Genomic DNA, 60,948 nt, shown 5'->3' on the forward strand with positions numbered 1-60,948 from the left:
TAGAAGTGAGGTCGTTCTGAAAACAAGAAAAAAAATGACTGTTTCTAATGTAACGGAGCATTTATCCCCATGAAGATTAACGTGAACATATACAAAACTTCATTAAACAGGTTGTCCCTTGGAAGTTCTTCCTCTAATTTCTGGTTTATCTTTTTACATGTTTTGTTTTCTGCCATCTAACACCTACTGCCTGACCCATAATCTGGACAAGTATGACTCAATTGATCTTCTTTTTTTCCAGTTGATCTTTTAATCGCTTTATTCTTGAAAAGATGTTCTGAATTTCCCTTACATTGTCAGTAAATTCTGGCGGGTGTGCACACTTTTTTGGAGACAATGTCTATTAACTCAAAGATGTTAAAGAAGTTCGGTGGCCCCAGAGAATACACGGCCCACCGTGTTAGCATAAGCTTTCTTCAGCCACGTGGAATCATGCTGCGCTGGCTTCCGCGCTCGGCTCAGAACCGGGCGCGTCCTCTGGGCGGCCCTCCCCGCCAGTAGTCCTCCTCCGTGAGTCCTCCTAGGCTCGGCTTCCAGCAGGGGTCGCTGCGCCGCCGCTGCCGCTCCTGTGCGCCCCGCCTGGTCCCCTCTGCCGCACCGCGACGGAAGGGGCGGGGCATGAGCAGGGCGGGGCCTGGAGGCCGGAGGTCAGCACGGCTAAGAGGAGGGAGGGGGGAGGAGCGGCCTTGACGTACAGGTAACTGCGCCGCGCCCCCGGCGGGTGCCCCCCTGCCTATTGCTACACCACGAGCGCTTGTGTCATAGGGGCGCGGCGAGCGCTTCCGCCCGCCCGCGCTTCTTGCCAGATCTCCGCGCGAGTGAGTCTCCCGCATCCTGTCCCGGCCGGGCCAGCCTCGGGACGGCCCTTGGACGTGGGGGCAATAGGGGCCGTGGGAACCCGGAGGGCAGAGGCTGTCCGCCCCTGGGCCCGGCACCTACTGCTGGCTCCAGACACAGACCCGGAGCTCCAGGACGCAGGTGTCCAATTTCCCTTGACCTTGAGGACCCGGGGAGGTGCGCACCCCGCGGGAGCGGGAAGGGAGCGAGGGGAATCCGACCCCGGCTCAGCAGTTAGTCCCCCCGCTGAGGTCACCAGGAGAAGGGAGGATTTTTAGTTGCAATAGACCTACAAGTGGTTAGACCAGGTTGTCCTTACGGAGTAGTGACAGACTCAGGAACGTGGACAGATTTGCGCAGGTCAAGGATAGCGTTGCCTCTTACAGCCTTGAGTTAGTGCACAGATTTTATATCAATCCTGAAGATCTCACCCGAAACCGCCGTCGGGCTTCCTACCACGACCATCCCCTGCTCACGTCCACATTGTCGCCAAGGAAATCTCTTAAAATGTACTCCTATGGGGTCACTTCCCTACTTACGATCTATCTATGGCTCCCCTGCTCTCTGGGTTAAGTCCAGACTTTGCTAGGCAAGGCCCTGGGAGATCCAGCCTCTTGCCGGTCAGTCCAGTCCCATCGTTTTTCTTTTCCGGGTTCATTCTAATGCTACAGTTCTGATCTACTTTCATTCCACAATAATTAAGCACTTAGGGTGTGCCATGCACTATTCTGGGCACTTAGGATACAGCAAAGGAAAACAATACAGGTGAAGGTCCCTACCCTTGTGGAGTTTGTGTTCTAGTAGGTGGGACAGGTGAAAAACAAAAACACTAGTAAATCATAGAAAATGATAGCAGGTAATGAGTAGGGGAAGGAAGGAGAGCAGAGTAAGGGGAGACTGGGAGAACCAGATGCCTAGTAAGTAGAGTTGGAATGAGTAGACCTCATTGAAGTGAAGATGAGTTATCCATGCAGATATCTGGGTTCAGAGGGCTCTAGGTGCAGCTGGAACAAACGCCCCTGGTGTGTATGAGGAGCATCAGGAAGGCCAGTTTGGCTGGAGCTGAGTGAGCAAGGGTGAAAGAGGCAGGAGATGAGGTCAGAGACGACATGGGGGGCCAGGTCACAGAGAGCCTGTAGGCCACCGTAGGGATTTTGCTTTTCTCTTCGCTTTGTAGGGTTTTGAGGAAAGGATTGACATGGTGTAAATTACTTCTTAAAAGAACCACTCTGCCCACCTATGGAGAACAGACTGTAGCAGTGATAGGACGGTGGCCTGAGTCTGTGGTAGCCGTGGCAGTGGTGGGATGCTGGACGTGTTTTGAAGATAAGCCAATGTGATTTCCTGACAATGGATATGGGTATGAGGGAAAGGGCACAGTCAAGAATGACTGGAAGCTTTTGTTCTTAGCAACTAAAAGGGTGGAGTTACCATTAACTGAGGTGCAGAAGGCGGCAGATAAAGCAGATTTTGGCCTGGAGATAGATCAGGAGTTTGTTTTTGGACCAATTTTTGAGGTTTCTGTGACACACTCAAATGGAGATATTGAATACGCAGTTGGATATTGTGTCAAGGGTCCCCAAAGCCACCTCCAGGTTCATTGATTCACTAGGAAGACTCAACCAGACTCAGCTGTGGTTCACTGCTATGATTTAATATAGCAAGAGGACAGAAAGCACAATCAGCAAGAGAGAAGATGCATGGGACAAAGTCTTGAGGAAACCAGAAGCAGTCTTCCAAACCAAGAGTCCTCTCCCGGTGGAGTCACACAGGACATGCTTAATTCCTCCATCAACAAATTATGACAACATATGTGAAATGTCTATCAGGAAAGCTCATTAGCGACTCAGGGCCCAGAGTTTTTATTGGGACTTGGTCATATATGCACCCTCTACTGAGGATGTACAGAAATTCCAGCCTCTCGGAAGGAAAGCAGCTATTCAGCATAAATCAAACTGTCCAAACAGTTTAGGCACAGTGAACCACTTCTGTCCATTTTGGGAATGTTGAGAACCCTCCTGAAATTCAAGTTCCTAGACATTAACCAAGGGTCACCTTGCAAGCTGACCTTTCTAAGGATAGCAGTCTCAGGCCTACTATATTAACTCTTTTCTGCACAGATATACAAGTCTGGAATTTGGAAGGTCTGGAATGGGGATACAGATTAAGAAGTAGTTGGTATATGGGTGGTATTTAAAGCCATAGAAATGTCTGTTGTCTTGATGTGCCACTTGTCAAAACTGATTGCTAGACTGAGCTGGATGAAGAGAATGTAGAAGAGAAGAGGACCAGAGACTGAGCCCTGGTGTCCTCCAACATTAAGATGTCAGGGAGAAGAGAAGGAAGCAGCAGAGGAGTCTTGAGAAGCAGCAGCGTGTCAGGTAGGAGGTAAACCAAGAGTGAGGTGTCCTGGAAGCCAAGTGGAAAAGAGGGGAGTGATAACTTGTTTCCAATGCTGCTGAGAAGTCGAATCAGATGATCTTTTGGATTTAGAAAATGAGAGGCATTGAAGAAAGTATCGACAACCCTTTGGAGGAATTTTGTTGTAAAGAGGAGCAAAAAAGAGGTAGTGGCTGGGAGTTTCGTGGAGTTAAGAGAAGGTTGGTTGGTTGGTTTTCGAATGAGAAGTAAAAGCATGGTGATGAGAATGGTCCATTAGAAAGCAAGAAAATGACTTGAAACTTGTGTCCCCAAAGGTCGGTTTTCGGCCACCTTTGCCGTGAGAACTCTCCTCAGGAATCCCTGCCCTGGGATCCAGCCCGTGCAGGGTCCTGCCTCTGGACCGCAGCTTTCATTACGTTCTCCCACATTCCACTTACATGGCAGCTCCTTGAGGGCAAGGACTGTGTTTTATACCTAGGCCTCGCTGGCCATGTGGCATATGCAGGCAAACGAGTGAATGTGGAGGTGGATGGAATAGTCGGTAGAAGGCTCATTTCATTTCTTGACAGTGAATCTGCAAGTATTCACTGGTTTTGTCTGTGCTGAGCAGATTAGGGGTGGGAGTGAGGAAAGGGGCACAGTTCCTGCCCTGCCACCACCCTTTAGAGTTTGGGACATAAGAATAGTGCAAAAGACACAGCACTGGTGCAGCATGCGTTTGGAAAAGTGCATGGGGAGTGGGCAGGGGAGGGTGGAGGAAGACAGTGGATCTTATATGGATCCTGGAAGAGGGGAAGCCATGCTAAAGGGACAGAAGCTTTTTGTTTCAGTAGTAGAATCCATTTTTGCAAATGAAACATATTCACTAACACCGCAACTCTGCTTGAAGAGGGGTTGGGGCCTGCTTAGCCCTCTCCTCTGGCACGTCCACTCCTCTGACCAGTTTCACAGCTCTGAGGCAGAACCTGGGTTCTTAGACCCTACCCGGGGCCCTGGCTATCTACTGCCAACATCTACAAATGCTCAGCTCCAGCAAAAATGAGGTTAATGTGTTTTCTCAATATTACGTTCATAAATTTTATGTAAATTTCCAGCATGTACCAGTGTTTGCCTGCTGGAGAGGAGAGCAGATCAGAAATAGAGGGAGCGAGTAGCTAATACGTATATACAGAGGTCATACTTGGCTTGCATTTTGGTTATGTTTATTGTATTTACATGTGAGTGTGATTTTAAACAGTCATTTTGTGTTAGTAAGTTTCCTAGTGTAGGCAAATATAACTATTTGTGCTGTATACAGAGAGCACCATCATACCAGGCATTCCTCACAGGAGACAACAGGTAGAGAGGCAGGACTTTGGGGGTGGACGTGGCGGGTGGTGGGAGTCCGGGGACTGACAGAGATAGGACTACCCCCCCCCCCCCGCCCCCCGAAGGATGTTTCCTCTTAGGATTTCTTCTAAGTGGGCGTGACGCTTCCTCACTCTCGTCTACTCCTGAAATTCTCCTCTCTCTCTGATATTACAGTCAGTGAAGGTTAACTTTTGTTTCAAAGAAAATGAGAAGATAAATGTCATGGTGTAGTAGGAAGAGCCATGCACTTGGAGTCAGAAGAATGGTGGGCAGTTCTGCATGGTGGTAAAGAGCTTCGACTTAGGAGTCAGGGAGCCTGGGTTTGAATCCACTTGGTATCTGTGTGACCCTGTAACTGAGATGGGTTTGTTGGAAGGAATAAATGAGTTACTGTGAGTAGAGCATTGGAATCCTGGCTGTACCACTTACTAGCTGTAAGATTTAGCAACTTGTTAAACTGCTCAAGTCTCATTTTTGCTCATCCATAAAATAAGGGACCTGCACAGTTATTCCTGAGAGGCTGCCCTTGTCATCTTTGCAGACACGTAGCTCTGGGGGTACTGTTAAGTGGGGTGGAACATGCAGCCAGGCCCTAAGGTCCAAGACATACACATGGCCTTTGGCGTTACACCTGATAGGAAAAAATATCGCTGAAGTGACTTAGACCAGTGTTGTTTTTTTATTGTGATCCATAGTAAATACATTTTACATGATGACCCTCTGTGTGTGTGTGTGTGTGTGTGTGTGTGTGTGTGTGTGTGTGCAATTGTAACAAAGTTTTCATGAAGCAGTTACTCTCACTTCATGTGGTGTGGTACACTGTCATGTTTTCTATACCCTTCAATTTTAGTTCTTAAAAAGTAAAAAATGTTAATAATGGCTCATGACCCACAGTTTGAAAAACACTGACCTAAAGATAGGCAAATCATCATTATTAAAGTCAGCCTTCATGTTCTCCATTACATGAGCGTCTTATAAACCATTCTGGTCTAGGCCTAACAGCAGGCGGTGATGTCAACCAGGGCTGTCTTGGCCCATAACTTAGACATTAACCTGGATACATTTTAGTGAGTCTAGAACTAAGGCACAGCACAGAATTCCTCAGGCTGATGACAGCTCTGGCCACTTAGGGTTAACCTTCCTGCGTCTTTTGGGTGGGTGGGAAGGTATGAGAGGCTCTGCTTGTGAGTGGATTACTTTCCTTAAAAAAGTTTACACTGTGAAGAATATATGCCAAAAACGTTAACAGTAGTTAGTTATCACTGAGTGGATTACGGGTGGTTTGAATTTTCTTTGTGTTTTTTTTTTTTCAAATTTTATACCATGAAAATATTTTTCATATATAAACATTGAAATCTCCTTTCTCTTAAAAATTATATTACTAAAAAAATCCTTACCGGACAAAATAAAGGATAAAAAAAATCTTTATTTGGCAAAATAAAAAGTAGTCCACCATTAGGTAACTTTCTAAAAAAGTTTTTTGATTGTAGTGATCCATGGGTACTACTCAAATAAACTAGTTTCTCCCTTTATCCCTGCTTATATAAAATTTAAGTTGTTTGTATGAATGATTATTACTTGTTCTGTATTGTATTAGAATATGTGTACAAATAATATCAATATTTCTCTTTAAGGTGCTTAAAGTAGTTTCTAGTCAGTATTGTTAGAGTACTCCATGGATTTCATAGCATTTAAAAATTGTTTCAAATTATAGTGGTGTTGAAAAACAGCCCTTAAATTGAGCCTGCTTTATTTCTCATGTAAGACTCATTTTTGGTTCCCAAGAGCAATGAGATAACAAAGTGGAGCCTGTGTAGTCTGCCTCATTCATGCCAACAAAAATAAGGCCCAAAATGTTAACAAGTGTAACTTGGAAGTAGCTCGCTATGTGCTATTGAGTGGGCTTACAGGTGATCGCTGTTGTCAGCTTTATGATGAATGGAAAGTAGGAAGGAAAAGTCATGCGAATCATTATCAAATCCGCCTGCCATGGCACAAGGGAAACCCTTCTCACATTACTAAATCATGGTCTTAAAACCATCTTGATGTACTTGGGAAGGTCTGCCACCGTCCTAATAAGATGGTTGCTGCTGCCTTGGAGTATGTAGGAGTCGATGGTTCTCTGGCATGTCAGTGCCTTAGTGCCTCAGGAAACAATTACCTAGTTTGCGGGTCTCTAGGCCTCTCTCTTCCTTCTCTGCTAGCTATCCAATGCCTCTGTTAAACAGTGGCAAGAAGATGCGCAAGCAGGTAAAATGCAGATCTGTCCAATCTTCATTCCTGGCTCCGATTTGCTGGGGTTGGAAGTTGAAATAAAGTTTCGAGATTCACTGCGTTTTATGAAGTCATGATCTGTGCCCTTCCTTGGCAAATTGTATGGGTGTAACAAGTGTCAGTAAATAGTCTTCCTCTCCCTGAGATTTTTTCTTTTTAAACCAAATCATCGAGAACTATTGTTAATATTTTTCAGTAGCAATCAGTACCCAAGTTAACTTGGAGGTTGGAAAGTATAGCACCAGTGTTCTCACACATATTAGTATCTAGTTCCACTGTCAGGAGCACCCTATGAGGTAAGCACCCTGTGAGGTAAGCACGTTCATCACAGCCTGAAGATTCGTCATGGCACAGGGCATGGCCCTCAGTACATGCAGACTAACGTGGCAGGGGAGCTGAAGTACAGTACGAGATAGCAAGTGTTCACGGTGCATGGTTTCTGTTGTCAGAACACCAGAACACTGCACGTGCGAAATAAACGGAATGATTGTATTTCAGGTTACATGCGCCATGGCGATGACCAGTATCCGATTGCCCTCCAGTGCTTTAAGAAAGGACGCCTGGATTGGCCTCTGGGGAGTGCTGCGAGGGACACCTTCACACAAACTCTGTGCTTCTTGGAATCGGTGCCTGTATTTTTCTAGTACCAAATTCAATGCATCAGGTTATAAAACACTTTTCCATAACATTTTCTCACTGAGACTCCCAGGGCTTTTAATATCTCCAGAATATATTTTCCCCTTTTCCATAAGACTCAAAAGTAATGTAAGTTCTAAAAAATCCACTAAAAAGACTCTTCAAAAAGTCGATGATGAAGAGGACTCTGATGAAGAGAGAGAGGACAGGGCGATGGGAGAGCAGGAGGAGGAGCTGGAGGGCGACCCCGCGGTGGTCAGGGACTACAAAGACCTGGAAAAAGTGGTGCAGTCTTTCCGGTATGACATCATCCTGAAGACCGGCCTCGATGTGGGAAGAAAGTAAGTAGGACGTATGTTTTACTACAAAATCACTTGTCTGCTTGTGGGTTATTTTAACGCAGCATTACCAGTCACACGGCCCATATTATGGTAAATAGTAACCATAGATATGAAAGGGGCTTATAAAAACCTCTTTCAATTATTTCATTCTATAGACAAGAAAAATGATTCCCAAAGAAGTCAAGTGACTGCCTGCAAGTCCCATGTGCCATGTTTCCTTGATTCTAGAACTCAAAGTAAGACCGTAAGATGAACCATTGATTTAGTAACAGTTTTGAGGTGAAAAGGAATCACCACGTTAGATGTGTGTAGCAAATATAAAATGCACCTGGGTCTCACAGATACCACAGCATGAAAAGATCCCTCTTAGAACCAACGGAAGCAGTATAACGTGGCAGCTAATAAGGCAGGCTCTGCAGCCAGACTCCTGCGGTTTCGATCCTGGTTCTATGTATGACCTTGGGCAAGTTACTTAAATTCTCTGTGCTTCATTTCCTTATCTGTCAAATAGGGATAATAGAAGATAGTTGGTAGGATTAAATGAGTATTTCTCTATATATTTAAAGCATTTATAGCAGTGCCTGGCACATAGTAGGTACTCAATGTTAGGTATGATAATGAAAATACTAGTATGTGTGTTCGTACATAGTACCTAGGGATATTAAGTATAACTTTCAAGGTTTCTTTAATATTTTCATTCTCTCTCTACTAGACTAATTGTGTAAGACTAGTGACTCATTGTTCATTCATTTTTTGGGCACTCATGTGCATACTGCATGAGATATAAGAATTATAATATGAATGATAAATTCAGAAAGATTTCCTTGTGTAACTTGTATGACCTAATTTAATGACCTAATTTAATGGCATAGTTTAATTTTTTAATCTGTGAAGCTTAAGGACTCATAAAGGTGCCTCTGAGCCCACAGGCACCCTGATGGGGATTTGTTGAGTGTTCTCCCTCTCCCAGAGTGGTAGCTGCTGCTGCTGTTATTAAGCAGAACCCCAGATGTCAATCACCAGGAGTCAGAGCAGCGAAGGGAAAGGGCACTGAGTTTTATCTGCCTCCTCCCCTGGTCCTGTTGCCCCAGTGATTAAATTCAGAGAGTTTGGCAGCTGCTGGGTTGGAGCTCCCGCAACCTCAGCGCAGACTAGTAGAGGATTTCTTAGCGGCCTCACCGTATGTGCGGTGCCTGGTTTTCCTGTCCGAGCACAGGACAGGTATGCGAGGGGGCAGGGAGTGCCCACTTGTCTACGTGAATCGCAGGAGCTACCACCTTGCAGGGGCTGCTGCACAGGGAGTCGGGGAGAACCCCAGGCCCTATCCCTGCTGACCCCTCAGGGAAGCCCCGTTAAAGCACTCATCACCTGCCCGACAGCAGTGGCACATCTGTGCAGCAGGTCAGCACCTCTTAAGAAGTGCTGAAGCCCTTTGGTCTCCCGGTTTTAGATCCATGTGGGAGCAGTTGACTTTCACTTTCCCAGCACCCAGAATGGAGATTCTTTGGGAGGCCAGTCACTGTCAGAGGAAGCATTCATGGCAGGCGTTTGTCTCAAACTTGTATAATTGTTTTGAATATGTTTCTATTTTAAAGCACCTTGACTTTTTTTTTTTTTTTTTAAAGCAAAGTGGAAGACGCATTCTACAAAGGTGAACTCAGGCTGAACGGGGAAAAATTATGGAAGAAAAGCAGAACGGTGAGAGGTTAAGACAGCCAGATATTTTTGTCTGTTGCTCTGCCAGTACTCAATTAATGCCACCTCAATTTCCACTCGGGCTCCTTCCTCGGGGCGTCCTTGTGTCTGTCTTACCCTCTCTGAGATCTCCCTAGGGCCTGGTCATGTTAGTGAGAATCACCAGCCAGCTTCAGTCACACAGGCCACTTGCTCTTCTGCAGCCATAATGACTTTGAGATGAAGCTTCCCCTTTTTCTTTAAAATGTCAAGACAAGCCACCAGCAGAACTAGAAGGTATATCTACTAATGAAACTTCCAAGTCATTACTGTTAGCCCCTATGAAATCATAATAATCAGGCTAAAAAGAAACATTTGAGCTGTGTAGAGATTTCTTTGGCCTGCTGTTACCTGAGCAGATGTGGAATCTCTCCAGCTCAGAAGTATACCCCTCCGCCCAGCACCTGCTGGATACACTGCTGTGTGTATGAGGCAGCTATCAAGGTTTCATGTTTTCTGACAGCTTCATATCAATACTACTGTGAAGTCACTTATATGTGTTAAAAAAATGTATTTCCAGTATCCAGTGTAGTTACAATAAATCATATATATATATTCTGTTAAATATATGTATTTTTGTAAAAATAAATTACATAAATACATTTAGAATTAAAATACTAATATTTTTAGTATTTTTGAGTGGAGCATTATGGATAGTTTCTCCATGCTTTTTATTTTCTGAACTTTTTACGAGTATGTATCACTTTCATAGTTGGAAAAAACAATAATGATCGTAAAAGTTAACAAAACAATAAAAAATTGTATGACACAGACCCTTTGAAAAGTGTGGAAGACACAGACATACGAGGCATTGGCAGATATAATCTCTTAGTCAGTGTCCAGGAAACGAATGTTCCAGGGAAGTTAGACACACTTTTGGAGGTTGTATTTATCTTAGCTTCTCTCATTTCAAAACACCTCTGGGACTGGAGCACCTGAGCTGTATCCCGTTGCCCTGGGACATGGGAGGATGTGAGCCATCGGCTGTGGGCCCGGGTGAGCCCTGAGGCTTCCTTCAGAGCCCTCTCTCCCAGGATCAGACAGGTTCTTGTGACTCAGTGGACAGGAGGGGAACTCCCCAGGGCTGTCAGCCACGAAGTCACAAGGCCCACGATCCCCCTGATGGCACCTGACCTGGCAGGTTCAGTCAGCGAGTGTCAGTCATTGCTCAGTGAGCAGCAGGACATCAGGCACTCACTCCAGACGCGGCCGGAGAGCACACCCTTCTTGTCCCTTCATTGCTTCTCCTGGTTACAGCGCAGCCCCCTCCTGCCAGCCTTTCCCAGGCAAGACCTGCTAGTGCTGCGTGATGCCTCTGTGCCGGGCCCTCATTTACAAACGCCACGTCTATTTTTCCCTCCGCTTTGAGGTATTGTTAACTACAGCCTAATTGCTGCTGCTTCATTCTGCCTTGGGTTGTCTCGGCTGCCTTCCAGATTTCTCCTGAGGGTCAGCAACGGAAGGGGCCAGTATTACCACTTGGCTGCCTTGTTACTAGGAGGCCTGGTAGCCATAGTAACTGCAGCTACGGGGAGATTTGAAATGTAGATATTTGGAACAGCCCCTAATCCCCGCCAGTTTTGCTTTGTGTCTGCGGTGCCGTCTCCCACATTAGGAAGGACAGGGCCTTGCAGGAATAAAGAACACCTCCCCTTCCATGGCCTGCTCTGCAGGGCAGGCCTGTGCCTGGCTATTGGCCCTGAAGGGTCAGGCGCTTATCTGATGCTGCAGCTCTAACACTGGCTCCCTGCAGCTGAGCAAAGCTTTTCTGGGAGCTGCAAACCAGGTGGGGTAACTGGTTTGTAGGTGCTGTAGGTGCTGGGTAACTGTTTACTCAGCGAGTGTGTGGAGCCCAGGTTTGGGGACTGAAGCTGCCTAAGCTCACCTCTCCCTGGGACTGGCTCGGTCAAGGAGAAACCTTCTTCCCTGTTCTCTGCCCTAGAAGTAAGCCACCAAAGGGATGCACTCTTCAGGTACACACACAATATGTCTGTGAAAGGATATACAAGAAAGGTTGCCTTTTCTCTGTATATCCTTTTGTACCTTTTACATTTTGTATCATGTGCATATATTATTAAAAGTGAATTTTAATGAAACAAAACTATGGCAAAAAACATAAAGCAGAGTTCCCAAACCTTGTTTTTGGACATTGATTTTAAAATGTCCACACAGTTGGAGCCACGTGGTCATTTTTTTTTTTAATTGAACCCAGCAGAACTACAGGAGGACAGAGCCGCCAGATGAGGCCTGGGTCAGTCCATCCTTCACCCCCAGGGGAAGAAGCAGTCATCATGCCTGGCTGTGCCATGAGCCTTTCTGCTTCGCAGCCCAAAGGGGAGAAAGTTACTGGCTTAAAACCAGTAACATCCAGCTGCTCTGGGCTGCCTGGACTGACCAGTGTGGCACTGTGGCAAACAGGTGTGCAGGCCCATGTTAGGGACTGAGAATTGGGCCTGCAGAGGCCTTGCGTGGGTGGAAGGACAGATATGGGCCTGCCATGGTGAGGTACAGATATTCCGACAACGTGACGTTATTACTGCCTCAGAGAGCACTCACTGGAAAATAAAGTAAAAGTCAGCATTTGGCACCATGCACCTTAAACAGAAGCTCTCCAGTAGGCTTTTAAGTGCTTACGTGTGCCCACTTGGGGTCCGTGGCCCACACATGCGGTTCCCCCATCCCCCTGGAGGAGTGGTGAGCAGGATGAGATGGCCACCGGTCATCCTTGGCTTGTGTTCTAGTAGAAGCATATGACATCTGGGCCGGCGTAGCCCCTTCCTGACTTGCTGGGCAGATCGCCTGGGACCCTGAATTGCCAAGACCGGGTATCGGTCATGGGCTGTCAGCACCCTAGCAACAATGACATGACTGCCCCAGGGCACACCCTGCACTAGCTCAACCCAAAGCTCCCATCTGGGCAAGAAGGGGTTTGACCTCAGCCCTGGGAAACCCGAGTCAGAATCCCACTAGGCCCTCTTTTCTGTGACATTTCCATTTTTGTGAGTTGAGTTCTGTCTCTCTCTTTTTTTTAATTTAAATGTAGTTGGTATGTATTAGTTATATTAGTTTCAGGTGTACAATAAAGTGATGCTACATTTGCATACCTTACAGTATGATCACCCCACTAATTCTAACAATTATCTGTCACGGTGCAAATTTATCACAATATGTATTGACTATATTCCCCTCCCCCCTTTTCACTCATCCTCCCACCCCTGCCCCTCTGGCACCCATCCCTTTGGTCTCTGTTTTCTGCTGTTTCTTCTTGATGATGTGGTATCTCTGGGGCCAGCCAGGGCTAGAAAAGCAGTTTCTTTACTTCCATTTCTCTAAGAGATACAGCTGACCACTGTTCCACGGTGACTAATTTCCAACCAACTGCCTCATGCCCAATTATGGGTTGAAATCAATGAAAGTGTTACACTGGAAATTGTCTTCTCAATGCATGTAGTAATTACTGTGCACGTGTTCTCTAAGACTGTGCCCCACTGTCTTTGTCCTTAGCCACTGTTACCAAAATAAATGCCTCCGTACAGGTGTTTCCTTAAATCATCCACTAGGGGTGAGTATTTGAGCCCCACCACACAGGGACTGTCCACAAGCTGCCGGTTGTCGAGGTGTGAAGGAAGGACACTGGCTGGTACTGAGCCGCATGTGTTTGAGGCACGTCCGAGTGAGGCCCTAGGGACACGTGACTTACAGACTGCCCCCCTGGGTGATGATCACCTGGTAAAAAGTCAAAGCGGGATGTTTGCATTGGCTTCCATTTCCCAAGATGTAATGAGGGCTCAATTTTCTTTCAATTTTCAGGTGAAAGTAGGAGATACATTAGATCTTCTAATTGGAGAAGATAAAGAAGCAGAAACAGAGACAGTGATGCGGATTCTCCTGAAAAAAGTGTTTGAAGAGAAGACTGAAAGTGAAAAATACAGAGTGGTGTTACGACGGTGGAAAAAGTTAAAATTGCCTAAAAAGAATATACTTAAATAAATGGATTGCTTTTTACTGATAAATCTGCATTCTAGTGGTGGGGGAAGGAGCTACCTTAAAAAGCAGATATTTTCATTAAAATAAAGTTCTACTGTTTGGAATCTGCTGAGCCATTTTGTGGAAATCAGGATCCGTATGTTGGAGACACTACCAGGGGCCTGGATTTCCTTCCTGGGATTGACTGAGAGGTGTGCTGAATGAACTAAGCCTAGAAAGGGTTTTAACGGTTAGCTACGATTTCCCACATTAATTACAGAAGGCAGTGTAAAAGGGCCTTGTTGTTACCATGTTTCCCCGAAAATAAGATCTACCCTGAAAGCAAGCCCCAGTTAAAATCGTCAGCCAGGCAGATGCATTTAGTACGTTATGACAATGTTCCAGAAGATGACATGACTGTATTTGAATAATATAGATTGTTGTACATGAAAAAATAAGACATCCCCTGAAAATACGCCCTAATGCGTCTCTTGGAGCAAAAATTAATATAAGACCCGGTCTTATTTTCAGGGAAACACGGTAGTGTTTTTATCTGTTTTATCCCTGTCATCCATCTTCCTTGGGTTCAGGCTTCTTCAGGCAAAACTAAGCAAAGTCAAGGTCACACTTCATAGCCTTAAGGGAGAAGCATTCGGAGACCCTTTCCCCGCTGGCCTTTCTGAGCTACCAAATTGTTGGCCTTAGTTCTCTTCAGTTTGTCTTCAAAAGTCTGTGTAAACTTCCAACTAATTCCGAACGGGCTAGTTAAGGCCCATTTAAAATTGATTGTTTAGGGCAGGTGTTGATAAACTAAGGCAGCTAGAGACCTTTTGTATGACACTCAAGAATGGTTTTTACATTTTTAAAATGTTTAGAGAAAAGAAAGGAATATATTACAGAGACCATATGTGGCCCACAAAGCCTAAAGTATTTACTATCTGGCCCTTTACAAAAAGATGTGATGATCCCCTTGACAAAAAAAATGTTGGCCCTTTACAAAAAAATGTTACTAGTTTAGGGTAATAAGCTGAGGTTTTAATTTTCAGGTGAAAGAAAATATACAGATTTTATCAATGAAGAGAATAAATCAGAGACCAACTATTTTAATTCTCAAGGTGTTACAAAAGGGACAAAGCCTAAAAAAATTATAGTAGTAGTAAAAGAGACACACAAATATGTATCGTCAAAGAAAAGGGCATCTGCATATATAAATTAATTTGTAGATTCCTAGGAGCTATTTCCTAGCGCTGGAAGGGTCAGCTCAAATAGGAGACATTAGGTTGTGTCATGTCAAAAAGACTGGCTGTGTCTGGGGCCTTTTATTTGCCATCCAGGAATTCTTGAGAATTCAGGTTAACTGACAGTGAAGGGAAACTTCTGTAGCCTAAAGCAGTAGGATGTTTGGACCCATGAGTCTAGAAATCTTACCAGCTCAGATTTCCAAAAACGCAGGAAAATCAATTTTTATTTGAGAGCTTTAAGCTCTCAGGAAGAAATATACTGTGCACTGTAACGGAATTTTTCTATTTTTCCACTTACTAATCGGGCTTTCTAAGTCATCGGTAAAAATAATGTATTTAATTTCAGCATAAGTTAGTTAACGACTTAATTTAGGAGATTATATTGATTTCCATATTTTCCCTCATTTCCCTCACCTCCTGTCCCTTTATCACTCTCGGTCTTTCTCCCTCTCCCTCCCTACTGTCTTTCTCCCTCTCTTCAGAAAGGAATAGAGAAGTTATGGATGGTAGGAAACAGCTTGATCTCGAGTTTTGCCAGGGGTCCTGGTTTTTAGGCTCAGTCTTGCCATTAGCAAGTTGCATTACCTTGGTCATAGTTTGACCTTAACCTCTAAGCTTCAGCTTCCTCATTGGTCAGATGGGGATCGGGATGCTAATTGCCCTATCTTGTCATGTCTTAGAAAGTTAAAATGTGCTGTATGAGGCAAGATGAACTGACGGTAGTTAGAGAGTAGGAAGGGCTATTGGGAAGGCAATTTGAAACTATTAGTAATTAATACCTAACTCAGCTGCTTGACAGGGTTTGACCCATTAGAGATGTCTCTGTTTTTAAAAATCACACTAAGAAAAAAGACATCGATGATGCAAAATTTTGTTTTGGTCATAGCACATGGCAAAAACTAATATTTCTCATAGTTTGTCTATAGTGCAAGGAATTTGGAACATATTTATGAAACTAGCAGAAACAAAAGCAATTCATAAAGATTTATGGAACTCTTGCAGCTCACTCATTACTTGACCCAAATGATAGCTGCTTTATAATGCTGTCCTAGCAAGGTCTGCTAAGTGATAATGTGACCTACATGATGAAAAGATGAAAGACTTGGAGGTTTCTAAAGCAGTGGTTCACAAAACGGGGTGATTTTGCTGCCCAGGAACGGCAAAGGGTAATGTCCTGAGATACATTAGGTTGTCACAGCTAAGGGGGTGGTATGGGCACTGAGTGGGTAGCGACCGGTGATGTTGCTAAATAACCTACAGTGTACAGATAGCCCCACAACAAATTCTTATCTGACCTAAAATGTCAATAGTAACGAGGTTCAGACACCCTGCTCTAATGGAATGGCAGGGAAGAATTTTTTTTAATAGTACTTGTGTGCTCGGGAAAATCTGAAAATGCTTCTGGTGTGTGTTTGCTGTTTTTAAAGGATGAACAATTTAAAGGTATGACTGTATGTTGGTAGAGGCCTACTAACCCTTTTACCAGTAATGGTTGATCCTTTCAAAAAACAGCTCTCCTAGGAAATATGATGGTAATTGCGTATCTCTGCCAAATAACATTTACTACCTTTCCTGTGAAATTATATAGATGGCTAGGCAATAGTTTATCTTTTTAGCATTTTGAGAAAAATAGATATTTGGGGGATATTCTTAAGTCATGGTTTATTTGGCCAACAATGATTGGGGAGACTGAAACATTAACTACCATTTTTAAAGAAATTAAAAAAGAAAACACATCATTTGGCATGGTGGTACATGTTCCACGAACCTTCTTAAAGGGTGTGCAATGTGTATTAGACAAATAAAGTGGCACTCCACTAAAGCTGTGCCTTGTCTTGGTCCTATAGATATTTGGCCTTTCAAAGTTACTGTCAATATTATCAGTCAACTTATTGATAATCTTAGGGAGCAGTGAAGGAAATTATCAACTCTGTCGAGCAGACGCAGAACAGAATGTCTGCATCTCCCAAGCTGCTTTCAGTGAGTCACATTGGCAGCCTGAAATCAGCTGTGGTAGGAGTATTTTCACCTTGGAAATCAGCAAACACGGTGAACCAGGGCTTATTTTTTCCCTTGGAGAGCCAGTTGTTAAACATTTACCAACGAGCCATTGGGTGGAATGGGGACACACACCCACAAGGTTTCCCATTAGGAAATGCCCTAGCACCAGTATCCACCCTTCAAGTTCTTTTTTCAACTTATTTTTTTCTCCTCTCTTGTTTTCATGTATTTCCACAGGTCCTCCTCCCTTACTGTAGCCAACTAGTCTAACGTGTTTAATGTGTATAATATCTTTCTGTTGGTGTGCATTCTTGGAAAATGTGTTTTGCTGTTCTGTGCACATATATTTAAATCTCACGATTGGCATTATTATGTGATATATTTCATTTGTATCTTTTTCACTCAGAATGGTTTGTAAGATTCATCCACAGAACTCTAGGTACAGCTAATCCATTGATTCTTTGCTGCATAAATTCAGTGCATCTACCACATTTTGCCTACCCACTCTCCCAGACGCCACCAACTTCTCTCACCACAAGTAATATAGTGCTGCTTACTCTCCACAACGGCGGCACCAGGCTGCCCTCCCGCTAGCAACACACAAAATGCCTGTAGAGCCATAGCCTCACCCAGCCCCTGGCACGATACAGCTTTCTGACTTTTGCCAGTCTAATGTAAGTGTAAAGAGTTATAGTTACTTGTAACATGCACTCTTCATAAGTTCTCCTTTCCTACACACACAAGCTCCCACAACCTGCTGCTTCTGCGTTTTCGTAGCTGCTACTACCCAATCTATTGCTTGGAATTTCTCTGAGGCCTCTGAAATCAGATGCAACCTTCTGAGATAGCGATTTTCCTTTCCTCACAACGACGTGCTTATTGGCCATTTTAAAAGGTTTTTGTTCATTGTTACTGGTCAACCAGGTATATCAAAAGCAGGATGGTGAAGATTTCCAGTCCAGATGGCAGAGTAGGTAAACACTGTGCTCACCACCTCTCAGGACCACATCAATCACAACTAAACCACAGAACAACCATTATTGAGAATCACCTGAAGTCTAGCTGAACCGAAGCCATACAGAAGAAGCCACCTCAAGACTGGTAGGAGGGGCAGAGACATGAATGAGCTGGTCCCACACCCGCATTTGACCACTAAAAGTAGGGAGGGATATCTCAGCTGCAGAAATTCCCCCACTGTTGTGCATGGTGTCATGCAGGGTCTTAGCTCCCACTCCCCGCACAAGAATGCAGGATATGGTAAAACCAAAAAGGAACACCCACGGAGCCATCGATAGGGGAGTCACACCACCATATCCTTGCTGGCGGCTGGGCTGGAGACACGGGAAGCAGGAGTCACACGATCCTCAATTCGCTGTCCACTTCTCTACCAACTGACCTCACTTGCTAACCGCAATCCGCCGGCAGTTGTATCAGTGGCCAATGGCAAACCGGTTACAGCTGATGGCCAACTAGTCACAGCTGATGGCCGTCTACTAACCGAGCCAGCACCTTTCCATGTGAGGTCGAGAGCCTGGAAACTGCTCTCTGGGACTCTGTCCCCACACCCACCCTGAGTAGCAAGGGGTCCCAGTGCCTTCTCAGCCCCTCCCCAGCCTGGGAGAAAAGTCTCCTTAACTTCTGGTTGTGAAAACCAGCAGAGATTGTGGCTGAGTGAGACGGAGGGTGGCTCGAGTCCCAGGTGCTCCTCTTAAGAGGCCAACGCACAGACTTACTTGTTGTCGGACTCAGTCGCTCTGAGCTCCAGCGCTGGGGCAGCAGCTCGAAAGGCGCCAGGGACATACAGAGAGGAGCTGAATTGTCTGGCATCAGAGTGAGGGCTGGAGGAGCAGCTTTCTCCCAGGAGGAGGAGCTGGCGGAAGCCATTTTGTTTCTTTGTTGAGCCCGCCCCCTTCCCTACGTGCAGACGCAGGCAGATGCCATACCTGAGTCTCCATCAAACTGACTATCTGCCCCACCCTAGTGATTCCAAGACCACACCCTACCCAACTTTCGGGCACACCTAAGCCCCTTCCAGTGGGTTTTCTGTATAAACAGCCTACCTTGGCTCATGCTATGGACTTTCCTAAAATCTCTCAAAGGTTCACAAACCCCAAACAAGCAGCATCTGGCTTTGGCATGTCCTGTACCTCTGGCTGAGCAGCCCTAAGCCCGGCATTAGTGACAGCCGGCCTTGATTCGAGGTTTGGCTTCTCAAGGCTCTTCCAATCATAGTGTGGGTGACGGCCACCTCTGCATTGCTTTGTGGCTCATGCCAGGTGTCTCCAGGCAGAGCACAGCCTGCAGCTGAACTTGGCCTGCAGCGGGTCTCCTCCCAAAAGGCCCTGGGGTTGGCAGGCCCAGTGGCCAACTTCAGACTGGACTGGAACATCACCTGGCCACCTCCAATGTCAACACACCCAAAGGGCAGACTAGGCAGGCACTAGAACCCCGCTAAAGTGAACCTTGCCCTATAGGGTCAGTCCCTGCATGACAGCACCTCCACTGTAGTCACAGCCAGTCCTCACAACCCATTAGCCCGAGGGTCAGTCTCTACCATTGATGTGCAAACAACAATCAAGTTGTAAATACAACAAGGGGGTACTCAGAACCCACACAAGGAACCACCTGGAGCACCCAGCTAAGGTGACCAGGGAGACTGCACCACTGGGTCCCACAGGACTCCTACTACATAAGGCCATTCACTAAGACCAGGAGGTATAGCAGCTCTACATAGGAACAGACACAGCAAGGCAGCCACAATGAAGAGACAAAGAAACATTGCCCAAATAAAAGAACAGAACAAAGGTCCAGAAAAAGAACTAAACAAAATGGAGACATGCTATCTACCAGACACAGAGTTCCAAACACTGGTATAAGGATGGAGAACTTCAACAAAGAGATAGGAAACATAAAAATGGAAATAGACAACGTAAAAAAGAACCAGTCAGAAATAAAGAATACAATAACAAAAATGAAGAATACTTTAGAAGGAATCAGTAGTTGACTAGATGAAGCAGATGATTGAATCAGTGATTTAGAAGATAAGGTAGCAGAAAACACACAATCAGAACAGCAAAAAGAAAAAAGAATCCCCAAACAATGAGGCTAGTTTAAGGGGACTCTAGGACAACATCAATTATACCAACATTTGCATCATAAGAGTACCAGAAGGAGAAGAGAGAGGGCAAGGAATTGAAAACCTATTTGAAAAAATAATGACAGAAAAACTTCCCTAACCTGGAAAAGGAAACAGACATACAAGCCCAGGAGGTGCAGAGTCCCAAATAAGATGAACCCAAAGAGGCCCACACCAAGACACATCATAATTAAAATGGCAAAGGTTAAAGACAGAGAGAATCTTAAAAGCAGCAAGAGAAAAGCAATTAGTTACCTACAAGGAAGCTCCCATAAGACCATCAATTGATTTCTCAACAGAAACTTTGCAGGCCAGAAGGGAATGGCAAGAAATATTCAGCAATGAAAAGCAAGAGCCTACAACCAAGATTACTCTACCCAGCAGAGCTATCATTTAGAATTGATGGACAGATAAAGAGCTTTCCAGACAAGAAAAAAACTAAAGGAGTTCCTCAACACCAGACCAGTATTACAAATGTTAGAGGGACTTCTTTAAGACAAAAAAAGGGGGGAAAATCAAAAATATAAATAATAAAATGGTTAGAGAGACCACTACATGGAGTGTAGATGCCTGACCACTGCGCTGTACACCTGAAGCTGAATAATATTGAATGTCAACTAAAATTAAATATACACACACACACAGTCACAGGATGTGGAGTACAGCACAGGGAATAGAGTTAATGAAATTGTAACAACTATAACATATACGATGTCAGAGGGGTAGTAGATTGGGGTAACAGGGTTATTGCTTTATGAGGGGTGTATAAATGTCTATTACATTGTTTTGTACACCTGAAACTAATAAAAAATAATTTAAAAATGGCAAAACTACATATCTATCAAGAATTACTTTAAATGTAAATGAATTAAATGCTCCAATCAAAAGATAGGGTGGCTGAAAGGATAAAAAAACAAGACCCTTACATATGTTGCCTACAAGAGACTCACTTCAGATCAAAAGATACACACAGACTGAAAGTAAAGGGATGGGGAAAAGATATTTCATGAAAATAAAAACAAACAAAAAAAGGTGTGGTAGCAATACTTATACCAGACAAAACAGACTTTAAAACAAAGGCTGTAACAAGTGACAAAGAAGGACCCAATAATCCCACTTCTGGGTAATTATCTAAAGAAACCCAAAATGCTACTTCGAGGGGACGTGTGCATCCATATGTTCATTGCAGCATTGTTTACAATGGCCAAGATGTGGAGGCAGCCTAGGTGTGCCTCAATGGAAGAATGGATAAAGAGGTGGTGGTACATAATACAATGGAGTATTGCTCGGCCACGGATGGGAAAGGGTTCTCGCCATCTGCGGCTGCGTAGATGGACCTAGAGGGTATTGTGCTGAGTGAAGTATGTTAGACAGAGAAAGACAGATGCAAGGTGATTTCACTTATATGTGGAATCTAAAGAACAAAATAAACAAAACAGAAACAAACTCATAGATACAGAGAACATTTTGATGGTTGTCAGACGAGAGGGGAGTTAGGAGTGGGTGAAAAAGGGGGAAGGATTAAGAAGTACAAATTGTGACAATGTAGTCATGGGGATGTAGGGTATAGCATAAGGAATATAGTCAATTATGTAATAACTATGTATGGTGTCAGATGGGCACTGGATTTATTGGGGTGATAGATGGGAAGGTTTGGGGGCCAAGGTGAAAAAGGTGAAGGCATTGAGAAGTACAAATTGGTAGTTACAAAATAGTTATTTTGATGTAAAGCATAGGGAATATAGTCAATAATAAGGTAATAACTACGCATAGTGCCAGGTGGGTACTAGGCTACTCAGGGGGATACCTTCTTAAATTATGTAAATGTCTAACCACCATGCTGTACCCCTGAAATTAATATAAAATAATATTGAATGTCAACTGTAATTGAAAAGTTTAAAAAGGGGGAGAAGGTGAAAGAGAGTAAGAGGTTCGAATTTCCAGGTATAAAACAAGTATGTAATGTACAGCATTGGGAATATAATCGACACTATTGTGATCGCCTGGTACAGTGTTGGATGGTTGCTGGACTTCTCATGGTGATCACTTCTTTAGGTCTATAAATGTTGAATAACTATTATGTACACCTGAAACTAGTATAATATTGCATGTTAGCTATACTTTAATAAAAATCTTTAAAAAAAAAAAAACAGGATGGTGAAAGTCTATAATTTGGCAAGGTCTTGAGGACATGGATCACTCATGATGTACTTCTTGATTTCTTTGTAGAGATGTCACCTGCACCCAGTGGGCCTTCCATTCCAGGACTTTATTCTTAAAGGTGGAAAGGCTTCCCCAAGTCAGACAAATGAAGCCCCAAAGACTGCAGTCAGGGTAGAACAGCAAGTATCTAAAGCTGGCAATTTCTGTTTAGAGGTCTGGAATGGTGATACCCATTTCTGGAGCCCGACTCGGAGGGATTAGACACTGTTAGATACTTCCCCACAATACATGTAGAGAATTGTCTTTATGATTGTAGGGGAAATCCCTTAACTCTCGATTCTGAGACCGATGAAGTTGAGGCTAAAATGATAGCAGCCAACTCTGGATCTAAGCAACACAGCCCGTAGTAATAACCTGAAGAGAAGGCACCCACCCAGCACCAGGGGCCTAACACAAGCTGAAGTATATGCCTCCTCACGCTTGGAAATGTGCTTGTGCTAGGATTTTGGCTTGTCACACCCAAGAAGGAGATGAGATTAAAACCTTGGGTTAGATATAGCAGGAACTGAACCCCAGAAAGACCAGGGTGATTGAATTCTGCAGCCAGCACTCACAGCATACTTAGCAACTGTGTTTGAGTCTGAAACTGCAGTCGTTCCTGCACATGTGCCTCAGGCCCCAGGGCAACGCTGTCACATTTGGGATGGCTTCAGTGGTCTGCAGGGAGGGGAGGCGCCACCGGTCTGCTTATACCCACATGCATCTTGCAAATGAGTTTCAGGCAAGAGTTGTCAGGTTCTGTGCCGTTTACCATCAGAACCTTCTCCCCAAGCTAAAGCAGGCTTCTTCACTATCAACTAATGAGGCTGGGACTAGTTATAATAGAATCAAGGAATGGTGCCCAGGAGATAGCAGGTGTTACAAATACTATTGCTGAATGAATTTCATTTAGAGGTGGAGATGATGCTTTCTGCATTCCTTGTCTTATTTCCTGTGGCACTGAAAGATTTCCTTTGTCAAACACTGTCACTTGGACGGATCCTGAAGTTTGGACTGTGGGCAGTCTGCAAAACCCCAAGTTACATGGAGGGGGACCACTAGGTAGAGACGAAAAAATTTACTAAGCACAGCCACACAAGTGGCAGCACGGAAATCAATAGCACACGGACTTTGGAGTCAGCTTCGTCATCATTAGAGGCCCCCACATCTGCTAGCTGCTATGACCTGACTAAGTTCCTTAACTCTAGAAGCATCCCCTTCTGTAAAATGGGGGATAAAAATACCTACCCCACAGGGTTTCTGTGAGGATTAAATGAAACAATGCTTGTCAGGTCCCTAGCACATTCCTCATTACAGGAGCTCAGAAAATGGGAGCTTTTATGAAAAACAGAACTCCATGTAATGTAGGGACCCACTGTCACTTCTGAATACACAGCTGTCACACTGCTGGAGCTTCTGGAAGGAGGGGCTGTGGCATTACATACTTTCAACCTCTGCCAGGGACACAGTTCACCATCTGGACTACAAACTCTAGAAGAACAAATGCATTCGTCCTCCTTCAAGTCAACAGACATGCTTCCCCATGCGGAAACGTTCTGGCAAAAGCCATCCCATTTGGTTGGTGCCCCGAAGCTGTGATGCTGAAGCATGTGTAAACTTGCCTCTTCCCACTGACCTACAAGCTAAGATTTAGTTTACCACTAGGTTAAGAAGTAGTCGGTTTTATTTGAACACAACAGGAAACCACTTCTGTCAGCTCAGGTCTGGTTCTAAAAATCAGGAAAGTGCTAAGCCTTCAGTTTCTGTATGTACACAGATATTCATGGCAAATTTTGTGAAGTTAGTGAAGTCCAGTGGTTCTGAGGGCACCCTCCCCCAAACATCAGCACCAGTGTCACTTAGGCATGCAAATTCTTAGGCCCCACCCCAGTCCTGCTGAAGCAGAACCTCTGGGGAATGGGGCCCAGCCATCTGGTTTTAACTTGCCCTCTGGTGGTTCTGCCCCTAGTGGATGCTGATCGAGTCCGACCCAGATGCCCGTTACCAGGGCGCCCATCCCCTAGCTGTTGGGGGCCAGCTACCCACACACAGCTGTCCATCTGGAGCACTTACCTTGGCCAAAGTGAGCCACCCTGTCAGGCAACTTACTCTCTTCCCCTGGGCGACACCCCACACAATGATCAACCGGCCCCTTTGCCTCAACTGGAACTAATTCTGCCACATGATTCGTATTCTAGTTCAGTGGGTGGGAATGAAGCTAGACGGCAGTGAAGGCCACGCGATTGCTGTGGCCTCCCCTGACCCCATCCTGCTTTCCTCACCCTCCTCCTGACATCATGCCCTCCATCAATTGCACAAGAACCTGTCTCAGGCTCTGCTCTTGGGGAATGTGGTCCACGCAGTTCCTTTCACAATCTCAAAACGTTGACTATTACCAGAACACGTCTGTCCACAACTGCCGCAATTATTTCACCCAGGGCAATTCTAAAACCAGCACACCAGACAAACTGAGGATGTGAGTGAAAGGACATCACATTGGGATCTGAATCTGTGTGCCTTGTGGTTCAGGAGGTTTAGCTCCTGAGACGGTATGGTGCAGTAGAGACAAGCTTGGGTTCAAATCTTGACACTGCAATTTGCGAGCTGTGTGAACTTGGGCAATAAAACTACTTCTCTCTCCTTCCTTACCACAAAAGAGATAGTAAGTTTTATAAAAATTAAATGAGATGGCATTAACTCCATTCAGGGCCTTAGCTTTTTTTTTTTTTTTTTTAATTGGGGAATATTGGGGAACAGTGTGTTTCTCCAGGGCCCATCAGCTCCAAGTAGTTGTCCTTCAATCTAATTGTGGAGGGCGCAGCTCAGCTCCAAGTCCAGTTGCTGTTTTCAATCTTTCGTTATAGGGGGCAGAGTCCACCATCCCATGCGGGGATCGAACCCACAACCTTGTTGCGAGCTCGAGCTCTAACCAACTGAGCCATCCATCCGCCCCAGGGCCTTAGCTTTCTTAACAGGTTAATTATGGAACTTAGTTCACAGGCCTTTTGAGAGGGATTACAAGAGATGACCCAGGTATGGCTCTTAGCAGTATGCCTGACACGTGGTATATACTCAATGAATGTTAGGTGCCATTATAAGAAACAGGAACTATTAGGGTGGTGCAAAAGTAATTGTGGTTTAGAAGGTTAAAAATAATTGCAAACACCGCAATTACTTTTGCACCAACCTAATAAATGTTCACTCCTTTCCCATGAGTGCCCAGGGCATGTTAGATTTATCTGGAAGCTCTCTTAAGAGTCCACTGCATTTCACCATTCCAGTGATTATGGAAAGGAATTTGGTGTGTTCTTATCTCTGAGAACTAGATTTTATAAGTAACCTCACATATATTGAATTTTCTTTTTGGTAGAAAACAAAGATACTTACAGCCAGAAGGGACTTAAAGCATTTAGCTTTCCTGCAAGTCTTGATTAAATTCGCTTGTGGACCTAGCATTTGGGGCTCCAGCCCCAAACCAGCCCTAACCTGCAGGAGGCTCAAATCGCAGAGGTGTCAGGACTCACAACTGAGCAGGCACGTACTGCAGGAAAAGTGCTCTGATCACAAGCGACAACTTACTTTACATATTGTGACACTTGAACCAAACAAAAAAATTTCTCTGACAGCCTGAGACATTCTTTTTACTATGCAATAGTATTTAAAGTCAATGATGTATAATTAGCCAAAGAGAAGGGGTGAGAAAACATATGCATCCTTTTGTTATCAGTTTACGTTAGCTTTGATCCAAAGGAGGGAGTGAAATGAAGCTCTGCTGGCTTGGCAGCAGGCTCGGAGGGTCTGGCACAGATGACGAGAAAACGTAAGAAAAGGTCACACGCACCTCCCACTGTGTGGCCAGGAAGCGGTTGGTGTAGAAATGAGCTAGGATTTATTTGTCGACTTCTCAGTCATTCAGCTGTGACAAACTGAAATCCTGTGAGCTGCAACCCTGATACCCAGAGTGAGGAAGCCGGAGAGGCTGAGGTGCCCCTGGAGTGTTCATGTCCTCCCCTGGGAATGTGGGAGGGGGCCACACGGAAAGACAAATAAACCAAGACATGTTCTGAGAGACCTCTCTGCCTTAAGAAAAGAAGATGTTACGAGACAGATTTTTTCTATTTTTATAACATTTTATATAACTCATAAAACAGTGCTTGTATAAAAATTCACACAAACTTGCTATAGAGCATACAATTTCCGAAAATGTCCTGGGTTTTTGTTACATTCAGTTTTCTAAGGATGCACTCAAATCAATGGTAAAATGCAGACATTATGTGATAGTTCATTATCTTTGGTAAAACTATTCTCATTATTTTGTCTTCTCACAGTATGAACTCTGATATCCACTTTGTGCAGGGTCTGCTATCACTAGGATGTCAGAAAAACATTAAGGCTGGATCTACGTGAGGCAAGTATTTCCAAACGGCAGTAACAGCCGCTTGGCCCCTAACCTAGATTTATATGGTCTACCTAAACAGGCAGGGTGAGAGCTCAATGACCTCCAATCAGGGGTCTTGAGACCACCCCCCCAAATCAGGCAAGAAGCAAATATTTGGGAGGAAAGGTGGCAACTGAGGCCATCTCTACGGGAACCCCAGTGGCCTTGCTGTGGTGTGGTCAGGCCAGTAACTCTTACCCTTTAAAGAGCTAATCCATTCACCACTAGTAGATCCCATTGGTCGGTTGATGATTGCTGCTGACATGGTACCCCACCCCCCCAACTTAAAAGGTCCAGGGTCAAGACTGAATGGGCAGGGGCACACTAACGCCCATGACACTAGACATGACTTTATTCCCTGTCAAATGTCTGTCACGTAGACACAGCCAAAGTGAACTGAAGCAGGATTAGAACACAGTACATTCATGACTATCTTATACATTCTTTTAAAACTTACTAACACAGAAAATGAGGGACACTACCACCTATTGTGACCTGCTATTTTACTTAACATCAGAATGTGTCTGTGCTAGTCTTTAGTCCTCCAGATACAAGGCCAAAAAAGATAAAAACAAACAAAACAAGTGAAAACCAAAGAATTTAGATGGGGAGGGGGAAGAGATTTGCCAACAGATTTTATGGAAATTTGATGGATATGACTGAATTTTGGAAAAAAATAAGTATTTTGTACTTCTATTGCTTCATGTACAAAACTGCCCCTGGAGCCCCCCTGTATGGCTGGAGAACTGAGGACACCGTACAGACAGACAGACACGGGACCTGCAGGCGTTTCCTGAGGAGCCAATCCGGAGGCACAGCAAACAGCTCCCAGAGTGTGTCCACCCCTCTCCACTGAAAGAGACTCTAAAATGTGGGGAGAAGAAGCCCTACACAAGAAAAGTATTAAGGAAACCACCAAAATAAGGTTTCCAAAAATTGAACATGCTCAGGGTTATAGAGACATATTTCACTCCTAGAACCCAGAACCTGATGATTTCTTTAATGTGGGTAAATAGGATTTTAAAAAATTATTAATAAATGATTGTGCTTCTAAAGTTGCAGGGTCACATTCCACCGTCTAGAAAGCAGGGCAATTTTCACATGGCTTGGAATCCTCTTGGATTCATCCTAGAGACCAGAACAAATTCCACGGCACCCTCTAGCCAGCAGGGCCAGCAGGCGAGTACCACTGCCATCTTTGGGTAGGGCGTGTGTGTGCATGTGTGTGCACGTGTGTGTGCGCATTTGTGTGTTAGACAGACTAAGGCATAGAGAAAGACCCAGGTAGGGGGCAGAAAAGTGAGCTCCTGGCTGTTCCAGTCCCTTCTTTCCAGGCACAAAGAGGTTGAACTGAGTCACATAGGTCCCCTTCATCTCACTCCAGTTTTTTAATAAGAAATGTGTGTGCGTGTGTGGGTGGGTGAGAGAGTCATTACGTCCCTGTGCATTTCTAGATTTCAATAATTTAGGTCTGCAGTTTCAACAGAAATAATCTGTAAATGACATTTAAAAGCAAATTTACTAAAGTTAGACCACCAAGTTTACATTGCTCAAAATCCTGTCATATATATATATATGTACATATATATATATGCATATATACATATATAAGTATACATGTATATATGTATATATACAAATAAAGCCTGCTAGATAGGTGCAGGCAAAATTATGTCATACAGCCACCAGAACTGAAGTCCTTATCAGCTGTATAAAGATAATTCACAGATTGTTTCTATTATTTCTGCATTTTTAAGGTAGCAAAATACTAAGCCACGAGGGTTTTATGACTATCCTGTGTGATTCATTCATTTTCCAGGTTTCTGGTATAATGCATTCAGTTTGAATTCCTTTCCTTTCCCTCTTAGGCATTTGGCCCCCAAAGTCGGTAGGTGAAAGTCAGGTAGGTGAAGTTTTTAAGGACTTCAACTGTTAGGAAATTTCCTGGTTGGAACTCCTGGAGAATATGGAACCACTGGCCTGAAGCAGTTTGACTTTCCCAGCCAGTGGGGAGAGAAGAGATATGTCACCCTGAAGCCAAGGGACCAGCCAGATGCAGGACAGCAGGACCTTCTAGGGGTTAGAACACAGCGCATTCATGACAAACTGAATGTACTTCTAGGGAGCCTGAGGGGAAAGCTCTGACTGGACCCTGGGAAGGTACATGGGCGCCACATTTGAGATGACCTGTGTCCTTCCAATACCAGGTACCCTCAAGTGGGCCTGAGGGTGTGAGCCGGCCCTGAGGAACACGGACTGGAGCGACTACCCCTGAGGGGTGGTGAAGTCACCACACAGCTCTCAGACCTGGGTTTGGTACACATACACACACAGAAAGTAAACAGTTCTTGGTGAGCACACAGGGACCCATCCTTCAATCGAACATGGAACCAGTTATCCACACACGCTGTTGACCAGGGAAACGTGTCTGTCTGCCCCTCCAACCAGCATCCTCGTGTGGAGAGGGAAGGGGCAGTGGAAGGACACAGCTCAAACGACATTGCAAACGTGTTTCCACGTCTATCTACATTCATATCATCATCATCATCATCATCGTATCACCATCATCATCCAGTGTTCTTGTCTACAGAGAGAGAGCACCACATTCTGCCGAGCACGAGGCAACGACGCACAGGCCAGGCTGTGAGGAAGCCCCTTCCCTCGGCGCTACAGGAGAAGGGAGAATGCGACCATGGTCACAGCGTCACACTATGCCATCCCCTCCACTGCCATCCAAGGGACATCTTGACTCTTTCAAAATCAGATGTAAAAGACAAGGTCAGTAAAATCAGTCTATGCTACCTGAAGCTATTATTAGCTATCATGCATGAACATGGCACTTCTAAACATTTCATACATCTGAAACCATCTTAAAAAGGAATCCCAGCAACTGAAGTCATTTTACAGTACTTCACCTCAAATACGTAAAAGATTTTTTTCTAAGCAAAATGGCCCCCAAAGAGCCCAATGATCTTTCTTAAAAAGGGTTTCTTTTTAATTAGAAAAAATTGATAAAAATGTTAGATGTAAAATGTGGGAAGAGGAACAAGAGAGCTACTGCATTTGCATTTCAAATTGAGGGGAAGGAAGGAACACAGACCAGGAGAGAGAACCCCCTCTCCTGAGGCTTCTCTGCCCTCACATCTCAGCCCTCCCCAAACCATCTGCACCACCGGGAACTCAGGACAAAAGTCGGAAGTAGGAGAGACCAAAGGCAAGGCTTCCTGCTTGTGGTTGGGTGGGTGTTTATGTGTGCAAAAGTAGTATGCCACTCCCCACTAAGGTGCATGTCTGTGGGTACCGTACACACGCGCCGAAAGGCTCAGGCCCCAGGCTGCCTGTCACTTCTCCACTTTCTTGGCTTTCTTCAGGATGTCACATTTTTTCCTGTTGGGGCGGCGGCACCGTTCATCGATGCTGGGGATACATTCATAGTGCCACACCTCCTCCATCTTCTCTACGGGATAGACTGCCTCCACATAGTGGCGGATGAGCCTGAGCCGCGTGGGGTCCAGCTGCTTCTTGTTGCAGGCCCCGGAGTGGTTGTACTGCAGCCGGAGATTCTCCGCCGTGAAGAGTTCGGGAAAGAGCCTGACGAGGAGGCGGGCGGCGAAGTTGCCCACCGAGAGGCTCTGCTGCACGATCTCGCGCACCTCCTTGTCTGACAGCAGGTACGGCGAAGGCACCGGGAAATCGGGCGAGGGAACCACCAGCTCATCCAGAGGGATCTTGCAGAAGTCCTTGCTGCTTCTTTCGGGGGGCAGCGGGGGCCCCTCAAACTCCTCTCGGAACCGCTCGGGGTTGATTGCATAGTTTGCCAGGTCTCTGCACTCGGGGCCTGGCACGTGGACCTTGCGCTGCTGCTGGTAGGAGCGCCTCTGCTCCGTGTCGCGGCGCCGGCAGCGCTCGTCCAATTTGCCCACAAACTCCAGCGTCCAGACACGGTCATTCTTGGCCCGGGGGTACAGCAGCTGCACGTAGTGGCGAATGAGCTTGATGCGGGACGGGTCCAGCTGCTTCTTGCCCAGGGAGCCACTGCAGTTGTACTGCTTCCGCAGGTTCTCATGGGTGAAAAGCTCGGGGAAGAGATGCACCAGCAGGCGCGAGGCGAAGTTGCCTATGGACAGGCTGCTCTCGTAGATGCTGCGAAGCTGCTCCTTGCTGAGCAGGCAGTCAGCGCCTGGTACCTCGAAGTCAGGCTGCGGGATCTCCAGCTTGTCAAAGTCGATGGGCACCAGCCAGATCTTCTTGGACCGCCGGCCCGGCCGCTCACCCTCGAAACTGTCCTCCACCTTGACCACGGAGATGTCGTCGGGCAGGCTGGAGGAGTCATAGCAGTCATCCCGCGGGGGCTCACCTTCGCTGCCCCCATCCGGCCCCAGGCCCTCGAGCTCATCGTTGATGCGCTGGGCGCACTGCTGCAGCCAGGCCTCCTCCTCCTGCATGTCGGGGAAGTAGATCTCTGTGTAGTTGCGGATGATCTGCAGCCGCTGCGGGTCCAGCTCCTGCTTGCCACCATCCCCGTAGCAGCTGTACTGCTCGCCCAGCTTCCGGTGGTCAAAGAGCTCCGGGAAGAGCCGGTGCAGAAGGAAGACGGCAAACTCGCCGGGTGAGGAGGCTTCGTCCAGGAACTCGGTGAGGTCCTGAGTGTCGACCACGTGGTCCGAGGCGATGGTGCTGCTCCGGTCGAGGGACAGGGCCTCCTCCTGGTCTTTGTTGTCCAAGAAGTGGCCAGGGTCTACCTGCTCCGTCTCAAAGAAGCTGGCCACTTGGCCCCCGGGCTGGCTGTCCTCCATTTCCCGCTGGGCCCAGAAGCGGCTGAAGAAGTCATTCAGCTGCGGCAGGCACTCCGCCTGCCACACAGCTGTGTCCTTCACCGAGGGGTAGTAGACCTCCACGTAGTTGCGGATGAGCTGCAGATGCAGCGACTCCAGCTTCCGCTTGGCCGCAAAGCCACAGGCACTGCAGCCACGGGAAAAGTCCACGTCACTGAAGAGCTCGGGGAAGAGCTGCACCAGCAGGCGGCAGGCCAGGTCCCCACCCGACAGGCTCTGGTCTACGATCTGCTTGAGCTCGGCGGCTGTGAGCTGGTACTCGGGGGGCGGCTGGAACTTGGCCACCATCTCGGTGGGGCTCACCTGCTTCTTGATACGGCTCACTTCCAGGGACAGCAGGTCCACCTTGCTGTGCAGCTGGGACATGTTTGAGGAGAGTGTGTTGAGCATGTAGAACATCTTCTGGATCAGAAAGTAGATGTTAGGGTCACCGTCGGTGGCTGTGGCCGCACTGCCACACTCCCGTTTCTGTGGCTCGTTCAGGAGCCGAAGCGGTGAGGGGCTGTTGCTGGGGTTCGCCTTCTCCAAGAGCTCGTAGGTGCTGAGCAAATCCCCTGCAGGAGGGTTCTTCTTCTCCATGATCTTGTGCGAGATGCCATACAGAGGCTTCTTGTAGGACGGGGTGGCCACGTCATTGCAGGGCTCCTCCTCGCCGGGCCACACACTGACCAAGTTCTTGCCCCTGCTGGCCTGCTCCCCATTGCCCTGGCAGGGCGAGCTGTTCTCCCGGTTCCTCATACCTGCGAGGAGTGCCTGGAAAACAAAAAGTCTGTTAGGGGACTGTTCTGATTTACAACACTCAACACGGGTCTGTGTCACACACACAGAGGGACCAAGGTCAAAAGCGAGAGCATGTGGGGAACTGCTTCCTATGCCCCAGAGTCACTCTGCCCATCCAGCAACGCACCAGGAATTCAAACCCACATCCTAGTGCCAAACCTGCTTGCTCTACTTCCGGAGAGGCTCAGGCTAGACCCGAAGACTTTAAATTCCAGCAGGACACCAGCGCTCGATTTCCTGCCCAGAGGGCCCAACAGGAGTCCAAGCACAGATGCTGGCAAGATTGGGCGAGAGCTCTGCTAGGGATGGGAGAGAGACCACGTGAACACGAGGAGCTCCTGTGGCAGCCCTGCCATGGGCAGTTCACCCCACTGACCCAGGCCTCAACTGCTCTCGGACAGGGATAATGACTCCTGCCTACAGCAGTTCCAGAAGGCAGCAGCGTATCCTCCGGTCTGCAGGTTCTAGAAAAGGTGTCTCCATCGGGACAGCTGAGATGCAGTCGTGAGCACAGGACAGGGTCTCGACAGTGGCAGTGTGCTGCCAACTCTACCACTGCCTAGACTCACATCTTATCTTGGATTGGGAAAGGACTCGCCCAGAACTTTCCAGAGCCTGTGCAATTGTGAAATTCTGCGAAGTGATGAGCCTCCCAGGTTTCTAAATCTTGGTCTCCTTGTCGGTCCAGCAGCCCTTCTCAACCGGAATTCCAGGAAAGAATTAAGCTACACTGTCTTGAGGCATCCACTCTATGTAATGAATTAACGTGTCTCCTATGCATCTAGGTAGGGTACTAACTCAACAGAGGTCTGTGAAAGAACTAGCCCCACCAAAAATAATTTCAAGGACGGGTTCCTCAATTCGCCCAAAAAAGGTATACTCTGCAAGTCCATTATTGCTGGACTCCCAGGGAAGCTCAAGATAACCTTTAGACCCAGCAATCCCTCTCCTGAGTATGTACCCAAAAAAACCTGAAAATATCCATAAAGACATATGTGCTCCAATGTTCATTGCAGCTTTATTTACGGTGGCCAAGACATGGAAACAACCAAAGTGTCCTTTGATAGATGAATGGATAAAGAAGTTGTGGTATATATATATATATATATATACACAAAATGCAATACTATTCAGCCATAAGAAAAAATGACATAATACCATTTGTGACAACATGGATGGATCTTGAGATTATAATGCTAAGTGAAATAAGTCAGACAGAAAAAGAGAACCATATGATTTCACTGATTTGTGGTACATGAAACTGAAAACAAGAAAAGAACAAGACAAACAAATGAAGAAACAAAAACTCAAAGACATAGACACTAGTTTAGGGGTTACCAGAGGGTAAGGGGGGAGGGAAATGGTAGATGAGGGTAAAGGGGATCAAACATATGCTGACGGAAAGAGAACTGACTCTGGGTGATAAAAATACAATGTGATATATAGATGATGTAATACAGAATTGTACACCTGAAATCTATGTAATTTACTAACAATTGTCACCCCAATAAACTAATTTAAAAAAACACAAACAACAAAAACAACACAAAACAAAACAAAACAAACAAACAAAAAGATACCCTTTAAGGACCTCAATGCTTGACTCCAAGCTCCATGGACAGCAATCGCCCTGACCTTTGGGAACCCAGAGTTCTCACTACTTTCATTGCTTTCATCAGTAGTTTTCCCTATAGCCAGGCCCTGCACATTTTAAGGGGCTTATTTACACATATACAGACAGGTGATTTTCTACAAACGTTCAAAGGCAATTAATTTAGTGGAGGAAGGATAATCTTTTCGACATATGATGTTGGTTCATCCCACCATGTTCCATATACAAAAATGACCTCAAAATGGATTGTGGACCTATATATAAAACCTAACTTAAAATCTTAACACTTCTAGAAGAAAACGTAAGAGAAATCCTTTGAAACCTTGGTTTAGGCAAATATTTCTTAGATACAATACTACCAGTATGATCCATAAGAGAACAAACAGATAAACTGGACTTCATCAAAATTAAAAACTTCTGCTCTTTGAAGGACACTATTAAAAGAAGAAAAAACAAGCCCAGACTGGAAGAAAATACTGGCAAATCATTTATCTGATAAAGGACTTGGATCCAGAATGCTTCAACATCTCTTAAACACAATAATAACACACAACCCAATTAATTATTTCAACTGCCACTTCAAAGATATATATATATATGGCACATAAGCACATGAAAAGATGCTTCTGATAACATGCAAAATAAAACCACAGTGAGATTTGGTTATATCAACTCCACTAGAATGGGTATAATAAAAAATACAGAAAATAGCGAGTGTTGGCGATGATGTGAAGGAACTGGAATTCTTTTTTTTCCCTCCTTTTTCCCCCTCCCCCACCCCACTCCGGTTCAAGCCGTTGTTTCTCAGTCTAGTTGTGTAGGCCACAGCTCCCATCTTAGCTGTGGAGGGCACAGCTGACTGGCCCATGTGGGAATCGAACTGGTGACCTCAGCATTAGGAGCAAGGCACTCCAACCACCTGAGCCACCAGGTCGGCCCCGGAACTGGAATTCTTATACATTGCTGGTGGGGATACAAAATGGTACAACCACTTTGGAAAATTGTTGGTACTTTCTAAAAAAGTTAAACATATACGGACCATATTATCCAGGTATTCCATTCCTAGGTATTTATTTACCAAGCAAAACGAAAGCACGGGATCATATAAAGACTTCTAAGCAAATGTTCATGACAGACCTATCTGTAAATAGCCCCAAACTGGAAACACCCCAAATTTTTATTAACAAGTATATAAACTATTATATTTGTACCACTAAATACTACTCAGAAATAGAGTTGACACATGGTATTCATGAGGAATCTCAAAGTAACTGTGCTAAAATAAGCCAGACAAACAAGAGGCGACACTGTATGATCCCATTCACATGAAGTTATAGAAAATGCAAATTTACCTAGTGGTTACCTGGGGGTACAGGGAGGATGCAAAGAGGCACAAGGAAACTTTAAAGGTAGTGCTTGATGTTGGTTAAGAGCACGGTGCTCTTAACAAGGTTGCCGGTTCGATCCCCACATGGGCCACTGTGAGCTGCGCCCTCCACAACTAGAGTGAAACAACTACTTGACTTGGAGCTGATGGGTCCTGGAAAAACACACTTAGAAAGAGGAGCTGTTCAGACAGGCCACTCGCTTCATGAACAACGTGACTGTAGAGATGAAAGGAGTGGGTAAGAGCTCAGCTCAACCATCAGGTTGTCCTCTGTGTGACCTTGGTCACATTATGTGACCTTTTAGATCTCAGCTTTCTGTGTGTAACTCAGAGATAAATAATGGTACCTGTCTCACGGGGGTTTTGAGAACTTAATAAAATAATGTACATAAAGCACTGAGTCATGTCTGATCATAGTTAAGTACTTAATATTTATTATTACAATATGATTATTATTAAATAATGTTATTCCCAAGCCAGAGCAGAAGCAATACTTTGGGCCTTTTATAAAACTAGTTGTAATTACTCCCAACCAGTAAACAAGAGGACGTTCCTACAGCACCGGCAGCAGGGTAAGGCACCCCTAGTAGGCTCCTCTTAGTGGTGTTTTCCCTAAAGGCTGCAGGCAGGGGAGAACAGGATGACTGAGCTGAAGGTAGGGTTTTAGGCTCTTTACAAGTTCTTTTGTTCTGCTATCTGACAGAAAGCAGAGGATTAGGCAGGGAGAGAGGGAGGGAGGGAAGAAGGAAGGAAGAAAGGAAGGGAGGAAGGAAACCCCTCCACCCCAACACACACACACACACACACACACACACACACACACACACACACACACACACACACACACACACACACACACACACACACACACACACACACACACACACACACACACACACACACACACACACACACACACACACACACACACACACACACACACACACACACACACACACACACACACACACACACACACACACACACACACACACACACACACACACACACACACACACACACCAGAAACTTGGAGAATAAAGATAGTTGAAAATGTATCCCTAATGCGGTGAGTTCAGGATGGTGGGCCATCATTAGCAAATGGTGAAACTGATTTGATGTATCATGAGTAGCATAAGAAGAAAGAGGGAGGGAAGGAGGAAGTATGAAAGAAAAAAAAGAGACAGGAAGGAAGAAAAAAATGAAAATAGAATAGAAAATACCAGAGTGCACTGCACATAGTTTTGTGTCATTTCTCTGTGTGCATCTATGTACTTATAAATCCATATATGTGAGCTGTATTTCTCTATAACATAGGTTTGACTCTGGACCACTGTTGAAAAGCACTGCCAAAATAAATTCAAAGTGCCTCACTTGCTAATCCCTACAGACCGTAAATTAGGTTTTTAATAACTTATTCATCATTAAATTCTATTACACCAAAACAATTAGGAGGTCCCGTGGGATCATGGAATTACCACGAGGTTTTACCAATATAGAGAAATTTTAATTTGTAATGACAATCATTAAAGAAATCATAACTGCATTAGCAGTGATTTGGAAAAGGGGCCTTTGCTTTAAAAGCGATCCCACTAACATTTTAAAAAGGAGTCTGTGCAAAGAGCTCACCAGAAACGAGCTCACCAGAAACTCACAGGCCATGCAGCAAGGTACATGTTGCAGAGGGAGATGTCCTAATTCATCCCCAGCTAGAAAGTAGAGTACAAGGAAGTTTCTGGGTGAGTAGTCTGAATACCAGCAACAAACAGAAGTCCTGTGACTCCCCTGTGACACAGCAGGCAGAAGGCCTGAGTATATGGGAACTGGAAATCCCCTCTATAACGCTCCATATTCAGCTTCATTAATAAAAATACGTCAGTTACTACCAAGCATGTTAGAAACACTGCCATCAATAGAAACATTTTTGGCTAAGCGGCTTCAATAAAAAAATTAAGTTAAAGTCCCAGCAGAGGGCAACATTCCTCACTCCCAGAGACTTTGGATACACAATTCAACACAAAACACAACACCAGAACCAAAGAGAAAAGTTCTTAGATATCCCCACACTGGTGCCCTGTCAGCTCAGTGCTTCAATTAATTCCACAAATGCTGCCAAGCCGACGATGAGCTGGCTTCATTGGCTGCTGCTGATAAAATCTCTGCTCAGCTGTCTAGGAGTATCAAGAAATCTTTAAATCTGTGCTACTTGGCACTGGGTGTCTGGCTGACACCATTCCCGATTCTCCGAGGCTCATCTTCCAACCATATGGGAACTCTGCCGTGCCAGCATCTATCCTGGATTTGATCAGGGCATTTCACTCACCAGCACCCTTAGACTCAAGAGGGAATGCCCCAATCTCTCAGCAGGAGAATTTGAACAAAAAGAGGTTGATGTTGGGTGATAAGTGAGGGGTAAGCAGACTATTTAGGAGAGATTCCACGTGTCCGTGCCCAGCGACGTCCCAGAGATTGGGTCACCATGGAGATCCTCTACACATCTTCCTCAGGACTCCAAATCCAACAGCAGTCACTGAATTCAGTTCAATGAATGATGAGTAGCTAAACGGTGCCCAGGGAGTCAGCAAACTGGAACACCAAGGAAGCAGCATGTCTTCGAGAATAGGGAGTTGAGAATTAATATAGCATCAACGGCAGACCATGCGAAACACCACCTCCTCCAAATAATCGAGGCAGGGGTGATGCTGACCTTTTTCCTTTTCAACAAAAATTTTTTCTTCATCATCATCATCATCATCACCATCAAATGACCAGAGGTAGTCAGCAGTAAGGGTTGGAAGAGCTCGCTACCACCCAGAGCCAGCCAACAAATATTACTGAGTGGTCACCATCCGGCAGACACTGTGCAAAGCCATGGGCACACGGGAAGAAGCCCGACAGTCTATGCCCTCGTGGCTTTTACCTTCTGGGTCATCCTTATACTGCCACCAATGTATGGAGAGGATGAAGAATGTGCTACCATGCCTGAAAAAATAAGAATCTGGGGAGATACAGCAACGACACAGCAGGGAGAAGAAAAAGATAAGAAGAGCTGGCAAAACATCAGGGCAGGACATCGCAAAGGCTCCTCACAGCATCTTACAAGTACCTCCCAGCCCTTAGGGCCACCAGGGTGTTTCAGTGCACAGCTCTGAATGGAGCCGGCTTCCTGAGCCTCAGGAAAATGGGAATGGCCATCGTACCTATCCGCTATGGTTGTTGTGGAAACCATTATGCATCTCCATCTGGTATCCAGTAACTGACACTTAGGAGGTGTTTAGTACATTTGCACTGAATGAACAAGATGGCATTTCTGTTCTCTAATTGAAAAACAAACCACAGTGACACTTTAGGATTAAAAATAAACAAAGAAACAAAAACCCCCAGGAGAGCAAAGCTAACTTTTGCCTGGCATACAGCTCCTGAAGCTCCTGAATATCGCCCCCACTTCTGAGAACAAAAAGATGATTACCAATGATTACCAATGAAAATGTTGGCTGCTCACCTTCCACATCTGCTGTGTTTGGCTATGAAGGCTTTTCTAGAGGAGGCGCCAATTAAGTCTTTATAACAGCCTTTTGTTAGATTTTTTGAGGAGGGTTTTATTCTTCCTCTTAGTATTGTACTAGATGTCACTCATAAATAAGTCGTCAGCACTGACCCGAGTCTGAACCGTTAGCACCAGGGCTCCCACTCAAACCCTCCCCGCTTCCCTCGGGGTTAGGAGAAAATGGTGAAGGGTGGTCTATGTTCTGACTTCAGCGGTGCTCAAACTAGAGGGCGTCAGATGGCTTCGCTTGGTAATTCCATGTCACCTTCATTCTGATATATGTGGAGGGAGGCAGCTGAATACTGACCATAGGGATGGGAGTTGCAGACCAGGGTTGGGGGCAGTAAGTCAACCTTTCTGAAGGCTGACGTGAGGCAGCCCTGTGCTGGGCTCCTTTCACCGGCATCTCAGTGACCCACACAGTGAGGTGAGCAGTACCATCCCGCCTCACCGGGGAGGAATCAGAGAGGTCACATAAGTGGCCAAATGCCCCACGGTGAACTGCCCCTTTATCTGACTCCAGAGTCTAAGCTCATTCTGGTATTTACTATCCCTATGAGCTGGATCAGAGCAGGTGGGGCTCACCTCCCTGGACGAGGAGCAGGGAGCTGCGTGTGCCACTCCATCCCGATACCTGGCACCAAGAACAAGGGGCCCCATGGCATCCTGCCGGTCTTTTTTAACTTACACGTCTGAGGTTTGTTTGTCTGGTGAAGATATTGATTCTCTCATCATTGGTTTCTTACATGGATTAAATGAAATATGGAATGGTGCTATTTGTTGAGTAGGCACTCAATAGCTGTTAATGTACTTCCTTTCCACCTTTTTCGATTATTGCTTGTTTCAGCATCCCGGTTCCTCTGGTCTCACCCTGCGATGAAAGTGCTTTAAAAAGCCGCAGACACTCCCCATGTCCACCTTCACTCCTGCCACCACATAGGTAAGAAGGATCACAGAAAATTCAGGGGGGGAAGAATAAAGGACTATTCATTCTGAATTAGGACGAGTACCATTTTGAAAAATCAACATATTCTATAATTTCATGGATTGTTCTGAAATCCCCAGGGTTCGGAGGCTATTGCTTTACCAATACATCAACTTATACGAACTGTAAAAGGAAATACTGCCTTGAAATCACATGACACCTTTCTACAAGGCGCTCAAGAATTTCAAAAGGATTATACTTACATACATTCTTTTTACAGAACAGGAAGGGGTGCAGGGATATCAACCTCACTTTCAATGAACAAAGCTAATAAAATGAACAAGGCTAATAAAACACCCAAAATAAAAACCAGGATTAAACATGTCTTTTCCTTTCCAAAATCTAATGGGTTAGAACTGTAGCCAATCCACTGAAAAGTAAACATATGTGACCAATTAGAATATGCAAATTGCACCAATCATCTCAGAAATATTTAAATACATTTTGGTTCCCTTTTCTCTGAACATGTCAGAATTCCTGGATGACGCCAGAAGCTCCGACCCCACCAGATCAAGAGGAGCATTCAAAACTGTCACATCATTCATGTGATGTGTGGGCAGTCCCCTCCACGAACCTCGGTGGAGTGCCAACCCAGTGCCAGATCTTTTCGGACTTGCTTCACATACTGAAGGATTCAACTAAAACACAAATCATGAGAACCTTCTTCCCCTTCTGTCCCCAAGAATATGAAGGTGCTCCCTTCTCTGTGATGCTGGGACAACAAAAATGTAGTGAATGAAGGGATAAAGAGTGACACCATTTGTGCATTGAGGCAGCAGGGCCACCTCGGGCTGTCCCCAAAGGCCACCACCGAGGCTCCACATGGTCAGAATCCCTTCTTGATGCAAGAGCGTGTTGTTTCTTACTGTGGTGGATTATTAAAAACAGCCACACTAGTTCCCCAATCCTGTGTGAAAGCCTCTTTGCAATGTGACTTTGTTGCTCTTACCACCAGGGGTGGAGTCTTATCTTTCCATCCTTTGGGTCTAGGTTTGGCCATATGACTTGCTTTGACCATTGGGCCATTAGCAAATGTGATGCAAGCAGAGGCCTGAGAAGTGTTTGCACTCCAGAGCTTGCCCTCTTGCTCCCAGGAACTCTTCCATGTCACATGAACAAGCCTGGACTAGCCCCCTAGAGGATGGGAAAGTGCATAAAGGGACGCTGCAGTCATCCCACCAGCCCAGGGGAGACCTCAGAAACGGGCATGAGGTCATTGCAGACTAAGCCCCAGCCATGTCAGGCCAAATCAGAACCTCCACCAGCTGGACTACCAAACTGTGAATAAATAAAACAGTGGTTGTTTGAAGTGGCTAAGTTTTTTTTTCTTTTTTTTTTTGTTTTTAAGTGGAGCGGGGAAGTTTGTCAATAACAAAAGGGCATCAATACACTCAACTTCATGTTCCACTTTTTGAACTCTGGCTTTACTTGCACACTGGAAGGAGTTTGTAGGATTGATCATAAGCAGATGACACACAGAAGAAAATATTTTCAAGAGTTCCTTTAGGAACTTATCATACTGCCTCTCAAACTTCTCAACACTTCCAGACTAACCTCTAGGAATCTAACCCATAAAACCACTCACAGACAGGCACTAGGTTTTTGTATATGGATGGTCCCTGTGGCATTATGTGTAATAATACAAAAGTGGAAACACCTAAATATCAATCATTAGGGCAAAGGATAATAAATTATGGTTTAAAGTAAAACATAAGAAAAAGTGAATGGTTAAATGCTTTTCAAAGAAGCTATTCTAACCAACTGGTAGCTTTCATTTACCACAGCAGATACCTCAACAGTTGGGAATCTGAGATTTAACCTGCAGACACTATTTACTGCACTCGAAATCTCCACCCACAAATGAAACGTTCTCCCTTGTCACAAGGTATGCAACAAGTGGCTGGTTTAGGCAGCCAGAGTCATGGGTGAGATATTTCTAATCGGTCCTTTATAAAAAATGTTCATATAGGTATACAAAAATTCAACTTTTTCCTGGGCATTATAGATTTTTAAAAATGTATGGCTCTAGTATTACTCATGATAATCAAAAAGTGGAGCAACCCAAAGGTCCATAAACTGATGAATGGATTTAAAAAAAAAAAAAAGTTATATTCACACAATGGAGTATTATTTGGCCGTAAAAAGGAATAGACGGACCGATACATGCTACGGCATGGAGGAACCTTGAAAACATTATGCAAAATGAAAGCAGCAGACACAAAAGGCCATATATTGTATGATTCTATTTATAAGAAATGTTCGGAATAGGCAAACCATAAAGACAGAAAGTAGATTAGTGGCTGCCAGGGACTAGAGGAGTGACTGCTACCGGGTATAGGATTTCTTTGTGGGGCGATGAAAACGTTCTAAAATTTATTGTGGTGATGGTTGAACAATTCTGTGAATATATGAAAAACCACTGAACTGTACAATTTAAATTGGTGAATTGTATATAGTATGCGAATTATATGTCAATAAAGCTGTTTGAGGGGAAAAAAAAACCCAAATAAATAAGTGTATCACTCAATGTTTCATGATGTGGAATGCAGATTAGTCCTCATTATCGTGGAATGTCAACATGTATATTTAAATTCTGGTGAAAATCTTAACTTATCATTTTGCTAATTAAAGGACAGTTTTCACTTATTGAAGACTCACTAAGTCTCTAAAATCCCAAAATTCCCAACTTATTTAGATCTGCCCTAGCATCTAATAGAGGAGAAATAAAGTGGACGAATAACAACCAAAAGAGTCTCAGGCTGATATGTTCTGGTTAATGATAATGAACCTTGAAAAACGGAGGCTCTTTTGAACAGACATGGAGAAGTTGAAATGCCTCTCTGGGTCCCCCAGAGAGAGGTGGGGGGCTGGGTTGGAGAGCTTGGGAAAATGTTCCAAGAGTTTTAAGAGTTTAAGGTGTAATCTGCTAGTCCCCGGGGAGACTCGCTGACGAGGCAGCCCAGGCCGCCATCTCTTCGTCCCCCAAAGCCACCCTCCTCTCCTCAGTCTTCACTGTTTGTGCACATGTCTGATTTCCCATCTGGACTATAGGCTACTAGAGGGGGCCACCATGTCAGTTCCATTTTCTATCTCTCTCAGAATTCAGCAAAGTTCAATATAACCAGCAGGTAACTAAGGAATAAATCAAATTCATAAAACAGATAACTTAGGGGTAACAGTTATGATACAGAAAAACTCCCCACTTGACAAAAAGATGCACTGAAGAGTTTCTTCAGGCAACAAGCTCCCCTCATTGATATAAAAGACGGATTTGATTTAGGAAAAGACGTGCTAACCCTCCCCTTTCCCAGGAATCTACATTAAGCGTGTACCATGTAGAATATATGTCTGCCATGAACAAGCTCTTTCTTTCCCTGTAGAGCACAGCCAAAGAACTCAAAAGCTGATGCTTATAAAGACCCCTCCTCCCATAATGAATCCAGACACAGACAAGATTCCAGTTAAGGACACTTCTTAGACACTCAAGCCAGAGATGGGACAGCTGAAATGAGAGCTTTCTCATCCCCAGGCGTTCGAGTTGCCCAGATCCCACGAGCAGAGAGATTCAGCGTCTCATCAGAGGGTTAGGAGCCAAGCAGACACGGAAGGGGCTGGGACCTCACCTCAGGAATCAGCCGCCGCCTCTTCACGCTGGGGGCAGAGTCCGGCTGGCCCTCGCTGCTACTCAGCTGCTTTCGCTTGCTGGAGTCCTGCAGGGTGATGAAGACGCTCTCCAGAGGGTGTTTCTCTGAAGACCTGGAATTCACTGAGCAGTCCAGTGCAGCATCTTCAGTTTCCGTCTCCACCTTCACAGTGTTATTTTTCACAACTGTGGCAGAGAAGAGAGAGGGGCTCAGCGGGAGGAACACTGAGCGGCTGGGAGATCAGCGTGGTTCCCTGAGCGACAGGTTGTTTGTGGACCGCCCTTTGACACTACCACTCAGATAATAAAGCGCAGTCACAATAAAACTCTGCCTTCCAAGCAAGCAATTTTTATCTTACCACACTAATGCTATACAATAAAACCATGTTCCAAGAACATTTTGTTTAAAACTGTGGTGGCGGGGAGAGTGGGGAGGAGGAGATGGAGGGAGAGAAACAAATACTATCTTTTTAATAATGCTTTTAAAAAAAGAACTCTGGAAAGACACATAAGATACTTATAACAGATGTGTGGGTGCAGGGGGATGAGAACCAGGGGTGGGAGATTTTTCATCGATTTTTTTTCATTTTGTATCTTTTCATATTTTTGAACCATGTGAATGTATGACCCAATAAAAATATTAAAAATAATTTTAATTGGTTCACAGTAATTATCACAATATAATGGTCTCTACCTTAAAATATTTAATAAGTATAAATTTTAATTGAGAATTATCTTTGAGTAGATGTAGTCACAAAGTGCATTAATATTCTTGTTGGAATATTTTGTGGCTATTCCAAAGCATAGAGTGCCCAAATTTTATGTTGAAAGTGTTTTTCATGATTGGTATTAAGTTTTCTGAAATTACACATGGCGTTTCAAATTTCCAATGTATCCAAGATACGCTGTATTGTTAGGATCTTGTCTTCCATTGTATGAGAGGCTATCAGCCTCAGAACGTTCTATGTTAATTTTACCTTCAAGAAAACCTCAAGCAGCCAAGAAGAAATGAAGCCCAAATTAAACTTGAAAATGCACCTTAAAGTAATATACATATATATATATATACACACACACACACACACACACACACACACATATACACATACATATAATACTTTTGAAATATGATTCTGCTTGATTTTGATAGAATGGCCATTAAATACACATTTTAACCTAAAAAAATAATAATTTTTAATAAGTTTGTTTTTTTTACCTTCTTCTACATCTTCACTGAATTCAGTTGAGTTCATCTTCTATTCCACTAAATGAAAAGACAAAGACAAAGTCTTGATTTATTGCTTGATTCATTTCTTTCTTTTCCCTACCCATGAGAAATTCCCTTCCCCTTCCTACCCTGGCTCCCTGTAACACAAGGTTAAGGCAACACTGCTCTGCGGCATCATGGAAAATCGCATCCTCTTCTTCTTGCTTGCAGTTGCTCAAAGCAGCCAGGCCTTCTGTGCACCTGCTGGGAGCACTTCTCCCAGACTTTATGTGGGTACAACATGTCTTAAACCTTCAACTGAGAGACACTTACAGAGCTAGAGGAACGTTATTTGAGAAGATAATCTTTTGTAAAGACCCTCAGAGTTTGAATGATCTGTTAGCCTCTGCTTTATAAATTCCAGCCACAGAAATGAAAAGGCTGACCAAGGACGGAAGCTATGGATCCTGTGGACCTGAGCTGAGGTCTTAGGACTCCAGGTGGTCTGAAGGGACCTGTGCTGCCCACGACGGTAGCCACGAGTCATATAGCGACTGAGGTCTGGCAATGTGGCTAGTTGAAATGAAGACATGCTCTGAGTGTAAAATATACACTCTGGATTTCAAAGACTTAGCATAGCACAAAGGAATGTAAAATATCTCATTAATAATTCTTACATTCATTACATGTTGAAATGTTAATATTTTGGATTTATTGGGCTAAATAAATTGCTTTATTAAAATTAATTTCACCTTTTCTAATGTGGTTATTAGAAAATTTAAAATAACATCTGTGGCTTGCATTATATTTTTATTGGATGGTGCTGGTCTAGCCCTTCCTTCAGAAACAACTTTCTCTTTTAGAGAAAGAGGCACTGTGGGTTTTTAAAGCTCTCGAGCTCCAGTCTGGTCCAAACCCTTCCTTTTATTGATGAAGGAAGGAGGCAGGCGGGGTGGAAGATGCCCTGTACGGGTTACAGTGTCCGGTACAGAGCTGGCCCCTGACTCCCATTGTCCCAACTGGAATGAAATGGACACCATGAGTAAAAGCACTATTAAGTCTTTGAGAGGCCTCAAATGATAGAACAGCATGTCCATAAATAGTCTGAAGCATAAATGAGGTAGTATCATTAGAAAAGAATACATGTGACAGCCTTTACTAATGACATTGAGGAGCTGTGGCTCCCACACTGCTGAAGAGAACTGCAAATACTGAGTCCCATTTTGGTTAAGGATCACAGGAGAACAGGACTAAGCAGAATCTCAAGAAATTTCTATAGGGAAGAGGGATGCCATCTCCAAAGCGCAGTAAACCACTGATGGAGCACCTGTGAAATGGTGTGTGGCCCCGTTTTAGACGGGCGAGTGCAGTGTAGAGGGGTGGGGCGGTCAGAGGGAGAGTCTGGGTGACCCACGCACAGGACGACTTCCCCCTTCACCAGTAACAGCACCACTCACACAGTGCTTATGACGTGATGCACTAGTCTCAGTGGGTCACAATAACTATATAACAGGCACAATTCTCTTCATCCCTGTATTACTAATTTTCAGAGAAATGGATACGAAAACGTAAGATTTACTTGAAGCTGAAATTACACTAAAAATAATTCCTATTTACTGGATTATCCCCTACCTGGAAAAGAGAATACACAAAGTGATAATGAGGAAAAGTATACAATAAGTCAACTTCAATAGTCCAAGAACTATCTCACCAGAGGTGAATTCTAGCAAATACAATTTCCATTGTATTCCAAGCAAATAAACCTCATGTTATCTGACCGGAGTGTCTCTGGCGGGGCAGGCAGGTGGGACTAGGCAGGTAGGTGGGACTTTCCCACGTGCATGGCCTGGGAAACCTGTAACTATGTTTTGGAAGGAGGGTTGACCAACATCAGGCAGAATTTCAGGCCTTCTGATTCCCAGCCCAGGCCGGGGCCTCTCAAGGAGACACACTTCAGGCTTCACCTGAAGGCTCGAGTGTGGCAACTGCCCTTGGAAACCCGCCACACGGTCACATAACTCATTCCTTCAAAGCCAGGGCAGAGGTGAGCAGCAGCAGAACAGACGGGGAGAGTGAGAAAAGGGCTGGTGGAGAGGGTACAGTGTACAAAACAAATTACATTCTGGAGAGAAAGGGTGGGCAAGGGAGGAGATGGTGGATGTTTTATGTGGAGGGAAAAAGGGTCACGGTGAAGGAAAAACCACAAAGATTCTGGTATTTAAAGGACAAGTGAATCCTAGAAAACAAGTTGATGAAAAAAACACAGCAGACAGAAGCACAAGTGCTGAGCGAGGATGGTCTGGTCATCTAACATTCCACCCGCCCACCCGCGTTTCTCTCAGGAGCAACGCAGAGCCCATTGAGGCTGACAGCGTGGGGCCTGGAGTCAAGGGTTGGGTGTGGTCTCTGCCGGGATGTGACTCAGTGAGCAGGAAGGGTATTTTCTGAACCACCACCGTGTGACACTATAGCAGGCAATTCAGTGAGCACCTGAATCCTGAGCTCCCGTGATTCTCAGAAAATGACGGAGGAGCACACAGCGGAGCCACCTGCAGTGCGAGGAAAGGCAGAGGGGGAGCTGGAAAGGCTCACGGTGGGAGAGAGGTGGGAGGAGGGAGGAAGGGGCGGCCGGCTTCCTGGGCATTCAAGATGCCCAGACTGCATCTGCTTTGGAAAACATCTCCGTGTTCATTTATAGACCAGTGACAGATGCTAGATCAACACAGAAATAAACCAGAACACAGTATGGTCGGCCCCTTCTTTCCCAGCCAGCAAAGGAAGCCACGCTCTTTGGGAAGCTGAGCAGTTTCCCATTTGCAAGGCCTGGAAGACCCACAACTGCAACTGGCTGGTGCAGTTGGGTGAGAGGGGAGGGTTCTCATTAACGTCTGCACCCCCGAACTGCATGTCAGGTGCCAGCTGCCCACGTCGTGTGTGCCTCCGTCTCACCTTGAGCTATTTTAACCTCAATTTCACCTGTAAGGAAACTGTGGGCGTATACCTTAAATATACACAATTTGTATTTGTCAACTATACCTCAGTTAAGGTGGAAAATATTTTTATATCATTTTGATTACGGAAATACAATTTCTGAATCCTGAAAGGGGAAATGGAGGGTAGGTAATTTGCCCTGTGTCACATAGCTGTTGAGTGGCAGAACAAGGGTTCAAACGAAGTCTCTGTGTATCAGCCACCAGGAAAGGAAATACTAAGCGAATCCTCATTCTTTTGTGACGGTTCTTCTGATGAACACAGGGGCCAATTTCCAGCCTTGGATTTCTCGGTCCAATAGCAGCGGGAGCATCCAAATCTCCTTTCGTCCCCATGTAGCTAGCTACCTGGAAAACCAGTCTGCTCTGTGCTTATAAATAGACACTACTGCACAGCACAGAAGTTTCTACCAGAGGGATGTGTGGGTCACTTCAGGCGTCCTGAACTGACGTCGTGACAGCACATCCACGTCAGGGCTGGGTGGCAAAGGGGTGGGTATTGCGTTTGCTACCTCCATTTCCTGGTCATCTGACAGACGAAGGTCACAGGGTTGCTCATCCTGGGTGGATTGTGAGTGTTCAGATGCCGAGCATGCCACAGAAATTCCTTTTGCTACTTAACTATAGGTTATGGAGGAGCTACCAACCACCACAGCTCCCGCCCACCCAGGCTGCTGGCATTGCAATCGCCTCTGCAAAGCCCTCTTATTCTTCTCACCACACGTCTCAAATTGTGAGACAATCCATCTATGCTTCCACATGTCCCTGAAAATCAGCTTTCTCCCCAAGGAGTGGATAATCCATGTCCCTCAAAAACCCATGACCAAGCCCAAGGGAAGATGACTTAAATGGAGGAGACGTGTGCCATGTCACTGGGACCTGTGTAGCTTGCTGCTGCCTCTAGTTGAAATACAACAGGTTCTAAGGCATCAATGACCACCTATGGGTGGGTAACTCTCAAACAGGACTCTTAAACAGGACTAATCTCCAGTGGTTAATCCAAATCCAATAAGTGAAATGCTTTTTTTTTCCCCAAATAGTTTAGGAAGCCTAAGGCAAAGTGACTGTCACTGGTACAGAAAAGTTTTCAATGGTGCAGAGCTTTTAGGAGTGTGTGTAATTTTATTAAAATGCCTCCTAGTCTCTATCCTTCTACATGGAGTGAAATGGACAAGATTCAATTTTCCATGCATAGGTGTAATTCTGTTTGTGGCCGAGGGAAGATTGGAATGTCATTAGAAAAGCCTTCAGTTTACAAAAAGCACAAAAGGGAGGGTAATCGCAATGTTCACAAGTAAGATGCTTTAGCCACTCAAATATCAAACTACAAAGGGTAAGATGCTTAAATTGGCTGCATTAAATGCGATAGCTGGCGGAGCTACCTCTGTGTCTCAGGCTGACATAAGGCTGAATCTGAATCCCGAATATCAGCATGTACCTGGCTTGGGGAAGGAAGGGATGCTGAGGAGGGAAGAAAGTCTGTGAAGAAAGGGGGGTGGGGAGGACGATAAGGAAGTGAGAAGCATTCACTGGTGCTTAGAAAGAACCAATTCTAAGAGATGCCACAAAGAAATGGGAAAGCTGGAAAGATTTACAACTATAGGTCAATTTACATTTTTAGAGCTTATTTTAAGAAAGGAAGATGCTTAAAAATCTTTTTTTTTTTTGGACTATGAAACACAATTCAAAAGGTATAATAGGTACCAAATATCCTTTTATACCTTTTGAATTTAAAAAGTCCACTGTTCTCCAGTCTTGGAGGCAACCATGTTATTTTTTCCTCTGTCCTAGAGAGACATGGTGTGTCTGTGGTTCTCAAAGTGTGCTCCGTACACAGTGGAGCACTGCAGCCAGCTTACACTGGCTCTAGCCCTAACTCCACTACTAGTGGAGTCAGTTGGTAGCTGAAAATTGACCACAGTGGGAGTAGTTACACCATGGAAAACGACACTTTTAACAGCCAGGGTGTTTTATTTGTCTTTTTGGAGAACAGGTTAAGCAGTACATCTAAGACCTTTTCAGTGGGTCCATGAGATTAAAACTAGTTTCTTAATAATACTGAGATGTCACTGGCCTTTTCTCTCAGGTATGGAGAGTTTTTCGGAGACTACACGATATGTTAGTTTGCAAAAGACTGAATACAGAGGCAGATATGAAAATTCAGCTGTCTTCTATTAAGTCAGATATTAAGGAGATTTGCAAAAATGTAAACAGTACCACTCTTTTCACTAAGATTTTTTTTAAATAGTTTTTTTCATAAAAACGGACATTAACTTTTAATAGATTTATTATGGTTATTTTAAATGAATAAATATTCAAACATTTTTGTTTTAATTTCGAACACAGTAAATACTGACAGATATAACCCATATAAATAAAAGCTATTTGGGGGCCTCAATAATTTTTAAGGATCCTGAGAATAAAAGGTTTAAGATTCCCATTCCTTCCTCTTTTTTCATTTAATGTATCATGGAAATTTAACTTCTTTTTTTAGTTTGAGTTCCCCCAGAGGCAGATTTTGAGACAAGGATTTGGAGTAGTTTCTTTGGGAAGAGACCCAGAAGGGCTGAAAACCAGTAAGGGGCATGTTGATGGGCTTGCTATGAGGGAAGGTCCCCTGGCTACAGGCAGTGCTGAGGGCGCTAATGGAGGGGTCCCCTAGGGTCCAGGGGAGCAGAGGATGGACCTACCCCATGCGGCAAAGCTCCAGGGAGGCAGGAATCCTGCTTTGCCGTTCCCTTCAACTCCTCACCACAGGGAAACTCAATGGAAACAGTAGCTGACACTGTACAGAAGGTACTGTGCTAAAAGCTTTACAGTAAACTTACTTAACCCAACAATCCTACGAGCTAGAAACTTGTTAGTCTCATTTCACAAGTGAGGAAACTGAGGCACAGTTTTGGAGCCAAAGGAACCTCAGAGACCATCTGTTTTATAAGGGTGGGACCCAAGGCTCAGAAAGGTTAGGAACATGCTTAAGACGATACCATCAGGAGTGGCCCCTAGTCTCCCCACCTGTACTTTGGAGACCACATGCCTCGCTGTGTGACAGGAGCTGCTGGTGTCCTCTGCACGGGGAATGACCACCTAACAGCACAGCTTATTTACAGGGATCACAACCAACGCATGGGAGGACCTGGAGGATGAAGATGGAACTCTGGGAACTTCTGTTGGAGGGGAGGATGAGTAAACATCAAAAGATAAAAGCAACAGGAAGGAAAGAGCAGTCAGAACCCCAAGGTTAGAAGATACTACATTAGGGTTTCTATAACAACTGTAACTCACATCTCGTAAACACAGGCTGTGAGCCACAGCTGTGCAGACCACCCATGCTTATAATTGTGTGATCTGGATACAAATAATTTTAAACTTTAACATATACCTACAAGACTTGTTTTCCTTTGCGGGGGAGGGAGAGAATAATGTTAATCCAAGCAAATCCTAGGGAGGAAAAAATCTACTTCGGAAATAACTTTGCCAGTGTTAATGGGCATATCTTCATCTTCCTTGTACTTTCAGTTGATAAAGACCAATAACCAAGTCCTTTTGTCACTTTACAGAGCCTCACACACTTGAAAGTTGTGACATGTAGTCACCACAATAAGCAAAGGCCAGAAAGGCAAAGCACCTGGGCCAGGAGTCTTTTACTTCATAGCTGATCTTAGGTTGAGTCCAGGCAGGAACTCTCTGGTCAGACTACTCCTGGGGCAGAGGAAGCCTTCCGTAACCACCAGCCATATTTAGTTACTGACACATTCCACAAAAAGCTGCAGAGAAAACGGAAGGGACAACAAACTCAACGTGACCTGAACTGAGATCATCTTTGGTCACTACTGTTATTCCCATCACACAAAATTGGGAACTCAACTTCTACACATTTTCTCAACACGTGGCTTCAAAACCTCTATTGACAGAAACAGCCAAGCGTTAAATTGTGTGTAAAGATTCAAAATCAGTTGTTCACTACAGGGCTACGGAGCCCCTAACAACGTACTTCTGGGTGCACTGGGTCTATCTCAACTAGGCAATTTTTAAAAATGCCATAAAGCAGCTAGAAGGAAATAAGCCAAAATGGTAATTACTTCCAATTAGGAGGGCTATGGGTGATTTTTTTCCCTTTATATTTTCCTCTACTTTCCAAATATTCTACAGTGAACATGTAATTCTTTGAAAATGAAAAACAAATTTTTAAAAATGAAAAAAGAAGTATAGCGATCTTTACTAGTCAGGTCATATTCTAAGTTATGTCCACAAACAGACATATGCCCAGAATGTAAAATCAAATCATAAACTTTAAAACATTTAAAACACCGATGTTCTAAGAAACAACAGAACAACTGACAAACTAGTGAAGACCTTTCAATTCATAACTGTCCCTGAATTATGGCTTTTGAAGGTATACAAAGCTCCTCAGTATGTGGAGGGGGAGATCAGAAAAAAGTCTCTGTCACAAACCCAGGTGTGAATAAGATGAAAAGATCAGCTTTGAACACTAAGGAAATGTCACTTCCTGGTACGTGTGTTATAGGCTCTATCAATGCATTTGCCCAATACTTGAAATACTCAAAATAAATCAAAATTCACTGGAGGAGGAAAAAAACCACTACCTAGACCAAGTCTTCTGGATCAGGGATCCAAGCTGAATGCTGAAGCCAGGTCCATTAGAGGGTGGTGGCTGCTGGGGAAACTAACGGACGGGAGAGTTAGCAGCTCAGCAACTCAGCAGGGCCTAGGCGCCTCACCTGCTGGGTTTCTGCATTCTGGATGGCAGATGACTGTTACATGTGGTCCTTTCTCCAGGGTTATCGTGTTTGAGCACGGTGGGAGATGCTGTGACCCCTACCTGGAACCCTCCTTCCAGGACACCTCAAAATTGGTCCAACTGAGCAATGGGAGGCTTGCCCCAAGGGCCCTGGCTCCAGGTGGGGCGGCAGGCGGCAGTGGGGGAGAGGGAAGGTTAGGTCTGGGGAGCTGAGAAGTGGTTGGCCATAGAACACGGGAGGAGTTCAGTGAGGTCACTGGTTAAAAGTGGGTAGTAAGGAGTCACACAAGAATCTGACTCGGGGGCTATTTTCCCTCTTAGGAACCGGATGCAAGACCACAGCAACGTGAGCAGGGCACACCTGGAATGACGATTCCTTGGAAAAGCCCTTTGTCCTCACAGGATCATTAGTCTCTTCCATAAATGTCCCACAGGTTTCCACATGAAAATGGTCTCTGGCGCTGTCCATAGGGGGCTGGGGGAGAGATCTGGGGTTCCTTTCTAGCAAGTTCTTTTCAGAGATTTGGTCACTCCGCAGAGAGTAACCACACCTCTCTGGTGGGAGCAGCACTAGGCTAATCGGAGGCACCAGAGGCTTGTGGCTGGTCTGGAGTCACACAGGACAAACAGCAAGCCAGAAATGGGAAGTACTTGGGCTTCCTGAAACCTCGAGGTTCAAATCCCAGCCAGCTGACTCAGGATTCTGTCCCCACTAAATCAGAAATGTCCACTGAACTTAGGACTCACCACTGGGCTGAGGTGCAGGTCCAGGGAGAGCTGGCCTCTGCAGCCCTGACCGCAGGCCACTCAGGGGCAAATCCTACCCAACCCCCAAGTCATGTTTCCAGACGTAAAGTGAAGCAAGCTCTCACCCCTGGAAGGTCTCCTTGAAGATGAGAGCCCCAGGGGAGCAATGTGACAGGAACCCTGAGACGAGGGATGGTGGCTGTGGAGTGCTGCTACACACAAAAGGGAAAGCAGAGAGAGAATGATCAGATCATTTGAAAGGTGTTATTTGTAATTAAACACAGTCAAGGATTTTAAAAGTTCAGCTAAGACCTAACTAAACCTTACTTCACCCTATTCTCACTGTCACACCACATGATCTGACTTCCTGACACCTCTCTCCTGCAGGTCATATTGATTTTTAAAAATGAAACATAGAAGGGGAGGGCTGCAGCTGACATTCATGAAGCACTGGCTCCGCAATCTAAGTGTTTCTCATTCTGGTCCACGCAATCCTCACAAGCGCCCTCTTATTTTGCAGACAGAAAACCAGGGGGCCGGCAGTCTGCCTCACTTGGAGAGGGGGGTGATGCAGAGAGCAAGGAGAGGGAGAGGAGTAGGCTGGAGTCCAGGCTGATGGTCTTATTGCAGCCTCCCAAGAGCTGGGACCCAATGGGGCAGGACCACCACTCCGGCTGATCACCCATTTGGAGGATGGGCTCGGATGCGGGAGCAAGTCAACTAGCCAGATGGGCCCTCGGACCCCCAAGGTAGGAACATGTGTAGCTGGTCTCACAGAAAATGGAAATCCCTACTAAACTTCCGGGTGAGAGAGAACTAGGTTAAAGCCCTGGCTCCACCTATGTTTAGCTGCTAACACTGGGCAAGTTGCTTACCCACCCAAGCCTTGGTTCTTTCTTCTGTAAAATGGAGCTGAACCCCCTAGAGTTTTTGTGAAAACTACAAAGGAGAAAGTTCCTGGCACATAGCACTCAGTAAATGTTACCTATTATAAAGATTTTTTTCTACAAAAAGATGTCTAAAGTGCATCTTAACAGTGACTATTTTTCAAAACTGCAAAATTATATGACTTAAAGCTTTAAAAAAATGTTTGGTAATGTTTCTTTCAAATGAAAGAAATTGGAAGGGGTGGGGGGTGAAATCAAATCAAATCCCTTAGGACAGGAAGAATGTTCCCATGCCACCGGCTCTTGCGGGCCTTCTCTGGGTTCACAGGAACCGCTGGGAGCCTTGGGGCTCAGAACCCAGCCCTCTTGGCAGTGGCACCCTGCCCGTGGGACTTGCAGGACATGTTTGCAATTTGTTTTTATTTTTAGACACATCTGCACATGCCATTTGAAAAATACCAGTCTTCACAGAAGCAAGGCAATTTCCCCGAGTTTTTCTAAAGCTGTAATTGTCACCGCCTTCCTTACTCAGAGTACAAACTCATCTTTCAGCCGGCAGCCAAGTACAACTGCACAGCCCTGCCTGCCTACAGCCTGGTGGTGTCTTAGCCTTCACACGCTGCATTTTTCTGAATGTGCTGAAATGTGATGTCTTCCGCAGCTGAAGGGCTCTACTTAGTAAGCCTTCCCTGGCCTCATGAAGGGCTACTACCTCCTTAGACATCAATCGTAGGAGGCACGGGACTCTGCTCATAACTTGAACCGTGCATCCAGAAGCTCGAGCTTAAAGGAGGAAAGGAGGGCCAGCACAACCTAGCAGTCACCCATGTGACTCACGGGACAATGGTGACTAATTTTCCGAGGAGGCACAAGCTGAGTTTCCTCTATACTTCCCACTTTTTCACGTGGGTTGTCTTGGGATCACACGAGCTAATTAGAGTTGGGGCAGTCTGGTATACATAAACTACCCCTGACCCCAAGCCTCCATCCTTTTATTTACTAGCTCCATGCTCAAACCAACAGCCTCTTGCATACAAGAAAAGACCATTAAGTGATGTTCAACTGAGCAACCAATACCTTTATAGATACTGATGCAACTGTGTTTCACTGGCCAATGATAACTGAAAATCAGACAAGAGGAAAGGTGGTCCTTGGTAGAACAAAACACTAAGAGGGCTGAATTTAAATACCTATGTTTCAAGTTGGATGAAAAATGGAGGAAGGGCATGTTACCAGGAGAGCTGCTGAGAACAACTCAGCTCTAAAGCAACAGTTTGTAAAAGTCTGGTCATTCGGGGATGAACATGCCAGGCAGTAACCATCACTCGGAGGGAACCAGCACGTCTCCTGTGTGACACACCGAAGGCTTGGTGCCAGCCAGCACGGAGAGCTCTTAGCTTGGCATGTGGGGGTCATGTGTGGCAGCTACCGTGTTTCCCCAAAAATAAGACCTGCTTTTATATTAATTTTTGCTCCAAAAGACGCATTAGGGCTTATGTTCAGCGGATGTTATCCTGAAAAATCATAGTAGGGCTTATTTTCCGGTGAGGTCTTATTTTGTGGGAAACACGGTAGTTCCAGAAACCACAAGGGCTCTGGGCTGAAATAATAATGTTGAAAGAGATACTGGAGCATCAGAAGGGGGAGAAGAGCAATTGTCCAATCTGGAGGGGAAAAGACACAGCAAGAGCAAGGTGATGTTCACAAAGCACATTAAAATATCCATGTTTTGGGCATGTGTGCTTTTGGGGACTTTAAATTTTATTTTTTAAATTATATAGTAAAATTCACTCTGGGGGAGAGAGGAATGTACAGTTCTATGAAAGGACACATGTATACATCCCTGTAACCACGAGCGAGAGGAGGCTATAAAAAAGTTGTCACCCCAAAGATTAATTCTATACATAATTCCCCAAACTTATTTAGCCAATAAAGGGCACAATGAAAAATAAGGGTAGCAACCATAATCACCACTTGTCATCAAAATTAAGTGCCAGAAAAAAATGCTACACCCCAACCTCCCCTACACTAACACTAAATTGCTTTTGCTGGTTGGCTGGAAACCTTCATGTGTTTCTACATTATAAAATTTACATACCCCCAAACTTTTCATCTCTGGTAACAACCACATTCAGTGGCGGGAGTTTTTGAGTGTCAGATTTTAAAGGTTCTGGTTTGATCTGTGAATTTCAGTTCAAGGGCCATGCAGACGGGTTAACCCACCAGCAGGTTCAGGCTGCACTGACCCCACCTTTCTTCTGGAATCCAAGAGGCTCTCCATTCATTTAGCAAATACTTATTGAGCACCTACTAAGTTAGTGACTGGGGATGTAAAGCGGTTAAGACACAAAATCTTGTGCAAAACTCAGTACTGAGAGTGAAGGAGGCAGACAGGGTCCTATATGGTGATACAAAACCATAAACTAGGGACAGTAGGCTAAAAAAATAAACTCGGGGGTGGGGTTAGGGGTGTGGACACCAAAAGAACCTCCTCCATCTCCTCAAGCTTACATACAGAGCTAGCAAGAGCTCACTTCCTTGCCTCAGTTTCCTGCAGCTGTAGTGTTCTGGCACCTTACGTGTTGTGTAGTGACACGTTAAGCATTCAAGTTACTTTAAATAGGTGAAATTGACCATTTACGACTCTCAAGTGCTTAGCCCTATTTTGCGCACTCTTGTCTGGTTAGCGTTGGTGTGTAAAATTCTTCCAGACAAGCCACCTGAGCAATCAAACTCTTACCTCTGAAAAACCACCTTGTGTCTCGGTACACAAGTCCTTACAGGAAGGACTGCACAACTCACCGATAAGGCGAGGGCAAAGTCTGCGTGGGAAATCACGTTTGCAATAGAGAGGGAAAGGCAGGCAGGAGCAACGGCGAGCGCCCCAGGCTCCAGTCCGCGGCCGGACGGGAAGGCCTTGCGCCAGCCGGGGTGCACACCCAAGGCCGGGCCCGCCTCCAGCTCCCGGGCAGCGGGAACCGCGAACCGCGCCGTGGACGGTCGGGACGGAGCGCTGCGCCCCCTGGCGGCGGGGCCCATCTCCGTCCGCTCCCGGCCGCCGCCGCCGCCGCCGCCGCCGCCGCCGCCGCGGGCCGGCCTCGCTCCATTTACAGACTCCCGAAGCAGCGTCCTTCCGAGCGGCGGCTCCTCCGGCCTCCCGCGCCCCGCTCGGCATCTCGCTCCAGTCCCCGCCCCCTGCTCCGCTCTGACACCCCCTTCTACACGCCGAGCCGTCCCCCGCTGCAGCCTGGCCCAGCGCGAGCGCCGAGCCCCCGCGGGCTCCGCAGAGCCTTTCCGGCGGCGCCGGCCGCTCCATCGCGGCGCCCGGCGGGGGTGCTGGGCCGGCGTGCGGCGCGAGTGGGGCGCGCAGCGGCGCCAGCACGGACCGTTCCACTCCGCGTTCCCCCCGCCCCCGCGCGGCGCGCGTGCTCCCGGGGACGCCATGGAGCCGCGGCGTTCCGAGCGGCACAAAGGGGCGCGCGGCACAATGGGCGCGGTGAGCCCGTGGGCGCCGAGCGCCCGCTCCGGCGGCTCGGCCCTGCGTGGGGGTGGGCGCTCCTCCCGGCGGGCGCGCTTAGGGCAGCCCCCCTTTTCGTCCCCTCCCCTGCTCCCGCCCCCACCCCGGCATGGATGTTGCAGCCACTCTCCCGTCCGTCTGCCCTGGAGCCGCCGCCACCGCGCAGCCGGCTTGATCCGCCCCGCACTTACCTGGGACACGAGTTCTGTACTTTGCTGAGCGGGCCCGCGCCGAGTTTGGGCGCCACGTGGGGTGCGGGGGAGCGCAGGGCTGAGGAGTGGGGGCCTCGCGCGGAGGGCCTGGCCGGGGCGGCCCGGGGAGTTGCTGGGGGCGGCGGGCGGGCGCCGTGTATTTTCCCCTCTCTTTGTGTGTGTCCGTGCGCTGCGCTCTCGCGTGACGTGACGGGACTCCGTGTGTCATTTCCGCACAAGGACACAGGAGCCCCCGCTGCAGTGGAACCACAACCCCTCCGCCCCCACCCCCGGCCTGCCCCTCCCCCTCAGCGGGGCACACGCGGGACCGGCGGCGGCGTTCGGGCGTGAACGGCCGCGGCGGGGAGCTGGGGCGCGCACTCCAGGGACCCGAGCGGCCCGGCGCGCTCCGCCGGCGCCGCGCTGCTCCACGTGGGCCCGCGCCGGTTGCCCGGGCGGGGGCAGCGGTCGCGTACCCACGACGCGCTGGGGCAGCGCTGGCTAACAATGTCCTCGGCACTCTGTGTGTTCTCCCCCCGCGAGTCATTTCTCTAAAACGTGGTTGCTCAGACCCGAGGAGTTTGACCTGAAAAGCCTCTTTTTCTACTTTTTTTTTCTCCGCGGGACGGCGACTGTGCGGGGCGTTACCTCCCCTAGAGCCAGCGCCAGTCCCGAATTCTTGGCATTTCCGCGGTGCCCTGGCCCCCCCGGGCGGGTGTTCCCGCGCCGAGCTCGGCACAAAGACATCGGGGCGCAGGGACCCCAGTGGCCCCGGCGGAACCGGCATGGAGTCGCGGGCCGCGGGAGAGCGACCCTGGCGCTGGGAAACGCTGGCTCTGGCCACTCCCCCAGCGGAGTGGCCGCCCTCTGTTGTGAGCCTGAGAGCTAAACATCTGCCTTTTACTTGTAACCCTAAGTTTTAAGGTTTGAGGCTGCAGAGCGAGAGATTCAGAAGTGCGCGCGCTCCCAGACCCACATGCCAGACAAACCCACGGGATATCTGCGCCCAGCGCTTAAAATAGAAAAGCACGCGTCACCATTTCAATAAAGGCTGATTCTTTAAACTCCTAACTCCCGGATGGGAGAGTTCGACTTGATAAATATGCAACCTGCCCCTCGAGTATTTTCACAAGTCTCAGAGACTTGAAGGGGTGTGGTGTGTGAGGGTCAAGGAAGCCCAATTCAACAGTTAAACCACGTTTATACTTTAAGCAAATAACGAGAATAAATTTAAAAAAGAAACTTTAATTTGCCGATCGAAGAAAGTATAAGAAGAAAAATGCAAATGATCCCATCTGCTGCTCACAGCTGACTGGCTGCAAGACACGACCATGTGGCCCAGCCCTGTGTGGTCACTGAATAGGTAGAATAGATTTTAAAATAAGGCTTATGCTGGCTCCTTGCTGCCCAGTCGCGGAGAGGGTTTGATTTAACGTATAGTTTTGGATTACCTTATCCTCCAGAGCACTCCAACTGGGAATTTAGTAATTATTCAAGTTCCTCCCCTTCAGGTTTGAAATCCAAAAGCACTGGGTTATTCAAGACCTTTGAAGAACTACGTGGAACATTCTCGAACTGTATTTGGTAGCCCATTTTGAGAAGTCAGTACTAATGGCTATGCAAAATTAGCAAGCTGCCAGGAGAACGGAGCCCTGCACCGAGGGAGTGGTTTTATAAAAGAATCTATACGTGCTCAGTGTCATTCAAAACAGGATGATGAAAAGAATGGGGCTGAGATAGCAAGCAGCCCTTCAAATTCAAAAGACTTGAGTCCCCTATCTACATTTAAAATAGGGTGGAGGGAGGAAGGGAGGAGGACCGCTTGGGGGTGAATGGTTAATTTATACATTCCCAGAAGACAGAATGGAGGCACTTGGATTTCTGCCGGGAACTTGACTTTTACACTCGCACATTAAATAACACATGATATAGTAGTACATCGCTTGACTTATACAGATACAGCAGTCTCACCTTCAATTTAATATGACAGCCATAATTAGAATTTAAAAAGTATAAGTTGCATTTCATTCGTTCAGTTTTCTAAGGTTTCCCAGTAGGAGAGTTAGGAAGAGTTAAGACGTATTTGAGCTCACTTAGCATTTTTAAAGTGGATGCAAAGTGGTTTAAAAATGTAAAATGACCGTGTTAAATTTTTATAAAAGGAACTAGATGAAATGTGTGTTGTGAAGCATTTATCTTTAGTCAGTCGTTCCAGTGACAACTCAGGTATTTAAGGATAAATTAAATAATAAAAGACAATAGGAATTAAATAATAGAAATTAACATTTCTTTGTTCATACTGTTTGAAACCAAAGATTTTTCTCAAATACAATAATTTTACTAAAAAATAGCATCTAAGGCAAACAAGATGCTTAATTGACATAACTGACTTCAAAACATCTCTCAAGAAATTACAAAGTGACCTTGAGAATTATTGTAAATATGTATCCTAATTTACACAACTGGATCAATCTACTTAACAAAGCAAGCTGTTTATTCCAAATAAATTATTAACAGAAATAGAAATCATTGCTATCTAAGAAAGGAAACTACCTACCTTCAAATGATTTTGTATATTATGAGTTTCTTTTTTTAATGAGCTAAAAAACAGAATGCAACTGAGTAAATTTGAAGAATTGGCTTTATTAAGCAATTCATGAATTGGGCAGGGCCCCCATCTAGCAACTAAAAAGGCGCTCCAGGGGTTGTACAAAACTGGAAGGATTTTATAGGAAGAAGGGTGGGATAAGGAAACTATTAACAAAAGAAAAGAAAGGATTATTTTTTAGGCCAGGACATCTTTGGGGGGAGGGGAATGGGAAAGGTTTTTATCATGCAAATTGCCTCTTACCTTACTGGTGCTTGACCAGAAAATTCCAGACTGGTTGTTTAAGATTATATTTCTGGGAAAGGTTGAAACTGTAAATAGATCAGATATTAAATCTAGGTTTCGTGTCATGGGCTTTTAGCACAAGTGATGCCATTTTAGGCCTGTGGTTTTTGTCTTAACAGGAGGAAGGGAAAATAGTACATGAAGGTGTAACCCCCTGCATTGGAATAGTTGTATTTGCAGTTGTATTTTGGAGTCTTAAAAATGAATAGTTCTGAAAGTGCTATTGGCTAATAGTAATGCCTTATGGAAAAAATATGAATAAACATGGAGTAAGATGAGGAGAGGAATGAGGAAGGGAAAACACAATTTCTGTCCAACCCAATGCTAAAAAGTCAGGAGGAATGATAGACCAGGCTTCGTAAGGATGTGCAGAAAGACCTGAAAAAAACACCAACCTGAGTTTTAGAGGTCTGCTTGATTGGAAATT

The 60,948-nt window shown here is 45.6% G+C and overlaps 2 protein-coding genes across 6 annotated transcripts; one reads left to right on the forward strand and one right to left on the reverse strand.

The window, feature by feature from the left end:
• Positions 1-626: 626 nt before the first annotated feature.
• Positions 627-13,682, forward strand: MTRES1 (mitochondrial transcription rescue factor 1). 5 transcript variants are annotated; one of them, XM_033103517.1, is made up of 4 exons: positions 627-697; positions 7,342-7,820; positions 9,446-9,518; positions 13,365-13,680. In XM_033103517.1, the coding sequence occupies exons 2-4, from the start codon at positions 7,354-7,356 to the stop codon at positions 13,542-13,544; spliced, it is 720 nt and encodes a 239-aa protein (XP_032959408.1). In that variant the 5' UTR covers positions 627-697; positions 7,342-7,353; the 3' UTR covers positions 13,545-13,680. The 5 variants fall into 5 exon arrangements, with proteins under 5 accessions (XP_032959408.1, XP_032959410.1, XP_032959406.1 ...); XM_033103519.1 differs by lacking the exon at positions 627-697 and adding an exon at positions 704-974 and having other exon boundaries at positions 13,365-13,682; XM_033103515.1 differs by lacking the exon at positions 627-697 and adding an exon at positions 704-1,014.
• A 12,574-nt stretch (positions 13,683-26,256) lies between these two features.
• On the reverse strand, positions 26,257-57,905 carry BEND3 (BEN domain containing 3). Its single transcript, XM_033103620.1, has 4 exons — positions 57,629-57,905; positions 44,544-44,591; positions 43,308-43,513; positions 26,257-32,126 (listed from the first exon to the last, which is right to left on the reverse strand). The coding sequence occupies exons 2-4, from the start codon at positions 44,578-44,580 to the stop codon at positions 29,880-29,882; spliced, it is 2,490 nt and encodes an 829-aa protein (XP_032959511.1). The 5' UTR covers positions 44,581-44,591; positions 57,629-57,905; the 3' UTR covers positions 26,257-29,879.
• Positions 57,906-60,948: the final 3,043 nt, after the last annotated feature.

This window comes from Rhinolophus ferrumequinum, chromosome 3 (genome assembly GCF_004115265.2).
Source record: "Rhinolophus ferrumequinum isolate MPI-CBG mRhiFer1 chromosome 3, mRhiFer1_v1.p, whole genome shotgun sequence".
Classification (NCBI taxonomy): domain Eukaryota; kingdom Metazoa; phylum Chordata; class Mammalia; order Chiroptera; family Rhinolophidae; genus Rhinolophus; species Rhinolophus ferrumequinum.

Coding starts and splice junctions, on each gene's coding strand:
- BEND3 (XM_033103620.1), bottom strand. CDS start 44,580: ATGAACTCAACTGAATTCAGTGAAGATGTAGAAGAAG. Junction 43,514..44,543: donor CAGTGAAGATGTAGAAGAAG/GTAAAAAAAACA, acceptor TCTCTGCCACAG/TTGTGAAAAATAACACTGTG. Junction 32,127..43,307: donor GGCGGCGGCTGATTCCTGAG/GTGAGGTCCCAG, acceptor TTTGTTTTCCAG/GCACTCCTCGCAGGTATGAG.
- MTRES1 (XM_033103517.1), top strand. CDS start 7,354: ATGGCGATGACCAGTATCCGATTGCCCTCCAGTGCTTTAAGAAAGGAC. Junction 7,821..9,445: donor GGCCTCGATGTGGGAAGAAA/GTAAGTAGGACG, acceptor TTTTTTTTAAAG/CAAAGTGGAAGACGCATTCT. Junction 9,519..13,364: donor TATGGAAGAAAAGCAGAACG/GTGAGAGGTTAA, acceptor TTCAATTTTCAG/GTGAAAGTAGGAGATACATT.